This window comes from Vicia villosa, linkage group LG3 (assembly GCF_029867415.1).
Source record: "Vicia villosa cultivar HV-30 ecotype Madison, WI linkage group LG3, Vvil1.0, whole genome shotgun sequence".
In the NCBI taxonomy this organism is placed as follows: Eukaryota; Viridiplantae; Streptophyta; class Magnoliopsida; order Fabales; family Fabaceae; genus Vicia; species Vicia villosa.
This window is the reverse complement of record NC_081182.1, coordinates 13,204,422-13,276,510: the sequence shown is the minus strand read 5'-3', so window position 1 is coordinate 13,276,510 and position 72,089 is coordinate 13,204,422. Positions and strand designations below refer to the sequence as shown.

General features: G+C 35.1%; 2 protein-coding genes across 2 annotated transcripts; both read left to right on the top strand.

Moving 5' to 3' along the window:
- Window positions 1–18,376: 18,376 nt before the first annotated feature.
- Window positions 18,377–21,045, top strand: LOC131657574 (AT-hook motif nuclear-localized protein 10-like). The gene is made up of 5 exons (XM_058926957.1): window positions 18,377–18,665; window positions 19,071–19,123; window positions 20,240–20,371; window positions 20,642–20,806; window positions 20,917–21,045. The coding sequence occupies exons 1-5, from the start codon at window positions 18,377–18,379 to the stop codon at window positions 21,043–21,045; spliced, it is 768 nt and encodes a 255-aa protein (XP_058782940.1).
- A 36,903-nt stretch (window positions 21,046–57,948) lies between these two features.
- On the top strand, window positions 57,949–59,541 carry LOC131654934 (cysteine protease XCP2). Its single transcript, XM_058924858.1, has 4 exons — window positions 57,949–58,447; window positions 58,572–58,807; window positions 58,897–59,037; window positions 59,188–59,541. Exons 1-4 carry the CDS (start codon window positions 57,988–57,990, stop codon window positions 59,401–59,403), a joined length of 1,053 nt encoding a protein of 350 aa, XP_058780841.1. The 5' UTR covers window positions 57,949–57,987; the 3' UTR covers window positions 59,404–59,541.
- The last annotated feature ends 12,548 nt before the right edge of the window (window positions 59,542–72,089 follow it).

Here is a 72,089-nt window from a genome sequence, read left to right as displayed (position 1 = left end):
TAGAGAGAAATATTTAACCAATCTAACAGACGAGGCTATTATGATAATCAATTAGACCAGTTCAAACGTAAGCCTCAAACTATTTAGACAACGCCTCAAAGTTGTGCAACAGCTAACAACCTCTTCTTCCCTTTTAAATCACTAGCAACAAATATTTTTTTTATGATCTAATAAATTAGGCCAAAGTGCTAATCGATTAGACAACAGTCAAAATAATTAAATGAGAATTTTGTTTTGGACATTCCTCTTGCCTATAAATAGAGACATTATTTCTCATTTCAAACCATCCAGAAACATGTCTTGACATTTCCCTCTCACTCTCTCTTTCTCTTTGTTTAAAGTTTTATTTAAACTTTCTCTCACTAAATGTTATAGCCAAATCCTTTTGTGAGGAAAGTCCTTTGTAAGTGAGGATATAAATGTAATTCTGTAAGGTTAGAGTTATAAAATTCACCAAGGAAATGTTGTTTATACACCTTGATTTGATACAGTCCATTTATGGATAAAATATGTGGTTAGAAGCTAAACCCGATAAAATTTTTGGTTGGGAACTGTGTGATTAATTTCTACATATATTGGTTGAAGATTATCTGGCTTTTATAATGATCCCTTGATTCTTGCTTAGCCGATAAAACCAAGATTAGTTGAAGATCATCTAGCTTTAATGATCCCTTGATTACTTCCTACACAAGTTCTATTTTTAACTCTCCATCACCTTTTTGGAAAATAGCAACTTTTATTTTTGACAAATTAAAACTATTTTAAAAAAAAATTATAGTTGATGGTCCAGTTTACCCTACTCATCAAATTAATGATGAAGTAATGGATAAACTCTTTTCCTTTTGGACCGAAGAAGAAAAAGACAGATATGGATCTTTTAAACCAAACATCTTTTAAATAGGGTCTTTTTGATGACAATGATCTCTTCACCATTATGAAACCACCAAAGAAATATGAGATACTCTAGAAAGGATACATGAAATTTCTTCAAAGTATCGGATGAAAAAATAGGAACACACGAGGCGAAGAAGATATATATAACTTTATTTAAATAAAATAAATTAGTAAAAAAATATTTAAAATAGTATGTAATTTTCATACTAATTACTCTCTCCTTTCTTTCTTAAGTGTCGTTTTAGAAGTTTTTTTTTTTTCTACTTAAGTGTCGTTTTTATAATTTAATGTTATAATTGATCAAATAACTCCACTTCACATTTTTCATAAAATTAATTATTTTCTCAATTAATTATTGGAAAAAGAGAGAATTTATTTGAAAAGAGAAAATAAATGAGGATATAATAAGAAAAAATAACTTTAAGAATCACTATTTTGGTTGAAGAGCTTTATTATGTTAAAATGACACTTAAAAAAGAACGGAGAGAATAATATCATAAGAGGTGTGATATAAGAGGAACATAAATGTTGTAAATTCAACTCCATCACTAACTAATAAAATAAGAAATAATAGTTAGTATTATCATTAAAAAGATAAATTTATAATTATTTTTTATTTGTAAGTTTGTCAAAACATTCAAGAGTTCTTTTTTTACATGCTTACAAAATTCAGAAAAGAAAAAAAATTATATTTTATAAACATAATTTTGTTAATTTGATGTGATGAGAAAATCTTATTAATTAAAAATTATCATTTTATTTTACTTATTAAAAATAAACAAGAACAAAAAAGTAGTTGGAGATAAAAATTTGTTATGAAACCACAGCCCAAAAAAACTCTAAAAAGCCCATAAAACACTATGAAATATTAGTGAACAGTAAAATTCTTCTAAACAAGAATAAACTCATAAACTTGGGTATTATTCATTGTTACGATTACAATAACTATAAAATTAGGTATCTCAATTAATATTTATACTAAAGTGCACCTATTGCAAAAAAAAAGAACTTTAGCGCAGTTGAAAGATAACATCGATTTTTGCTATCACTCATATCCAAAGTGAGCAAAATCGAACAACCAAAATCATGTCGAGATCTGGATTAAGGAATGAGTGTGAGTTTCCTTCTGGATTCGACAAACCTTATCAGTCACCACCACAACCACACCTATCAGGTTCTCAAAGTACTTTTCCTCACCATTTTTCTCAACTTTCTCCTCAACACCTAAATTATCCACCTGAAATTATTAACCAATCTAATGCGTCATTTTCTGTAGACGCCCCTTTGTCTTCCGCCTCAACTAACATCCCTAAAAAACGTAGAGGTCGTCCTTTTGGTTCTCGCAATAAAAAACCTCGTATGAGTACAGTTTATGGTAATCTCTTTCTTCTCTTCTGTTAGAGGATTTTTTTTAATTATATATGATATGTAAGGATTGTTTGATATGTATTAAGTTTTTTTACTTTAAAAATTGAATTTAGTCAAACTAAAAAATAATTAAAAATGAAATTTTGGTAAAACTGCGATGCACATGACAAATTAAGAAGAGATATCGTATTTTTATAAATGTAAAAATAAAAAAAATATATTTAGTATGTTATGAATATAAAAATAATAATTAATTAGTGGATTTGGAATTCTTAAAATTGGTAATTTGAAAAGAGTTGTATAAAAAAATAAAAAGATTTGAATAAATAAATATAACTATAAATTTAATGAGAAATTAGGAAATTTATCAAGGATTAGGAGGGATGTGACTAAATTGGATGAATCCATGTTTTATTTATTTATTTATTTATTACCATGTTGATGAATAATTTTTTTCCTATCTTATTTATTCCATCTTGACTAAAAAGTGGATCTTTGGTAAAATATGAGTAAAGTGGATGAATCTATGTTTAATTAATTAATTAATTACCATATTGATAACTTTTACCTTATCCCATCTATTCCATTTTTATTTTTACTTCCTTTTAAAATACATTTTTAATTTATTTTTCATCATCATCCTGCATTTTGTTAAACTACAAATATCTTTTATTTTCATTTCATCTAGTTTAAAGATTTATGTAGATGATGTTTTCTTGTGAAATCTTTTTTCAGGAATGAATATATCTTCACTTATATGTTTCACAGGATTATGGTGAATACGGAAGAGGTATTGGATTAGTTAATTTTTACAAAGTACTATTTAATATGCATTAATAGTTTTTGGTGATATGTTTATAGATAACTAAGTTTTTCAACAATTAATTTTTTTATAATATTTTTATATGTACCTCTTATTAACATATCTACATTTTAAGTGGTAATTTGATTTAATTTTGTGAATACATTATTTGGAGTGTTTTTTTATTTATTTATAATAATACATCTTCACTTGCTTCTTTTTATGATCTTTATAGTTTAATTGTTGACTATTGATTTATTTAGAGTGATAATTCATCTAACATTTTGATGAAACATACTATATGGTTAATGCTTTTAAACGTTTCACTTAAATCTATCTTTTAAAAATGATGTGATGCTATAACCATTTTACAACAATTTAATCATAATTGAGCAATAATTTTATTTTAAAATAAAACCAATTCTATATGATTAGGGCCCTTCACCCAACTTTTCAAAATATTTGAAAGTAAAAACAAAATAAATAAAATGAAATAAAGAAATAGGAAAATAAATTTTTAGTGGGAATAAATCTAAAAAAGATAAATGCTAATAATATTATTAGCATCTAAAAAAGATAAGTGTGGTGGCTACTGATATTATTAGCATCTATTTTTTTTAGATTTATTCCCACTAAAAATTTATTTTTCTATTTCTTTATTTCAATTTATTTATTTTGTTTTTACTTTTAAATTTTAAATTGTGATGGTTTCAGATTGATTCATTAAAAAAACACATACATATAGTTGAACTTGGTCTGATACTCTTGGATCAAGCATTTCCCACTTATAAGTTTTAACAATGTGTCTTTCTTACAAGTGTATATTTCATTAAACGATTTCAGAATTCTTCCTTAAACTTTAAAATTTGTTATACCAAACTCTTTAATCACAATCCTTAATATATCATCCTCAAATATTTTTATTGCTTCTATTTTTATATCATAACTTATAACAATAAAACTTTAAGTGTCTTCTATTAGTTACACCTCATCTCTTAGATATTATAGATATTTATCAATCAATATATATATATATATATATATATATATATATATATATATATATATATATATATATATATATATATATATATATATATATATATATATATATATATATATATAAAATTACATGTTATTATTGTAATTTTATTATATATTAGTTTGTAATAACTTTTTTTAGTTAGTTGGTTAAGAAGTAAGAATCTAAATTTTTGGCGGATTATACCATTTAGGAACTAAGGAGAGAGAAAATTGATATATAGGCTTGCTAAGGGAAGAGAAAGAAAGACAAGAGATTTGGATCAAGTAAAATATGTAAAGACGACGAAGACAAAGTCTTCGTTCAGGAAAATGATATAAAAGATTTGTGGAAGACATATTTCTATAATATATTTAATGAAAAATATGATATCTCATCTGACTCTAGCAAACTCCACATTAGAGAACAGGGTCAAAATTATGATTACTACCGTCAGATAGAAGCAAGAGGTAAAAGAAGTTTTGAAAAGGATGAGTAACACTATGGTAGTTGGGCAAGACAACATACCTATTTAAGTATGGAAATTTCTTGGAGATAAAGGTATTGCGTGGCTCACTAAAATCTTTAACAAAATCATGAGGTCAAAGTAAATGTCAGATAAATGGAGAAAAAATACATTAGTTTCAGGGAAAATTTTATTTACATTGGTCAAGTTGAAGGGAAAATTTTTATCGAACTACAGGAAGATCTGCGGTGTTGTATACGATAGAATATTGAGCACTTAAGAATAACCACGAGAATAAAGTAAGTGTAGCAGAGATAAGGATGTTGTGTCGGATGTGTGGTAATACTAGACATGATAAGATTAGAAATGACAATTTTAGAGAGAGTGTTGGTGTAACACCTTTAGTAGAAAAGATGGTGAAGAATATACTTTGGTGGTTTGGGCACGTAGAGAAAAGACATGTAGATTATATGGTTTGGAAATTTTATTAGATGGAGAGGAGTCAAATAGTTAGAGGTGGAGAAAGAATTAGAAAAACTATAAGAGAAATTATTAAGAAAGATCTTGAGATTAAAAATTTATATAAAAACACGGTCTTGGATAAAATATTATGGAGAAAATTGATCCATGTAACCGACCTCTCTTAGTAGGATAAGGCTTGCTTATTGTTGTTGTTGGTTAAGAAGTTAGAGATGAAAGTTAGGTTCGTAGAAGTTCAACCTTCATAACCTTCATACATTCAATGAAAATTATAGATGTAACCGTTGAGTTATGGAATTCTCACATTCAATAAAAATTATTTTCTCTCAACTTATCTCAAGTTCAATATGGTATTGAAGATTACAAAGTTGAGTTTTCCTGCCATAACCGTTTTCCATCTTTTGCGACTCATCCTCTCCTTCATCATTCTTTCTTCGTAGTTCTCGGTGCATCTACGACAATCAAAATCAACCACAATGACTCTTACTACATACATCAAACGATCATCCTGACTTGACTTTGGTTTCTCATCCTCTCATTGTTGAGAACTTCATTTCTTGGCGTCATGCCACATATACATATATTTTGTGTGAGTTATACTCTTTAAGTCTTTGCATCTTGATTCTCATTAGTAAAGTGTGAAACACATTCTCTAGTATCTTAAATATGCAATTATGATTTTAAATCGCGGTTTACACGACCACAATGTTTCTGATATGGTAATCTCTGCAATAGCATTAAAGCGCAATTGCAGTGAAATTTTAAATTATGCATCCAACCGCATTAGAAACTGCATCAGACAACTTCGCTCATGTTTTTTAAAATATTTTTATTAAAACTTAATATTATGGAAATCTTAAACCTATATTTCTTTATGATGTAATGAAAAATCATCACATTAATAATTTTTAAATGATGTATTTTAAATACCTAGCAATAAAAATTCATATTCCAATGACCGTAATAAATATCACATTAACGCATTTACCACAACCGCAAAACTCACACCCGCAACCGCAGACAACATTTCTCTATTTACACATGAGTCCCATTAATGTTTTGCATGTCAAGCTTCATATCAACATATCTATGGTAAAATTAACCAAAAGAATTCATTTCAATAAAATCAATTAGAAATTCAGTTCTCTAAATCTCTATTTACGAACATCTCAAAACCAATATCTAAAATATATAATATTTTTTATTTTATACATAGTTATTTAATCTCAAATTTAATCTCAAATTTACTTACTCTCCTTTTCTCTCTTTCTAAATAGACCTCTCAAAGAGTCTATAATCTAATCTATATCAGACCTAAACCATACTAGATTTGCTTGAAATTCAGTTAAACCAAAACATTTATGAACATTTATTTAACATCTAAAAAAAATAGTCTTAATAATGTATCTATTGAAATAAATGAAAATATTATTTTTTTATATTATTATTAGTTTTTTAGCAATATGTTTCTTATTGTTTTCCAACTATTAGTTTTTCTTGTAAATGTATATATTTTGATATTCAGGATATATTGGAGAAGATTACAACATTTTCCCATAATCTCTTTAGAAATGTAACCATTATATCAGCAAATGGGACAATTTCTAAAGTAAGATTTTCTCAATCTTTATCATCGGCTGAAACTGTGACCTACGAGGTATGTTCAGTAATGCTCAATTACATGTATTTTGAAATATAATTTAATGATTTTGTTAGTCTAAATCTATTGTGTATATTGTTCGAATATATTGGTTTTTTGATTCATTATGCCTTGGTCAATTGGGCCTTTGGCCAGTTCAGAACAATTGCCCCTAAGGCTTTTCTGGGCACTATATGAGCCGGTGTAAGCCTTAAGTATCATTTACCGGCCTCGATGAGGTAGTGTGGAGTGAGATAGAAATGAATTGCTTGGGATTATTTGAAAGATAGTGGGGGACAAGAGCATTAAAAGCTTTATTGTCCCAATATTGCTTTAATACCTGCAGCCCTCGTGTTCGCCTAGTGATTTAAGCTAGGGAATGATTTCATCTCTTAGGGTACTTGCGTGTTTTTGTAAACAAGCGGTGTGTTGGATTCCATTGGATTAATACATTTCTTTTAATTTGGATCGTTAATATTTGGTTGTTTTTCTATAAAAAAATATTTTGCCCCTTGCCCTTCTTATTGTTCCTTGGTGATCACTTTCTTGTATCATTGAACATTGCCTTCTGAGTATCTTCTAACTATTTCCACCAGATCTATTCGTCTGTGGGGGAGGAAATACTATAAACATGGCAGCGAAAAATGTTGTAGATTATAAATGCCTTCTCATTGAAGGTGTGAGCCAATTCCAACCATAAGTGAAAATTGAGGGATTTGGGTTGTTGAAAGGTTCAGATGGTGAGTAATGCACAATTGTAAAATATTATGGGTGCTGCCGGTATCCACTAGAACCATTATCGACAGTCCTTCAATAAACCCTTGGAACTTAAAGGTTTGTGGGAAAAATGGCATGTGAGGGCCTGAGGTGATAATTGAAAATATGTGTCATTAGATTCTAGCTCAATAACCTCTTCATTAGGCGGGTCATCCATTTTTGTGGCTTCACGAATTTCATCTTCAACGAGAAGTAAAATAAATCTGCTAGAGGCACACTTGTGACCTAGTATAAAATTTTCATCACAATTAAAGCAAATCTGTTGTGCACGATGTTCTTGTAATTGGATGTTTGAAAGTTGTCGGATAGGTATCTTAGGTGGCTGGGATGTAGATGGGGTTTTAAATGTAGCAGTAAGTGGGGGAAATGATGAGTTTATTGTATTTTCATATGGATTTTGTGATGGGGATTAAATAGGGTAAATGGGGTAGAAAAGGGATTTTTAAATTTGGGTTTTGCATCTCTTAGTTTGGATTTAATGAGTTTAGCAAGCCCAATAGCTTGAAAGATTAAAACTGGTCTATGAATGGCTATTTCGCTTTGAGTATCAGGTACTAAACCAGAAATAAAACAATTGAGGGTGGCATCTTGAGGTAACCCAATAACTTAATTTCCCAAATTTTCAAACTTGGCTTGATAATCAACAATAGAACCATCTTGTTTTAACTTAGATAAATCAACTTTACGATTAGCATAAATGGAAGGACCAAAACGTAATCATAATGCTGTAGTGAAAGAGGGTCAATTGAGTAATTGTTGATTTTGGTGCATCCATTTAAACCAACATAAATATTCACCCTTCGTGTAAAATGACATCATTGATAATCTATTTTCAGGGGATAATTGGTAAGAATTGAAAAGTTTGCCATCTTGAAACAACTATTCTAATGGATTTGATCCATCAAACATAGCAAGTTCCAATTTAGGTGTTCGAAAAAGGGGTAGTTGGGGGGGGGGGGGTTGATGCATTTGTGTAAGGGGAACTTGTGGATAAAAATAAATGTTATAATTTTGTGTGCTTACAAAGGCAGTTGGGAAAGTTAGATAGGGTGAGTCTGGAAAAAATTGGGTAGGAAAAATATGGTTTGGAGTGCTGTTGTAGTCCTTATGTGGGAAGTAGTGAGAGGTGGTGGAGGGTTGTGAGAGAGGGTAGCCGAGTATAAAGGGGTGTTAGTAGCATGGGTAAAAATAGGGGAACCCTGGGGGGAATGGCATGAGTAAACATGGTATTAACATGGGTGGTATTCATAGGAATAGATGAAGGTACATGAGTGATACCTGATGAACTTGCAGTTGCGTGAGCAAGAACAGATTTTTGCGGTTCCTTTTGAGCTGCTAGCATAGTGAGCAGACCCATGATGTTTTCATATCTAGAGTCAAAACCATGGTTTCCATTGTTCAGTCTGGTTTGAATCTGCTCCAGATCTGCATTTGTCTTATCAAACCTCTCATCCATTTGTCGTTGGGTCTGGTTGATAGTATTATCTAGGTGTATGTGGGCAGTTTGTACAACTTCTTCTATAATTTCTCTAGAAAAAGGGTTGGGTTAGGGGGGAGCCATGAATTCAAGAAATGAAAGCACCAATGATAGATTTATCTAGGATAACAATCAGATCTAAGTTAATAAATGAAGATAAACCTAAAACAACTTGAGCATTTTTCTTTCATACCCTTCTCTAAGACAACAATACAATATAATTACTAGGTTTGTACTTACTACTAATGGGCATGGGCCATGCTGAAAATAAAAATAAATAGAAATAAAAGAAACTAATAATTACACCTTTTTTTTAAATATGTGTAGAAGGGATATTCTTACTTCAAGAGTAAGTTATCAACACTTACTCCTCATCATGACCATTGATTCTTCTCAATCTTATGGTTAAAATTAATGAGTATTATTTTTCTCTCTCCACATTTAACTACTTATTAATTTTAACCATAAGATTGAAAAGAATCAATGGTCATGATGAGGAGTAAGTGTTAATAACTTACTCCTGGAATAAGAATATCCCTCCTCATATATATATATATATATATATATATATATATATATATATATATATATATATATATAATAATTTGTCTATTTTTCAATCTTATAAATATTTGTCAAATAAATTTGTTACAATACCTAACAACACCAAAATTTATATTTCAGTAATTGAAATTGTAGTTTAAAATCATACAGTGTTTTGCATTTTCCAAATTTTAATGTCAATCTCATTTTTTTCAATAACTTGATCAAAATCTTGTTGTCAACATTCACTACGCCAAATTTAAGCTGTAGCAGCGCAGCTACTAAAGCGCTTTTAGCAAAAGCGCTCTCGTAGGGCTCGCTAAAAACAAAATTAATAAACAAGGAAAAATGATGCAAAAAAAGCGCTCTGGTAGGGGGAGTTATGAGAGCGCTTTTAAAAAGCGCTCTGGTAGGGGGGGTATGAGAGCGCTTTTAAAAAGCGCTCTGGTAGGGGGTTATGAAAGCGCTTTTAAAAGCGCTCTTATAGGGTGGGTGCTACGAAAGCGCTTTTGGGATAAAAGCGCTCTGGTAGGGGGTGTTATTAAAGCGCTTTTGAAAAGCGCTCTGGTAGCCCATTTAAAAAATTATATATTTTACAAACACACGCGTTTTGTTTCAGATCTTTCTTCTTCCTTCGTTGCTCCGCCGTCCTCTCTCCGAAACCCTAGCAACCTCCGCCGTTCTTCTTCCTTTCAGATCCAAAACACACGAGTTTATGGTGAGTTGAGGTTCGTGTTGTTGCTGAGTTCGGTTTCGATTCTGAATCTACAAACCAAAACCGGGTGAGACCTTTCTGAGTTTATTTCTTATTCTCTCTTCCTCTCTCAAATTTCTGAAGGGTTTGTTTGATTAGGAAAGTGATGAACAAATGTTTGGGTTTGATGAATGTTTGTCTGGTTATGTTTGATGATGATTTGTGAATGGTTTTGTTTCTGATGAATGGTTTGCGTGTATGAGAAAGATGAACAATTAGGGTTTTGGTTAGTGTTTGCGGCTGTGTATTGTGATTGTTGTTGGATGAATATGAACAATGTATTTACAGTTTCTGGAGAGGTTTTTCGAAGATGATGAACAGATTTTTTTTTAGGGTTTTTGGTTGTTGGCTCTACGGCTCTACGGCTGATTTTTTTTAGGGTTTTTGGTTGTTGGCTCAATTGACTTGTTCTTTTATCAAAAACTATTTTTATGTGCATGTGGTTGTTAATTGATTTCTTATAAATTGGTTTCTGTTCTGGTATAGCACTATTTTTATTAACTATTTTGTCTTTTGTTCGGAGATGAGGAAATTTTTGGTTGATAGAGAAAATATTGAGAATGTGAATGTTGTGTAAATAATCACGTTTTTCTATTGTAGGTTGAGCTTCAAACAGTGGATGGACTGGTAAAGGATAGAACACAATGTGCCCCTGCCGATTATGTTCCACAGAATATGAATCAAGTAATGTACCCCGAAGTCTTCTGTGGCAGGATCGTTCGGGGTACAGTTATTTGATTCATATTCTGTGACACAATACAACATAGCTCAGGTGACTACTGGTTCTCCACTAAAGCATCAATACAACATAGCTCCAGATAATACAGGAAGCGTACATTGGTTGCATAAGAACTCGGAAGTTGTTTCCCATTTAGTTGTTTTGGTTTAGAAATATGTGAATTGGTTTAGTTGTTTTGGTTTAGAAATATGTATATATGTATTTTGATTTACATTAATGGTATATAATATAATACTTTTTTTTGTATATAATCGATATCGATTATAATGGTATATATCGATTTGAAATGATAAATTATAGGTTCATGAAAAAATACTGCCAAAAAATAGTAAATTACAGGTTCTAAAATATTGCTGCCAAAAGTGCAGGTTTAGAAATAATAAAAAGCATAAAAAAAAAACGCAACATACGAAAGCGCTTTTGAAAAAAGCGCTCTTATAGGGGTGCCTACCAGAGCGCTTTTTCCTGAAAAGCGCTCTTAAAGGGGGGCCTACAAGAGCGCTTTTTCCAGAAAAGCGCTCTTATAGGGGGGGCCTACCAGAGCACTTTTAAAAGCGCTTTCGTAGCCTATGCCAGCGCTGGCTTTGGCAGCGCTTTAAAGCGCTGTTAAAGGCCAAAAAAAGCGCTTTTAAAAGCCTTGCGCGTTGTAGTGATTGATTTTAATGTTCATTGTTGTATTATTTAGGACAAGAGATTGAAACAGGAGATTGACAAGGCTGAGTTAAGCCAAGGATTTTTCATTTGTACTTTTAGTCCTAATAAAAGTCATTCTTTAAGTGATGTTAATTCATTTTCATGAGATTATGTTTCTTCAAATAAGACCATTGGTGTTCTATTTAATTTTATTTACAATAATAATGCAATTTAGGGCATTATGGACTAGGACATCTCTCTAAAAATTTATTGAAATATGAGTAATAATTACTTTTTCGAAGAGTCATGTTTTTTATACTTATTCTTGTTCAATATGCCCTTTAGTTAAGTATAAGAAGATACGTTTTGATTCTCAAAATAATTTTGTTGTTGACTCCTATGATCTATTTTTCCATGATATATGGGGACCTTTTTCACAATCTACATGTGATGGTAAAAGGTATTTCATCACTATTATTGATGACTACACAAGGTTCCTGAAATTATGTTTGATCAATAAAAAGATGTCTTACAGAATATTGAAACAATGTGTGATACAATATTGCCTGAAAATAATTTCCGAGCAATAAAATAAATAACAAGTAAAAGGTACAAAGAACTGGAAAATTTAAAACCATTTACCATGCCATCGCCGCCTATGTCTAGAGGGAGGGTTGTTCCCCACTGGAAAGTAAATTTATTATTTATAAGTAATCAATAGTACCCGGCGTCTCATCTAAACTTTCTTAGTTCAACGCCCCTTTCTTATTACTACATTTGTATTTCAACTCAAGCTCCCCCCTGAATATGAGATCCTTTCACTTTCACTCAAACACTATCCCAAGTGTTTGTAAGAATCAATTATTTAAGATGTGAATCACTTAATAACTACAAATCAAAAACTCTATCTATCTGGTAAAAAAGAACGACTAACAAGGATAGAGCTTATCAGAAGTGAATAATTCCAATGTAAGTCATCATTTGGTTACAAATTGAATTATTCAACTTAATTGACTGTAAATGAAAAGATACTACAATATATATATATATATATATATATATATATATATATATATATATATATATATATATATATATATATATATATATATATATATATATATATATATATATATATATATATATATATATATATATATATATATATATATATATAACATGAATAGTAATGGTAATATAAGAAAAGGAAAATCCTAATTAAAGTTAATTGAGACTACTATTTTATTACTCCCCCACAAGCTAGACTTTGGGTGGAAGAAAGGCCTAGCTTGCCCAAAAATGAAGAAAACGCAGGTGCAGGAAGCGGTTTTGTCAGAAAATCAGCCAGCTGTACAGATGAAGAAATAGGAAATAATTTGATGATACCGACTTCGAGTTGTACATTCTACCATGATCAAAGAAATCCATGACTGCAGCAAACACATCCTTCTTAACTATGCTTCATGCACCCTTTAAAAACTTGGAACCAAATCCATCTATACTAGGGGCCTTCAGTTCACCTATCCCTTTAAGGGCATTCACAATTTAAGCCTCATTCATAGGTGCCTAAAGAAATCTCCTCTACTCATTGGAAACTTGTGGTCCTTCCCTCGTTACAGTGATATCTATGCAGTTTAGGTTGGCATCTGTCGTTCCCATTAAGTTTCCATACAACTCCATCACTTCTCTTTCAATCTCAGCCTGTGTAGCCATAAGGGTGACATCCTCCTTATATAGTTTCCTCATTTCAGTCTGCTTCTGTTTAGCATTAACATTGACATGGAAAAACTATTATTGTCATCCCCTAGCCTAAGCCAATTAATCTTTGATCTTTGTCTAAGAATCATTTCCTCAGTGTCACTTTACATGGTAACCTCTTCAGTGCATTTCTTAATAGCCAATATATTGAGGGGGTTCATCTTATCAATTATTAACTTCAATCGGGCTTCCAACAGGTTTTCCCTGGCCTTCCTCAGTGTATTATTAATCCCTATAAGGGGCTTGCTCATGTTCTTTATAATAGGTTGAACCCTTTGCAGCTTCTTCCACAAAACAAACATAGGCTTACCAATCATAGGTTCCTTCCAATTCTCGGATTTATTTGTCATGAACCCATCCATGTTCACCACATGATTCATAAACTTGAACATATGTTACCTTCTAGGCACACCATGTTGCTGATACTCTAAGAAATGCATAGCATGATCAGACATGCCTGGAGGCATAATGTTCAGTGTAACAACCATATGTTCCTGAAACCACTCCACATTAGCCAACACCCTATCAATCCTAAAGTATATCACCCCCTCAACCTATTTATTGGACCAAGTGTAGTAATAACCAACCCCATCCATCTCAAAAAGATATGTATCCTTCATCATCTCCACCATTTCTAGATATTCCTTCTCTTGAACCATGGAACCCCCAATTCTATCAATCGTCTCAATAACATTGTTAAAATCTCCGCTCACCAACCAAAGCCCTAGTTGTTTTTTGTATAACTGAACCATATCATTCCATAATAGTTTCCTACTCTCCAAACTATTATGGGCATAGATAGAAGTAAACCAGTAAAGTAAGTTCCCATTCACATCATAGACCCCCTCCCCCCATGTATAATTTGTTGGGTATTGTTGACATGTCTAAATTACACCATGTAGTCCCAAAATAACCATAACCTGCCATTATTATGCTCATGATTGTTATCGACATAATTCTCATTAAGGTTGAGTTTATCTCCCACCTTCTTAGCCTTGTCCTATTTCAATCTTGTTTCAATAATAACAACTATAATAGGGCTTAGACTAGAGAAACAAGAGCTTACCTCTTTTGTCTTAACCATCTTTTTTAGCCCCCTTACGTTCCATGATACATTCATGGGAAACGATTTTGGCTGACTAGAGGATCACTCAAAATCCCCATCAGTTCAAAACCATTTTGACATTGTAGTGTACTCGAAGAAGAGCCTTCGGCCAGGATCCATTTGCCTCTATCCCTCCTTCGTGTAGCTATTTGAGTCCAAGTTTCATTGATATTCTCCTTAGGATCTTCCTTAGGCTCAATAATATCTTCTTCACCCTTGGTGTCTGCCTTTTCTGTAGTTTTTTATTTCCAAAATTTTACAGGCTTTCTCTGCTTCTCATAATTTTGCAATACAATTTGGCATTTTCCACAGTATGCAGGCCTCCATTCATAGTCCACCGGTTGTTTCATACATTAAACCTCCACATCTCTAACGGTGATTTCTTTGGTGAGTTCCTGTGTTATATTGACCTCAACCAGAATATGCGCATAGAAGATTCGCAGTTTATTTGCCGTGCACTCATCCGTTACCAGTGGAGTTCCAATAGCACTACCAATCTTACTCAAACAACGCCCATACAGGTGAATAGGCAATTGGGGAAGCTTAATCCATATGGGTTTTTTTTAGCATGTCTCTCTTTAGATTAAAAGCAGGCTTCCATTCCCGCACTAGCAATATCATGTTGTGAATCATGTAAGGACCTCTCATAACCACTTCATCTTTATCCCTAAATGATTTGAATCGAATAATAAAGTAACCTGCATCATTATAAAACAACTCCGATAGAGACACAAAATTATAGAACTTCACCATGTACTGCTTGACGCCATTCATGCTGAAATCTTCTCCAACGACGTACATAATTAAGGCAGACTCCCAATACTTCACCTCTGATTCAACATCTGTCGCCTCAATTTCAATCTCAATCTCTCCATTAACCATCTTAGGCGCCACAAATTCCATGGTAATTCCTCTTCCTAGGTTCCGATTATCATTAATCACATCCACCCATAGTTTCTTCACCTTGGATTCCTCTTCCAATTTTCCCTTTTTCTCATCCTTTAGGATTCCTCGACTCAGTTCTTCTTTGTGAATCGGCACATCCCTGGACTCTTCCTCATCCATTAGTAGACCAACTTCGTCCTCATCATGAACCTGGTTATCTTCCTTATTTATGGACGTGTGTGTTCCGGTAGCAATAGTTGGAGACGTTTGCGGTGAGGGTACTTTCCGGCGTGGCCGTCCTCTCCCCATTCTCTCTAGAATTTTTTTAGATGTGAGTTTTATTAATTTATATTGTTTTAAATTTTATTATTAGTTTTTTAGAAATATGTTTATTATTTTTTTTCTAACTATTAATTTTCATGTAAATGCATATATTTTGATATTCAAGAAAAGCTATTTGAACAGCAAAAAACACACCTACATCGTATATTGATACAGTGTCTGTATGTGAAACGATGTTACATACATGGTATCGATTTTAGGTGTCAATATAACATGACTCAATAATATTAATATGTTATTTTGATTTTGTTAGGGACAATTTGAGGTCTTATCACTCAAAGTTTCTATGGTTGTAGGTGCATATGAAAGTGAATAGAAAAGAGTTAGCGAAGTAAATGAGTCCTTTGCTTCATTATAAAATGGTCGTGTATTTGGTGATAAAATTGATGGTGTTATGATTTATGCTACTCCGGTTCAGGCACACACTATTTGATTTTATACAATTTGTATATACTGTTTGAATTTTGAATATTTTTTCGTATACTACACTCTTAAAATGATGTTACATGATGATGTTTATTTTGTAGATAATACTGGGGAGTTTCTTTTCAGAGCATCGAGAAGTAGTTATGTCTGGTTCAAATGACCTCATACAAAATGCCTAATCAACCTTTCATCGGCGATTCCTCCATCGATGGGAATATTGATATATTAGTTTAAATTTATCTGGTACCATTCTCTTGTTGTTATGTTCGTCTACTTGGATCAAAAGATCATTTTTTTTACAGATTTGTTGTATTTGGTTTGAAACTATGCATTTTGTCTGCTTAATATTTGATATTGCATGGATTTAATGTGTCTTATGAAGTTACTTATATAAGCTATTAGCAATTGATGTATTGCTTTGAATGAATGGTTATTGTCACATTGGTTGATGATTGTGAATGTATAAGGAACACGGTTCATATTATGAGAAAATATGTCATTTTTTTAGAATGTTAATTTATTTTTTCTTCATGCAATCATTTAAATATGTCTCTTATAAGTATTAAATTTTGGTTTGATGTAGTAGGAAAACAAGCTTGGATGATTGAATTAATTAAATTATATGTGAGCCTCATAATTTAGATGGAGATTCTTGAGTTCAAATATGAGTAATTAGTCCTACTTTAGATGTGACATATCCTTTATAATAGTCTAATATTATTGATCCAATATTGTTATTGGCGCCTAATATCTCCATTCTTTTTTTAAGTTGCAAGTTCAAACTCGTGCATGCCAGTCGGATGTCCCTTCATAATTAGTCTCTTTATTCTTTATTAAAAACAAATAAAATAATTTTAAGTTTATTGAATAAATGATGTATCTAGTCTATATTCGAATGAAATACATCATTTATTCAATATACTTTATGGTAATCCCTTGCTTTTCCTCCATTAAATGATTTCTTAATTATATATGGTAATCCCTTTCTTTTCCATCATTAAATGATTTTTTAATTATATATGGTGCGTAATTAATTTTTTATTTGTATGAAGTTTTTAACTTTAAAAATGAAATTTAGTCAAACAAAAAAAATGAACTTTGTCAAATATGATTAAAGTGGAGGGATCTATATTTTATTTATTTATTTATCATTTATTTATATTCATAGATGACGTCAATATTTTGTTCAAAAACTAGAATTAGGTGTTAACTGATAGTGAAAAATCCTAAATCAAAGGTGCTAAACTTTGAAATGGCGCCATGGGATGGACCTGCGAGATTAACACTTTAATGCCTAAGTTAGTTTAAAAATCAAGATGAGTTTAGTAAGAAATGAAGATCACACACACACACACACACACACACACACACACACACACACACACACACACACACACACACACACACACACACACACACACACACACACACACACACACACACACACACACACACACACACACACACACACACACACACACACACACACACACACACACACACACACACACACACACACACACACACACACACACACACACACACACACACACACACACACACACACACACACACACACACACACACACACACACACACACACACACACACACACACACACACACACACACACACACACACACACACACACACACACACACACACACACACACACACACACACACACACACACACACACACACACACACACACACACACACACACACACACACACACACACACACACACACACACACACACACACACACACACACACACACACACACACACACACACACACACACACACACACACACACACACACACACACACACACACACACACACACACACACACACACACACACACACACACACATATATATATATATAGGATTCAAAATATAATAGGACTAATCAAATTATACAGTACATAAATAAACAAGAATCAACAAAAAAAGGAGAAAACAAAAATTTGCTATAAAACACGGCCCATAAAAAAACTCTAGAAAGCCCATAAAAACAAATAAGGCCCATAAGTAAACATAAGATAACACCAAAATCCTCCTAAACATGAATACACTCACAAACATGGGTATTATTCATTGTAACGGTTATAATAGTTATAAAGTTAGGGTATATCTGTTATTATTTATACTCAAACTGTACCTATATTACATCAAAAGAACATAAGCGCAGCCGAAAAGATAACATCAATTGTTGCTACCATATTTGTATCCAAAGTGTAAAATCGAAACCACCAAAATCATGTCGAGATCTGGATTGGGCTATGAGTGTGAGTTACCTCCTGGATTCGACAAAGCTTATGAATCACCACCACAACCAAACCTATTGGGTTCACAAAGTACCTTTACTCACCATCATTTCGCTCTTCCTCCTGAACATCTAAATTATCCACATGGAATTATTAGCCACTGTGATGCGCCAATTTCTCCAACGACTACTTTGCCTTCCACCTCAACGAACACCCAGAAGAAGCGTAGAGGTCGGCCTTACAGTTCTCGCAACCAAAAGCCCCGTATGAATATCGTTTATGGTAATCTCTTTCGTCTTTCTCATTAGATAATTTTTTATTAATATATATGGTTTAAAAGTAATGTTTGATTTGGATTAAGTGTTTTAATTTAAAAATTGAATTTAGTCAAACAAAAAAATAATTAAAAATAAACTCTTCGTAAAATATGACTAAAGTTGATGAATCTATCTGTTATTTATTTATTTATTCATTTATTACCAAATTGATAAATAATTATTTTTCCCTATCTCATTTGTTATATTTTTTTTTTATGTATTTTGTTTTTTTCCTCTAAATTGCAATTTTCTATTTATTTGTTTATCATTCTCTTTCATTTCTGTGAATTATAAATATTTTCTTTATGTTAATTTTATCTTATTTGAAAAAAATAGATATGCTTAATGTTTTCTTGTGAATTTTTTTTAGGAATGAATATGTCTTCACTTAAGTCTCACATGATCATTGTGAATACAGAAGAGGTACTGTATTGTTAATTTTTACAGTATTATTTAAAATCCATTAATAATCTTTAGTGATTTGTTCATGGATAACTATGTGTTTTTCAATCTTTAATTTTTTGTTTATATTTTTATATGTACCTCTATTTTCAATATCATAACTTATAACAAAAACAAACTTTAGTTTTAGTCTCAAGAGTTTGTCTTTATTAGTTAGACCTCATCTTCTAAAGTTTCAGTGTTCGACACTGACCCACATTTTTCAGAGGTGTCAATGCTACATAGGCAACTCTGTTTTTAAAATTTCAGTCCGCAACCACAATTACGACTGTAATATTTTTGATGCGATAGTCTCTCCAATCACATCGAATCACAATTGCACTGTGATTTTTAAATCATGCATCCAGGCACATTAGAAACTGCATCAGAAAACTTCGTTCATGTTTCTTCAAAGTATTTTCATTAAAAATTAACATTTCAGAATCCTCAAACCTCAATTTTTTTATAATGTAATGAAAAATTGTTACATTAAGATTTTTGAAGGATGTATTTCAAATACCTCACAATAAAGATTCATACTACAACAACCGCGATAATTATTGCAACAACCACATTTAGCGAAACTGCAACACTTGCATGTGTAACATCTCTAAATTTAGACATGAGTCCCATTAATATTTTGCATGTCACACTTCAGATCAACGTCTATGGTAAAATTAATCGGAAAAAATTATTTAAGTAAAATACGTTAGAAAGTTAGTTCTGTAAATCTCTATATAAGAGACATCTCAAAAATAAGATCTAGGAATTCTAATATTTTTTATTCTATACATAATTATTCAATCACAAAACTACTCTCTCTCTCTCTCTCTCTCTCTCTCTCTCTCTCTCTCTCTCTCTCCAAATGAACTCAATCTATATCAGAGCTAGATCATACTAGATTCGTTTAAGATTCGGGCTAAACCAAAACATTTATGAACATTTATTTAACATCTAAAAATCTTACTCTTAACATTGTATTGTTGCACCCCAATAGTTTTTTTTATATTATTATTATTATTTTTCTTCTAACTATAGGTTTATTATTGTTTTTCAACTAATAATTTTTCTTGTAAATGCATATATTTTGATATTCAGAATGTGTTGGAGAAGATTACAGCATTTATCTATAGTCTCTCAAAAAATGTAACCATTATCTCATCAAATGGGACAATTTCTAAAGTAAGATTTTCTCAATCACCATCATCTGCTGAAACCGTGACTTATGAGGTTTGTTATATAATTATAAATGACTTGAATCTTTGAAATTAATAATTTAGCTAATGTAAATATATTTCATGTATTGTTATGTTGTTTATGAAGCTTTTTATGTTTACCCTGGAATAAATATTCATAAAAGTTATTTGAACACCAAACCACACACATACGTTGTATAATGATACAATGTTCGTATGCTATATGGTGTTGATTTTAGGTGTCTATATAACATGACTCAATAATATTAACATGTTTGTGTGTGGTTGATTTTGATTTTGTTAGGGACGATTTGAGATCCTATCATTGAAAGGTTCTGTGTTTGTTGGCACAAATAAAAGTGAACAGGAAATAGTTGCTGCAATAAAGGGGTCATTTGTTTCATTATCAAATGGTCGTGTATTTGGTGGTAAAATTGATGGTGTTCTGATTGCTGCTACTCCTGTTCAGGTACACACTTTTTATTTTATATAATTTGTATATACTATTTGAAATTTGAATATTTTTCCTATACTACATTCTAAAGATAATGTTACAGAAATTTGATGTTAATTTTGTAGATAATACTAGGGAGTTTTTTTCCGGAGGGTCGAGAAGTAGTATTGTCCGGCCCAAATGATCCTCCAACAGAAGGCCCAAGCAACCCTCCATCTGTGGTTCATCCATCGACAGGAATATTGATATCCTAGCTTAAAACTATTTTGCATCATTATTTTGTTGTCATGTTCGATTATTTGGATAAAAAGAACATTATTTGGTTTGAAACTGTGCATATTGTCTGCTTAATATTTGATATTGCTTGGATTTAATGTGTTTTATAAAGTTACTTATATAAGCTATTAGCAATTGATGTTTTGCTTTGAATAATTAGTAGTGTCTCACTGATTGTTGATTGTGAATGAGTAAAATGTGAATGTATAAGGAACATAATTCATATTTTGTGAGAAAATATGGCATTTTTCTCATTTTAGAATGTTAATTTTTTGTTATTCTAGGCACTTATACAGACTTATCAATTATAAGTATTAAAGTTTGGTTTGACTTAGTAGGAAAACAAGCATATTGTAGCGGGGAAAATCTGATATCGAAGCCATGAGATTGACTCGAATCAATATTCCGTTTGAAATCGCCACCCCGCTTTATTTTTTCAAAGGAAAAGGGAAAAGAACGTAAAACCCAAAGTTTTGTTTTTAAAACAAGAAAGAGATCTCAGGTACGGGTGTTGATTATATGAGGGGAAGGTTTAAAGCACCCCTCATATCCGTGGTACTCCACGGGAACCTTTTTGAAAATCTGTGTGTGTGCGTGTGCTAAAAAAGAGTTTGTTTTATTTTTAAAATAAGCTCGGCAAAGCGTTAAGCCTTGGGCCTACATACCTCCTCGGTGCAATGGAGAAGTCAGAGCTAATGTAGTTCCGCTTTTTTGGGAAAAAACGTTTTAAAAACGAATAAACACTTTATCGTCGTTGGAGAGAAATACTCAGCCATTGATCTTGAGCATGAGAACAAACGAGTTCTTTGCATCGCTAATGAAAGAAGGGCTCCAACTCGGATAAAATCGACGAGTATGCCACTAGCTCTCTCACGCGGAAAAGATCTCATTATATCAATCAATTTCAAAATCGTGGGGTATAACCACTCGTTTCGACGATTAACGGTGTCTAAACTTTCGAAGAAAAGCCACTAAGGGCGAAAGATATTTTTTTGAGAAAAAGGTTTTGAAAAGGTTGCAAACATAAGAAGGTTTTTGAAAAAGGGAGAAGATTTTGAAAATTTAAGAATGGGAGGAGATGAAGAGGCTATCCTATTGCGTAAAATAAAAGCTAAGGAAAGAAACGGTCTAACCGAAATAAGAAGCCAACACTTGACATTAAGGGTCAAGGTAGATTTCCCATCCTTTGGACTTATCAATACCAACACATTAACACTTGGGGATCCAGATGAACTTATTGTCTTAGCACAACTTTTCATTAAGCACATTAAGATTCTGACGAAAATCGGGCAGAGTAACGGCTGTTTTCGGGTAAAATCCTTATCTCAATGCCTTGGAATTAACCATCAAGGGCTTTCAAGGAAATACCTGCACATACAAACAGACAACAATCCAATGCCAGCCAGACAGAATAACAGCAGAGTAATAACAGAATAAGAGTCCAGAGGCACTAGGTCTATAAGTCCGAGTCTCCAAAATGCTAGGGATAGTAACCAATAGTCCAAAGAGAGCCTTATGTGTTTTTTAGATTTTGGTTGTTTATTAGTGTTTTAGCATAAAAGTAAAGTATGGTCCAAGTGGACAAAAGGAAAATTGCGGAAGCATAAACATACGTCCAAATGGACAAAGAGAAAATGGCGGAATGTAAATATGATGAAATGATAAAATAAAGCGATAAAGCGAGAAATATAAAGAGCGGTATAATAAATGGCGGAAATTAAAGTTAGTTGTTAGATGTTAAAGATAACCATCTTGAAACTTGTCAAGTATGTTATCAAAGTTAGTAATGAAGATCGATGGTGAGTGAATGATGTACTCGGATTTAAGGTCAATGGAAACTTATGAGAAGCTTGATAAAATCATAGCGACTACACGATAAATTTCCATAAGTCATAAATCAACCGCATACAATTCTCTTCCATATTTGATCTTTTATCGAGTCGGGACAAATGTAGGAGAACTCTCCATGTATCAAGATCGTCAATCAAAAGAAATAAGAAGGAGAAGAAGAAATGATCTAGCCTTTATCAAGAATCCATAGAATTCTCAAGATATTAAGACTTTCATCGATCAAAGAAAACAAGAAGAAAGAGATAAGAATGGAAACATAAATTGATCTAGTCTTTATCAAGAATCCATAGAATTCTCAAGATATTAAGACTTTCATCGATCAAAAGAAAGTAAGATGAAAATAAGAATGAAAACAAATTGATCTAGTCTTCATCAAGAATCCATAGAATCCTCAAGATGTCAAGACTTTCATCGATCGAAAGAAAGATAAGATGAAAATAAGAATGAAAACACAAAAGATAATCAACTCACACTATCATTAATATCATTCATCCATTTTGGTGGATTAGGTCATTTCAAACCTATCAACACCCTAGATCCAATGATATTAATGAAGTGTAGGAAGAAAGAAGCCAAAACAAGCACAAAAAAGGCAAAAAAACACATTCTGCCAGCAGGAAATCGATTTACCTCTGTAGGAAATCGATTTCCTGAGTGCGGAGTTCAAATTTTGAAAAAAAATAAGGTGGAAATCGATTTCCTACAGAGGGAAATCGATTTCCTGCACACAGCATTCAAAAAATCAGCATTAGGAGGCATAAAACTTGACTTAAGCAAACATACAAACACCTTATGATCACACATCAATTAGAGCACGAATTTTCCATCAAATCACCAACAAATAGCACCAATATAGCATCAAAGATGCATTGAACACAAACAACAAAGAATCACATTGTGATATACAAAAAGGATGAAGAAAATTACCAAATCTTGAACAAAACTTAGATCTACTTCAAGAATCACCAACACAAATCTTGATCTCTCAACAATTGAAGAAAAAAGAGTGAAATAGATGGTGGTTTAGCTCAAAGTTTGTGAGGTTCAAGGTGTGACTCACAAACTTTATGAAAGAACAAAGAGCTTTGGTGAATTTGGTAGGGACGAGGAGAGAAATTGCAAGGGGTTTTTTGGCTCTCCAAGCTTGAGAAATGAGAGAGTAGTGGGCTCTATTTATAGGATGAGAGCAAGAGTAGTGGTAGTTTGGTCTTTTTGCATTTGGTAATTAGCTTGTGTTTAATTGGTGATTAAAGTGGCAATTAAATGGTAAAAAGTGGTAAAATGGGGTTTAAGTGGGTTTAATGAAGAAAATTATTTTGATGAGGTGGAAAATTGGTGAAATGACAAAGATGGTCAAAGAAAATAGGTGCCAAAATCAAATCAAGCTTCCCTCTCTATTTTTTTTGAATTTCGCCTTAAGGAAATCGATTTCCCCAGGAGTGAAATCGATTTCACTCTGTTCCAGAAGAGAATTTGGCGCAAAATACACTAGGGAAATTGATTTACCCAGGAGGGAAATCGATTTCATGCTGTCCAGAATGTGATTTTGTTGAAGATTGCTGCAGGGAAATCGATTTACCCAGTAGGGAAATCGATTTCATCAGTCAAAAATGTGAAAAATGCCTTGTTTATTGCATGTCTTGGCTTGGTACCTACAAAACAAAAGCCTACAAAGAAACAAAGAAATATTTTTGGTATTTGGGTTAGTATAATATGCATACAAGGTAAACAATCATTGGTGCTTGATGGTCCCTCTTATTGATGAGGTGAGTGCAACACCACAAACAAAACTTCCAAGTGAAGCTCTTGATTAATGATTGGGATATGAATGATACAGGATCTTAGGGTCAAAAATTGGGGTATGACAGATGCCCCTATTTAAGTTTCTTCGATTTTGGAGATACGATGATTGGAAATCTTCGTTTTGACAAGATCGAGGAGACTTAAATATATAAAACACAATTTTTGATCCTAAGATGCAATGCAATGTTAATGAATGCCTATGATGATGATGAAACACGACAACCCTGGGGAGGAAAAGGAATTCCACTGGGGAAACAAATGTCTTGCTGGCAAATCTCCGCTGGGGAAAATAAATGTCTTGCTGGCAAATCTCCGCTGGGGAAGGCAAGACTTTGTTGGAGAGATGAAACTTTGGAAAGAAATTTCTCTGGGGAAAACATTTCGCACCAGAGAGGTTAAAGCATCACCTTTCGCTGGAGGTGAGAAAATGGGGTATCCTCTTTCACTAGGGATGAGAAAGTATGCATCCTGAATCAGAATGCCAATCTTCCGTTGACAGAAAACACACCATCGTACCACTGATGATATGAAAAGATGTACCGCCGTACCACTGACGATAAGATTTTGATTCGTGGACCATCCTCTTACTCAATAGTTGAAGGTAGAAGAAAATCGAATCACCGTCTCAATAGTTGACGATAAGCTACCAACTCAATGATTGAAGGTAGAAGAAAATTGAATTACCGCCTCAATGGTTGACGATAAGCTGCTGAGAACAATGAGTTGCCGCTGAGAATAGGGATCAACTTCTTCTTTAATCAAGGACATGGCTTGAGAAAAGGAACTGGATGCAAACTGTCACTTACACTGAAGCGACTTACCATTTGCTGACTTTGCTGAGGAATCTTTAAGCAAAACGAACTGTCTTCGTGAAGAAGGCTGCCATTCGTTATCTCAAAGGGAACAAACTGTCTTCTTCTGAAAGAGACTGCCATTTGCCGACCCTGTCGAGAAATCCTTAAGCGGAACGAACTGTCTTCTGCTGAAAGAGACTGCCATTCGTTGACCCGTCTTAGGAAAAAGTGAGCAAACTGTCTTCTAATGGAGGAGACTGCCATTTGCTGACTTTAAAATTAGAATTCTTAAACGAACTGTCTTCGTGAAGAAGGCTGCCATCCGTTATCTCAAAGGGAACAAACTGTCTTCTTCTGAAAGAGACTGCCATTTGCCGACCCTGTCGAGAAATCCTTAAGCGGAACGAACTGTCTTCTGCTGAAAGAGACTGCCATTCGTTGACCCGTCTTAGGAAAAAGTGAGCAAACTGTCTTCTAATGGAGGAGACTTCCATTTGCTGACTTTAAAATAAGAATTCTTAAACGAACTGTCTTCATGAAGAAGACTGCCATCCGTTATCTCAAAGGGAACAAACTGTCTTCTGCTGAAAGAGACTGCCATTTGCCGACCCTGTCGAGAAATCCTTAAGCGGAACGAATTGTCTTCTGCTGAAAGAGACTGCCATTCGTTGACCCATCTTAGGAAAAAGTGAGCAAACTGTCTTCTAATGGAGGAGACTGCCATTTGCTGACTTTAAAATTAGAATTCTTAAACGAACTGTCTTCATGAAGAAGACTGCCATCCGTTATCTCAAAGGGAACAAACTGTCTTTTGCTGAAAGAGACTGCCATTTGCCGACCCTGTCGAGAAATCCTTAAGCGGAACGAACTGTCTTCTGCTGAAAGAGACTGCCATTCGTTGACCCATCTTGGGAAAAAGTGAGCAAACTGTCTTCTAATGGAGGAGACTGCCATTTGCTGACTTTAAAATAAGAATTCTTAAACGAACTGTCTTCATGAAGAAGACTGCCATCCGTTATCTCAAAGGGAACAAACTGTATTCTGCTGAAAGAGACTGCCATTTGCCGACCCTGTCGAGAAATCCTTAAGCGGAACGAACTGTCTTCTGTTGAAAGAGACTGCCATTCGTTGAGCTTCTTCCATTTGGAATCAAGAAGTTCATAAAGTATGAGAGATTATCACTTGATTTGAAGATAAGATTGATATGTGGAGACGCACAAACTTGCTCAAATAAAGAGGCTTCAATTTGTTGTCAACCAAAACATGATGGGGATAACACAAGTTGCTCAAAGTCAAAACCTGCCCCTTGCTTTCAAGCACAAATTCCAAGGGAGTGCAATAACATCACTGCTGGAAAATAAATCTTTCGATATCTGATAGGAACATCAATCACAAACAAGTTCTCCATTATAGAGGAAAGCATAATCCTCAAGAGGTGCAAAATAAATGCCTTCTCAATCTAGGTTTCCCAGCCTAGAGAGGTTCAAAATAGTATTGCAAGAGACCAAAGTTCAACTCCGAGAACAAACTGGATAGAAACAATCAAACAAAGCTTTGCCCCTTGAGGAATAAACTCAACTAGGGATTAATTCCATCCTGACAAATGAGCTGAGGAGGAACACTGAAGAAAAGTTCTTCCACGAAGAACAAACTCAGTGGGGATTATCAATTTCTGCGAGGAATTTACAGATAATCTTCTTCTTATCAAAAAAGGTTGGACAACACATCAAGCTCTATTAGGGGGAATCAGAGAAAATTTCTTTGGATAAAATCTCCATTCTGAACTTGCAGAGGAAATAAGAAGTTAACATCAAAGCAAACAAGTTAACATGCGGGGGATTTTAGTTCAAAACTCAACACAAGGTGAGAAAGAAAACCCAACAGTCAACCGTTGTCTCAAAACTTCTTGGTAGAGAGTGACATACTCTGGATTGATCATGGCAACAACCTTTGTTCTTCAAGCTAATGAGGTGATCAAGGTAACTTCGGATTCATAACTTGCCCCAGATTACATGGTCTATGAAAGGAAACTACCTCAAAAAGGTTCATAGAGATCCTTGGCGTCATGCAGACTTGGAATAATCTGCCCCAAATCAACAGATTTTTGGAGAGATTTGTCAAATCTCGACGTAGCTGCCCCAGATTGACTAAACTTGGCACATTCTTTTACTCGAAAAAGTCTTCGAGCTTTGCCCCATGATGGTAGTCAAACTTGCAAAAGCATTATACTGGGAAAACAACATGCCCCTGGCAATGTTTTAGTTTTCTACTGATGATCAGATGTTAACTTCCTGGATGTCAAACAAATGTTTACAAGCAGAAAAATGTTTATTCTGAGAATGATAATTAAAATGCAATAATTATGTAAGTCTTGAAGTTTCAAAAAGATGTCACAAAACCTTGTGAATGAATCACTAGTTAAGAGATGACATTGATTTTTGTATGCATATGATACCAACACAAGTTTTCAGCATAACTGATAGGAGTCAGGAATGCTTTCTTGTTTAAGTATGCTTTCGAAATAAACCCTGCTTCAATTAGGACTTTTGAGGGTTGTAACGTGGCCTGGTTCACGGTTTTCAGAAAAAAAGATTTTTAGGCTCAAAGTCTATTTAGCCCACCCCAACTTCGTGATGTTCTCCAGTCCTATGTTCAGTTAACTCAACATGAGTATTCATCTCTCAAAAGGATTTTGTGCCATTAAGGACCTAATGAAGCTTTCTTGGAGTAGCAGTCACCCTCTTGTCTTCATTTTTGTATTCACACAGATTTGTTCACTGTTGAGGACTTTTGCTTTGTAGTCCTTTCTTTTCACTTTTCACTTTTTCCCCTTTTTTTATTTATTTCCCTAACTTTTGCCTGGACTGATTCTTTTGAATTGGTCGTCCAGCGGGATGCTCTAACTTTTGCCTAAGTCACTTGTTTTCAAGTTTTTGACTTAGCGAGCTTTTTTCTTCTTTCTTTTTTCTTTCCTTTTTATTCTTTTGATTTGAACAAATCGTGTGACATTGACTTTGTCTTGACTTGTTGAGAGGGTTGTGACTGCCTCCTTTCTTGGCGGATGGAGAATAACCATTGTGGTTTCACATTTTCCAGCCTTTTGATGCGCGGGGAATAACCATTGTGGTTTCCCATGATCCAACCTTTGATGTGGATATGACATGATTGACACTTGGATGGACAATCCTTTTTGAAATCTGAACACTTGGTCAAATCAACTGAACACTACCCTGCCCCAGGTTAAAAATTAGGGTTTTTTCGTTTAGAAAAGAAACTCCTACTTCAAGGCTCAAAGGGGTTAACAAGGGATTATCTTCCTTATATCTCCGGTGTTTGGGAATTTGAAACAATGCCTGTACATCATAAACAGGGTTTTATTCAAAAGCATACAACCAGAAATTTTGCGTTTTCAGATCATCATCCTCCTTCCAATATTTGCATAAGCAAGAGTTTGGCAAAAGTAATTGGTATCATAATGCATAAAAATAAGTAAACATGAGTGAAACAAATGAATTACTTCAAGACAAACATTATCATTGTATTAGCATTAACATTCAAAAATAAACAAGTTTCTACATGCAAACAATGCATTGAAAAACAAGAAATATTACAAATGGAAATCAATAAGAATACTAAAAACTGAGAAAAACTCTCTCCATATGGGCATATGCTGAACGAAACATCTTTTGAACTTCAGGCTACCATCAATAGTGACTCAATCATGCTTTGGCAAAGCATTGGCTTGAACATCATAACCAACATCTTGGAAAGTCAAAATACCAGCATGGATTAATCTTTGAACTTCATTTTTTAGAGGCCAACAATTCTCTAAGTCATGTCCAGGAGCATTCTGATGAAAAGCACAAGTGACGTTAGCATTGTACCACCAAGGGATCTTCTCGGGAATTGGAGGTGGTGACCTTGTCTGAACCAAATTCTTATGAACTAGAGCAGGGAACAATTCTGCGTAAGTCATGGGGATAGGATCAAAATTCCCCTTTTGAGGTTGATTTTGCTCGTTCAGTGGAGAATCTTGTTGACGAGTGCTCTGCTGATAATCTGGGATTGCATGAACTGAATTGGATACAGGAGTGACATAGGAAACATTCTGATGTTGATGATGATTGTTTCCTCCCCTGATTATCTTCTTTGAAAAGTCATTACCAAACTTCTTCACACTACCAGCTGAGTTACCTTCTTCAAACAAACATTCCTTTCGGACATCCTTTTCTTGAAGCGCTTTCATATCCACCTCCCTGTGGAAGTCAGCAGGTGTACTGACTACCGTCCCCTTGGGAAAGAACGAGTTCAGAGTTTCAAGAAAGACCTTTGCCATCCTTTCTTCCATCATAGGAGGATTGACTTGGGCAGCAACTAGAGCCTCGACCAGAGCAGTCAGATGCTCCATACCAGCCTTCAGAGTAACCACCTCTTCACGGAGCTCAAGAATCTCTTGTTTGATGCTTTCCATTTCTTCTTAGTAAAAGTGTTGTACTGATGATACCAGGAGAAAGGAAATAAGGCTCTGGAGAATTTCTTTAGAAAGCAGGACCAAATGCAGAATGATGCATGCAATGCAAATAATTTGTTTTTTTTATTATTATTTGAGTTTCAAGGAACTTAAGATATTAACTTGTAAACACTCAAACATCAGACTAAATCTTTGATTAAGTTATCATCAAAATCAATCATCCATTTTGGTGGATTAGAGTTTTCACCCCATCAACACCCAAGATCCATTGAGTTTGATGAAACTTATGATGTTTACAAGGAAAGACCTCTAAGTTCCTTGAAAACCAATTGTGAAAGACATTTTTATGAATGCATGAATGCATGGTTTGTGCATCAATCACAATCAAGAGCATGCAAGGTCACATAAGATCATAGTTCAAAGGTTCGACGTCACGAGCATGGAGCCATGGGTCTAACCATCCCAAAAGATATGATCTAGGGAATTTTGTACCTGCCAATCGGGTTCTACAAAGGTTCCCAGAGTTTTCAATCTTCTATCGGATATTACTGGCACGCACAATTGCTCATGGGCGCCAATAATATGCCTAAAAAGACCTCGTCTGAGCGTAGTATCGCATGACAACAAGCTCAAATTGGTACTTGATCTTGTTTCTGCACTACATCCTAAAAAAGGCTTAGATTGGTTAAAAAGGTTCTAGGCCATTCAGCTTCTACGGACACTCACTATTGAAAGTAATAGCGTTATCACGATGATTCGTAACAACCTCTACTACCTTCCATGAGGCCTCCACTGATTGGGGTTCCACCATATGACGCTCATGTTAAGGATTGCTCCTGACATGCGACTATTGGTCTTACCACCTCCTATCTCAAGTTACTCACCAAAGTTCGGGTTAGAACTTTGTCTCATCACAGAGGAACCATTGAGCACCAAAAAGAAAAAAGGAAAATAAACAAACAAAGCACACAACAATATATACAGATAAAAACACACAGATAAACAAAAATAGACTTAACACACTTAAAACTAGATCCCCAGTGAAGTCGCCATTTTTCTGTAGCGGGGAAAATCTGATATCGAAGCCATGAGATTGACTCGAATCAATATTCCGTTTGAAATCGCCACCGCGCTTTATTTTTTCAAAGGAAAAGGGAAATGAACGTAAAACCCAAAGTTTTGTTTTTAAAACAAGAAAGAGATCTCAGGTTCGGGTGTTGATTATATGAGGGGAAGGTTTAAAGCACCCCTCATATCTGTGGTACTCCACAGGAACCTTTTTGAAAATCTGTGTGTGTGTGTGTGTGCTAAAAAAGAGTTTGTTTTATTTTTAAAATAAGCTCGGCAAAGCGTTAAGCCTTGGGCCTACATACCTCCTCGGTGCAATGGAGAAGTCAGAGCTAATGTAGTTCCGCTTTTTTGGGAAAAAACGTTTTAAAAACGAATAAACACTTTATCGTCGTTGGAGAGAAATACTCAGCCATTGATCTTGAGCATGAGAACAAACGAGTTCTTTGCATCGCTAATGAAAGAAGGGCTCCAACTCGGATAAAATCGACGAGTATGCCACTAGCTCTCTCACGCGAAAAAGATCTCATTATATCAATCAATTTCAAAATCGTGGGGTATAACCACTCGTTTCGACGATTAACGGTGTCTAAACTTTCGAAGAAAAGCCACTAAGGGCGAAAGATATTTTTTTGAGAAAAAGGTTTTGAAAAGGTTGCAAACATAAGAAGGTTTTTGAAAAAGGGAGAAGATTTTGAAAATTTAAGAATGGGAGGAGATGAAGAGGCTATCCTATTGCGTAAAATAAAAGCTAAGGAAAGAAACGGTCTAACCGAAATAAGAAGCCAACACTTGACATTAAGGGTCAAGGTAGATTTCCCATCCTTTGGACTTATCAATACCAACACATTAACACTTGGGGATCCAGATGAACTTATTGTCTTAGCACCACTTTTCATTAAGCACATTAAGATTCTGACGAAAATCAGGCAGAGTAACGGCTGTTTTCGGGTAAAATCCTTATCTCAATGCCTTGGAATTAACCATCAAGGGCTTTCAAGGAAATACCTGCACATACAAACAGACAACAATCCAATGCCAGACAGACAGAATAACAGCAGAGTAATAACAGAATAAGAGTCCAGAGGCACTAGGTCTATAAGTCCGAGTCTCCAAAATGCTAGGGATAGTAACCAATAGTCCAAAGAGAGCCTTATGTGTTTTTTAGATTTTGGTTGTTTATTAGTGTTTTAGCATAAAAGTAAAGTATGGTCCAAGTGGACAAAAGGAAAATTGCGGAAGCATAAACATATGTCCAAGTGGACAAAGAGAAAATAGCGGAATTATAAACGTCCAAATGGACAAAGAGAAAATGGCGGAATGTAAATATGATGAAATGATAAAATAAAGCGATAAAGCGAGAAATATAAAGAGCGGTATAATAAATGGCGGAAATTAAAGTTAGTTGTTAGATGTTAAAGATAACCATCTTGAAACTTGTCAAGTATGTTATCAAAGTTAGTAATGAAGATCGATGGTGAGTGAATGATGTACTCGGATTTAAGGTCAATGGAAACTTATCAGAAGCTTGATAAAATCATAGCGACTACACGATAAATTTCCATAAGTCATAAATCAACCGCATACAATTCTCTTCCATATTTGATCTTTTATCGAGTCGGGACAAATGTAGGAGAACTCTCCATGTATCAAGATCGTCAATCAAAAGAAATAAGAAGGAGAAGAAGAAATGATCTAGCCTTTATCAAGAATCCATAGAATTCTCAAGATATTAAGACTTTCATCGATCAAAGAAAACAAGAAGAAAGAGATAAGAATGGAAACATAAATTGATCTAGTCTTTATCAAGAATCCATAGAATTCTAAAGATATTAAGACTTTCATCGATCAAAAGAAAGTAAGATGAAAATAAGAATGAAAACAAATTGATCTAGTCTTCATCAAGAATCCATAGAATCCTCAAGATGTCAAGACTTTCATCGATCAAAAGAAAGATAAGATGAAAATAAGAATGAAAACACAAAAGATAATCAACTCACACTATCATTAATATCATTCATCCATTTTGGTGGATTAGGTCATTTCAAACCTATCAACACCCTAGATCCAATGATATTAATGAAGTGTAGGAAGAAAGAAGCCAAAACAAGCACAAAAAAGGCAAAAAAACACATTCTGCCAGCAGGAAATCGATTTACCTCTGTAGGAAATCGATTTCCTGAGTGCGGAGTTCAAATTTTGAAAAAAAATAAGGTGGAAATCGATTTCCTACAGAGGGAAATCGATTTCCTGCACACAGCATTCAAAAAATCAGCATTAGGAGGCATAAAACTTGACTTAAGCAAACATACAAACACCTTATGATCACACATCAATTAGAGCACGAATTTTCCATCAAATCACCAACAAATAGCACCAATATAGCATCAAAGATGCATTGAACACAAACAACAAAGAATCACATTGTGATATACAAAAAGGATGAAGAAAATTACCAAATCTTGAACAAAACTTAGATCTACTTCAAGAATCACCAACACAAATCTTGATCTCTCAACAATTGAAGAAAAAAGAGTGAAATAGATGGTGGTTTAGCTCAAAGTTTGTGAGGTTCAAGGTGTGACTCACAAACTTTATGAAAGAACAAAGAGCTTTGGTGAATTTGGTAGGGATGAGGAGAGAAATTGCAAGGGGTTTTTTGGCTCTCCAAGCTTGAGAAATGAGAGAGTAGTGGGCTCTATTTATAGGATGAGAGCAAGAGTAGTGGTAGTTTGGTCTTTTTGCATTTGGTAATTAGCTTGTGTTTAATTGGTGATTAAAGTGGCAATTAAATGGTAAAAAGTGGTAAAATGGGGTTTAAGTGGGTTTAATGAAGAAAATTATTTTGATGAGGTGGAAAATTGGTGAAATGACAAAGATGGTCAAAGAAAATAGGTGCCAAAATCAAATCAAGCTTCCCTCTCTATTTTTTTTGAATTTCGCCTTAAGGAAATCGATTTCCCCAGGAGTGAAATCGATTTCACTCTGTTCCAGAAGAGAATTTGGCGCAAAATACACTAGGGAAATTGATTTACCCAGGAGGGAAATCGATTTCATGCTGTCCAGAATGTGATTTTGTTGAAGATTGCTGCAGGGAAATCGATTTACCCAGTAGGGAAATCGATTTCATCAGTCAAAAATGTGAAAAATGCCTTGTTTATTGCATGTCTTGGCTTGGTACCTACAAAACAAAAGCCTACAAAGAAACAAAGAAATATTTTTGGTATTTGGGTTAGTATAATATGCATACAAGGTAAACAATCATTGGTGCTTGATGGTCCCTCTTATTGATGAGGTGAGTGCAACACCACAAACAAAACTTCCAAGTGAAGCTCTTGATTAATGATTGGGATATGAATGATACAGGATCTTAGGGTCAAAAATTGGGGTATGACAGATGCCCCTATTTAAGTTTCTTCGATTTTGGAGATACGATGATTGGAAATCTTCGTTTTGACAAGATCGAGGAGACTTAAATATATAAAACACAATTTTTGATCCTAAGATGCAATGCAATGTTAATGAATGCCTATGATGATGATGAAACACGACAACCCTGGGGAGGAAAAGGAATTCCACTGGGGAAACAAATGTCTTGCTGGCAAATCTCCGCTGGGGAAAATAAATGTCTTGCTGGCAAATCTCCGCTGGGGAAGGCAAGACTTTGTTGGAGAGATGAAACTTTGGAAAGAAATTTCTCTGGGGAAAACATTTCGCACCAGAGAGGTTAAAGCATCACCTTTCGCTGGAGGTGAGAAAATGGGGTATCCTCTTTCACTAGGGATGAGAAAGTATGCATCCTGAATCAGAATGCCAATCTTCCGTTGACAGAAAACACACCATCGTACCACTGATGATATGAAAAGATGTACCGCCGTACCACTGACGATAAGATTTTGATTCGTGGACCATCCTCTTACTCAATAGTTGAAGGTAGAAGAAAATCGAATCACCGTCTCAATAGTTGACGATAAGCTACCAACTCAATGATTGAAGGTAGAAGAAAATTGAATTACCGCCTCAATGGTTGACGATAAGCTGCTGAGAACAATGAGTTGCCGCTGAGAATAGGGATCAACTTCTTCTTTAATCAAGGACATGGCTTGAGAAAAGGAACTGGATGCAAACTGTCACTTACACTGAAGCGACTTACCATTTGCTGACTTTGCTGAGGAATCTTTAAGCAAAACGAACTGTCTTCGTGAAGAAGGCTGCCATTCGTTATCTCAAAGGGAACAAACTGTCTTCTTCTGAAAGAGACTGCCATTTGCCGACCCTGTCGAGAAATCCTTAAGCGGAACGAACTGTCTTCTGCTGAAAGAGACTGCCATTCGTTGACCCGTCTTAGGAAAAAGTGAGCAAACTGTCTTCTAATGGAGGAGACTGCCATTTGCTGACTTTAAAATTAGAATTCTTAAACGAACTGTCTTCGTGAAGAAGGCTGCCATTCGTTATCTCAAAGGGAACAAACTGTCTTCTTCTGAAAGAGACTGCCATTTGCCGACCCTGTCGAGAAATCCTTAAGCGGAACGAACTGTCTTCTGCTGAAAGAGACTGCCATTCGTTGACCCGTCTTAGGAAAAAGTGAGCAAACTGTCTTCTAATGGAGGAGACTTCCATTTGCTGACTTTAAAATAAGAATTCTTAAACGAACTGTCTTCATGAAGAAGACTGCCATCCGTTATCTCAAAGGGAACAAACTGTCTTCTGCTGAAAGAGACTGCCATTTGCCGACCCTGTCGAGAAATCCTTAAGCGGAACGAATTGTCTTCTGCTGAAAGAGACTGCCATTCGTTGACCCATCTTAGGAAAAAGTGAGCAAACTGTCTTCTAATGGAGGAGACTGCCATTTGCTGACTTTAAAATTAGAATTCTTAAACGAACTGTCTTCATGAAGAAGACTGCCATCCGTTATCTCAAAGGGAACAAACTGTCTTTTGCTGAAAGAGACTGCCATTTGCCGACCCTGTCGAGAAATCCTTAAGCGGAACGAACTGTCTTCTGCTGAAAGAGACTGCCATTCGTTGACCCGTCTTAGGAAAAAGTGAGCAAACTGTCTTCTAATGGAGGAGACCGCCATTTGCTGACTTTAAAATAAGAGTTCTTAAACGAACTGTCTTCATGAAGAAGACTGCCATCCGTTATCTCAAAGGGAACAAACTGTCTTCTGCTGAAAGAGACTGCCATTTGCCGACCCTGTCGAGAAATCCTCAAGCGGAACGAACTGTCTTCTGCTGAAAGAGACTGCCATTCGTTGACCCATCTTGGGAAAAAGTGAGCAAACTGTCTTCTAATGGAGGAGACTGCCATTTGCTGACTTTAAAATAAGAATTCTTAAACGAACTGTCTTCATGAAGAAGACTGCCATCCGTTATCTCAAAGGGAACAAACTGTCTTCTGCTGAAAGAGACTGCCATTTGCCGACCCTGTCGAGAAATCCTTAAGCGGAACGAACTGTCTTCTGCTGAAAGAGACTGCCATTCGTTGAGCTTCTTCCATTTGGAATCAAGAAGTTCATAAAGTATGAGAGATTATCACTTGATTTGAAGATAAGATTGATATGTGGAGACGCACAAACTTGCTCAAATAAAGAGGCTTCAATTTGTTGTCAACCAAAACATGATGGGGATAACACAAGTTGCTCAAAGTCAAAACCTGCCCCTTGCTTTCAAGCACAAATTCCAAGGGAGTGCAATAACATCACTGCTGGAAAATAAATCTTTCGATATCTGATAGGAACATCAATCACAAACAAGTTCTCCATTATAGAGGAAAGCATAATCCTCAAGAGGTGCAAAATAAATGCCTTCTCAATCTAGGTTTCCCAGCCTAGAGAGGTTCAAAATAGTATTGCAAGAGACCAAAGTTCAACTCCGAGAACAAACTGGATAGAAACAATCAAACAAAGCTTTGCCCCTTGAGGAATAAACTCAACTAGGGATTAATTCCATCCTGACAAATGAGCTGAGGAGGAACACTGAAGAAAAGTTCTTCCACGAAGAACAAACTCAGTGGGGATTATCAATTTCTGCGAGGAATTTACAGATAATCTTCTTCTTATCAAAAAAGGTTGGACAACACATCAAGCTCTATTAGGGGGAATCAGAGAAAATTTCTTTGGATAAAATCTCCATTCTGAACTTGCAGAGGAAATAAGAAGTTAACATCAAAGCAAACAAGTTAACATGCGGGGGATTTTAGTTCAAAACTCAACACAAGGTGAGAAAGAAAACCCAACAGTCAACCGTTGTCTCAAAACTTCTTGGTAGAGAGTGACATACTCTGGATTGATCATGGCAACAACCTTTGTTCTTCAAGCTAATGAGGTGATCAAGGTAACTTCGGATTCACAACTTGCCCCAGATTACATGGTCTATGAAAGGAAACTACCTCAAAAAGGTTCATAGAGATCCTTGGCGTCATGCAGACTTGGAATAATCTGCCCCAAATCAACAGATTTTTGGAGAGATTTGTCAAATCTCGACGTAGCTGCCCCAGATTGACTAAACTTGGCACATTCTTTTACTCGAAAAAGTCTTCGAGCTTTGCCCCATGATGGTAGTCAAACTTGCAAAAGCATTATACTGGGAAAACAACATGCCCCTGGCAATGTTTTAGTTTTCTACTAATGATCAGATGTTAACTTCCTGGATGTCAAACAAATGTTTACAAGCAGAAAAATGTTTATTCTGAGAATGATAATTAAAATGCAATAATTATGTAAGTCTTGAAGTTTCAAAAAGATGTCACAAAACCTTGTGAATGAATCACTAGTTAAGAGATGACATTGATTTTTGTATGCATATGATACCAACACAAGTTTTCAGCATAACTGATAGGAGTCAGGAATGCTTTCTTGTTTAAGTATGCTTTCGAAATAAACCCTGCTTCAATTAGGACTTTTGAGGGTTGTAACGTGGCCTGGTTCACGGTTTTCAGAAAAAAAGATTTTTAGGCTCAAAGTCTATTTAGCCCACCCCAACTTCGTGATGTTCTCCAGTCCTATGTTCAGTTAACTCAACATGAGTATTCATCTCTCAAAAGGATTTTGTGCCATTAAGGACCTAATGAAGCTTTCTTGGAGTAGCAGTCACCCTCTTGTCTTCATTTTTGTATTCACACAGATTTGTTCACTATTGAGGACTTTTGCTTTGTAGTCCTTTCTTTTCACTTTTCACTTTTCCCCTTTTTTTATTTATTTCCCTAACTTTTGCCTGGACTGATTCTTTTGAATTGGTCGTCCAGCGGGATGCTCTAACTTTTGCCTAAGTCACTTGTTTTCAAGTTTTTGACTTAGCGAGCTTTTTTCTTCTTTCTTTTTTCTTTCCTTTTTATTCTTTTGATTTGAACAAATCGTGTGACATTGACTTTGTCTTGACTTGTTGAGAGGGTTGTGACTGCCTCCTTTCTTGGCGGATGGAGAATAACCATTGTGGTTTCACATTTTCCAGCCTTTTGATGTGCGGGGAATAACCATTGTGGTTTCCCATGATCCAACCTTTGATGTGGATATGACATGATTGACACTTGGATGGACAATCCTTTTTGAAATCTGAACACTTGGTCAAATCAACTGAACACTACCCTGCCCCAGGTTAAAAATTAGGGTTTTTTCGTTTAGAAAAGAAACTCCTACTTCAAGGCTCAAAGGGGTTAACAAGGGATTATCTTCCTTATATCTCCGGTGTTTGGGAATTTGAAACAATGTCTGTACATCATAAACAGGGTTTTATTCAAAAGCATACAACCAGAAATTTTGCGTTTTCAGATCATCATCCTCCTTCCAATATTTGCATAAGCAAGAGTTTGGCAAAAGTAATTGGTATCATAATGCATAAAAATAAGTAAACATGAGTGAAACAAATGAATTACTTCAAGACAAACATTATCATTGTATTAGCATTAACATTCAAAAATAAACAAGTTTCTACATGCAAACAATGCATTGAAAAACAAGAAATATTACAAATGGAAATCAATAAGAATACTAAAAACTGAGAAAAACTCTCTCCATATGGGCATATGCTGAACGAAACATCTTTTGAACTTCAGGCTACCATCAATAGTGACTCAATCATGCTTTGGCAAAGCATTGGCTTGAACATCATAACCAACATCTTGGAAAGTCAAAATACCAGCATGGATTAATCTTTGAACTTCATTTTTTAGAGGCCAACAATTCTCTAAGTCATGTCCAGGAGCATTCTGATGAAAAGCACAAGTGACGTTAGCATTGTACCACCAAGGGATCTTCTCGGGAATTGGAGGTGGTGACCTTGTCTGAACCAAATTCTTATGAACTAGAGCAGGGAACAATTCTGCGTAAGTCATGGGGATAGGATCAAAATTCCCCTTTTGAGGTTGATTTTGCTCGTTCAGTGGAGAATCTTGTTGACGAGTGCTCTGCTGATAATCTGGGATTGCATGAACTGAATTGGATACAGGAGTGACATAGGAAACATTCTGATGTTGATGATGATTGTTTCCTCCCCTGATTATCTTCTTTGAAAAGTCATTACCAAACTTCTTCACACTACCAGCTGAGTTACCTTCTTCAAACAAACATTCCTTTCGGACATCCTTTTCTTGAAGCGCTTTCATATCCACCTCCCTGTGGAAGTCAGCAGGTGTACTGACTACCGTCCCCTTGGGAAAGAACGAGTTCAGAGTTTCAAGAAAGACCTTTGCCATCCTTTCTTCCATCATAGGAGGATTGACTTGGGCAGCAACTAGAGCCTCGACCAGAGCAGTCAGATGCTCCATACCAGCCTTCAGAGTAACCACCTCTTCACGGAGCTCAAGAATCTCTTGTTTGATGCTTTCCATTTCTTCTTAGTAAAAGTGTTGTACTGATGATACCAGGAGAAAGGAAATAAGGCTCTGGAGAATTTCTTTAGAAAGCAGGACCAAATGCAGAATGATGCATGCAATGCAAATAATTTGTTTTTTTTATTATTATTTGAGTTTCAAGGAACTTAAGATATTAACTTGTAAACACTCAAACATCAGACTAAATCTTTGATTAAGTTATCATCAAAATCAATCATCCATTTTGGTGGATTAGAGTTTTCACCCCATCAACACCCAAGATCCATTGAGTTTGATGAAACTTATGATGTTTACAAGGAAAGACCTCTAAGTTCCTTGAAAACCAATTGTGAAAGACATTTTTATGAATGCATGAATGCATGGTTTGTGCATCAATCACAATCAAGAGCATGCAAGGTCACATAAGATCATAGTTCAAAGGTTCGACGTCACGAGCATGGAGCCATGGGTCTAACCATCCCAAAAGATATGATCTAGGGAATTTTGTACCTGCCAATCGGGTTCTACAAAGGTTCCCAGAGTTTTCAATCTTCTATCGGATATTACTGGCACGCACAATTGCTCATGGGCGCCAATAATATGCCTAAAAAGACCTCGTCTGAGCGTAGTATCGCATGACAACAAGCTCAAATTGGTACTTGATCTTGTTTCTGCACTACATCCTAAAAAAGGCTTAGATTGGTTAAAAAGGTTCTAGGCCATTCAGCTTCTACGGACACTCACTATTGAAAGTAATAGCGTTATCACGATGATTCGTAACAACCTCTACTACCTTCCATGAGGCCTCCACTGATTGGGGTTCCACCATATGACGCTCATGTTAAGGATTGCTCCTGACATGCGACTATTGGTCTTACCACCTCCTATCTCAAGTTACTCACCAAAGTTCGGGTTAGAACTTTGTCTCATCACAGAGGAACCATTGAGCACCAAAAAGAAAAAAGGAAAATAAACAAACAAAGCACACAACAATATATACAGATAAAAACACACAGATAAACAAAAATAGACTTAACACACTTAAAACTAGATCCCCAGTGAAGTCGCCATTTTTCTGTAGCGGGGAAAATCTGATATCGAAGCCATGAGATTGACTCGAATCAATATTCCGTTTGAAATCGCCACCGCGCTTTATTTTTTCAAAGGAAAAGGGAAATGAACGTAAAACCCAAAGTTTTGTTTTTAAAACAAGAAAGAGATCTCAGGTTCGGGTGTTGATTATATGAGGGGAAGGTTTAAAGCACCCCTCATATCCGTGGTACTCCACGGGAACCTTTTTGAAAATCTGTGTGTGTGTGTGTGTGCTAAAAAAGAGTTTGTTTTATTTTTAAAATAAGCTCGGCAAAGCGTTAAGCCTTGGGCCTACATACCTCCTCGGTGCAATGGAGAAGTCAGAGCTAATGTAGTTCCGCTTTTTTGGGAAAAAACGTTTTAAAAACGAATAAACACTTTATCGTCGTTGGAGAGAAATACTCAGCCATTGATCTTGAGCATGAGAACAAACGAGTTCTTTGCATCGCTAATGAAAGAAGGGCTCCAACTCGGATAAAATCGACGAGTATGCCACTAGCTCTCTCACGCGAAAAAGATCTCATTATATCAATCAATTTCAAAATCGTGGGGTATAACCACTCGTTTCGACGATTAACGGTGTCTAAACTTTCGAAGAAAAGCCACTAAGGGCGAAAGATATTTTTTTGAGAAAAAGGTTTTGAAAAGGTTGCAAACATAAGAAGGTTTTTGAAAAAGGGAGAAGATTTTGAAAATTTAAGAATGGGAGGAGATGAAGAGGCTATCCTATTGCGTAAAATAAAAGCTAAGGAAAGAAACGGTCTAACCGAAATAAGAAGCCAACACTTGACATTAAGGGTCAAGGTAGATTTCCCATCCTTTGGACTTATCAATACCAACACATTAACACTTGGGGATCCAGATGAACTTATTGTCTTAGCACCACTTTTCATTAAGCACATTAAGATTCTGACGAAAATCAGGCAGAGTAACGGCTGTTTTCGGGTAAAATCCTTATCTCAATGCCTTGGAATTAACCATCAAGGGCTTTCAAGGAAATACCTGCACATACAAACAGACAACAATCCAATGCCAGACAGACAGAATAACAGCAGAGTAATAACAGAATAAGAGTCCAGAGGCACTAGGTCTATAAGTCCGAGTCTCCAAAATGCTAGGGATAGTAACCAATAGTCCAAAGAGAGCCTTATGTGTTTTTTAGATTTTGGTTGTTTATTAGTGTTTTAGCATAAAAGTAAAGTATGGTCCAAGTGGACAAAAGGAAAATTGCGGAAGCATAAACATATGTCCAAGTGGACAAAGAGAAAATAGCGGAATTATAAACGTCCAAATGGACAAAGAGAAAATGGCGGAATGTAAATATGATGAAATGATAAAATAAAGCGATAAAGCGAGAAATATAAAGAGCGGTATAATAAATGGCGGAAATTAAAGTTAGTTGTTAGATGTTAAAGATAACCATCTTGAAACTTGTCAAGTATGTTATCAAAGTTAGTAATGAAGATCGATGGTGAGTGAATGATGTACTCGGATTTAAGGTCAATGGAAACTTATCAGAAGCTTGATAAAATCATAGCGACTACACGATAAATTTCCATAAGTCATAAATCAACCGCATACAATTCTCTTCCATATTTGATCTTTTATCGAGTCGGGACAAATGTAGGAGAACTCTCCATGTATCAAGATCGTCAATCAAAAGAAATAAGAAGGAGAAGAAGAAATGATCTAGCCTTTATCAAGAATCCATAGAATTCTCAAGATATTAAGACTTTCATCGATCAAAGAAAACAAGAAGAAAGAGATAAGAATGGAAACATAAATTGATCTAGTCTTTATCAAGAATCCATAGAATTCTCAAGATATTAAGACTTTCATCGATCAAAAGAAAGTAAGATGAAAATAAGAATGAAAACAAATTGATCTAGTCTTCATCAAGAATCCATAGAATCCTCAAGATGTCAAGACTTTCATCGATCAAAAGAAAGATAAGATGAAAATAAGAATGAAAACACAAAAGATAATCAACTCACACTATCATTAATATCATTCATCCATTTTGGTGGATTAGGTCATTTCAAACCTATCAACACCCTAGATCCAATGATATTAATGAAGTGTAGGAAGAAAGAAGCCAAAACAAGCACAAAAAAGGCAAAAAAACACATTCTGCCAGCAGGAAATCGATTTACCTCTGTAGGAAATCGATTTCCTGAGTGCGGAGTTCAAATTTTGAAAAAAAATAAGGTGGAAATCGATTTCCTACAGAGGGAAATCGATTTCCTGCACACAGCATTCAAAAAATCAGCATTAGGAGGCATAAAACTTGACTTAAGCAAACATACAAACACCTTATGATCACACATCAATTAGAGCACGAATTTTCCATCAAATCACCAACAAATAGCACCAATATAGCATCAAAGATGCATTGAACACAAACAACAAAGAATCACATTGTGATATACAAAAAGGATGAAGAAAATTACCAAATCTTGAACAAAACTTAGATCTACTTCAAGAATCACCAACACAAATCTTGATCTCTCAACAATTGAAGAAAAAAGAGTGAAATAGATGGTGGTTTAGCTCAAAGTTTGTGAGGTTCAAGGTGTGACTCACAAACTTTATGAAAGAACAAAAAGCTTTGGTGAATTTGGTAGGGATGAGGAGAGAAATTGCAAGGGGTTTTTTGGCTCTCCAAGCTTGAGAAATGAGAGAGTAGTGGGCTCTATTTATAGGATGAGAGCAAGAGTAGTGGTAGTTTGGTCTTTTTGCATTTGGTAATTAGCTTGTGTTTAATTGGTGATTAAAGTGGCAATTAAATGGTAAAAAGTGGTAAAATGGGGTTTAAGTGGGTTTAATGAAGAAAATTATTTTGATGAGGTGGAAAATTGGTGAAATGACAAATATGGTCAAAGAAAATAGGTGCCAAAATCAAATCAAGCTTCCCTCTCTATTTTTTTTGAATTTCGCCTTAAGGAAATCGATTTCCCCAGGAGTGAAATCGATTTCACTCTGTTCCAGAAGAGAATTTGGCGCAAAATACACTAGGGAAATCGATTTACCCAGGAGGGAAATCGATTTCATGCTGTCCAGAATGTGATTTTGTTGAAGATTGCTGCAGGGAAATCGATTTACCCAGTAGGGAAATCGATTTCATCAGTCAAAAATGTGAAAAATGCCTTGTTTATTGCATGTCTTGGCTTGGTACCTACAAAACAAAAGCCTACAAAGAAACAAAGAAATATTTTTGGTATTTGGGTTAGTATAATATGCATACAAGGTAAACAATCATTGGTGCTTGATGGTCCCTCTTATTGATGAGGTGAGTGCAACACCACAAACAAAACTTCCAAGTGAAGCTCTTGATTAATGATTGGGATATGAATGATACAGGATCTTAGGGTCAAAAATTGGGGTATGACACATATGTTATTGAATTAATTAACTAAGGTGGGAGGCTCATAATTCAGATGGATATTATTGAGTTCAAATATGAGTATTTAGTAGCCAAGAGTATTTTGATATGCACACCTTGCATTTAGACTGTAGCGAGGAGAGGAAGTATTGGGATTCTGAGGAGGATCTTTCAATGTAATTAGCTCCGCTTTCAACATGTGTTGCAACGCCTGAGCCAACAACATGCTGATCTTTGTAAATTGCCTGCTGGGTGCGTCCTGGTTATGCTAATTATTTTGTTGTTGATTTTGTTGCATAGGTGTAGGATTAGAGATCAAAAAATCTCCCACAGATTGGTTGCGATCATTCTTATTTGGAGCTTTCCGTCCGTTCACAACATTGGACTCCTTTTTCCCATTAAACAACTTCTTTATAGTACCAGAAGATGTAGTTGCTTAGATTTTACCACTTCAAATTCCACCTTCAACGCGCTCCCTGTCATTATCAGATTGGTGAAACCGGTTGCAAGCTTCCAAGTAAATTCCTATAGAAAGGACCGGTTAGTGTGCTCATGAACATATCAACCAACTCCCTGTCAGTTAAAGGAGGTTGAACACTGCCTGCCATATCTCTCCATTTCTGGCTGTACTCTTTGAAACATTCATTAGAACCCATGGACATATTCTGAAACTGCATACGGGTTGGTGCGAAGTCAACATTGTACTGGTATTGCTTGTAGAAAGTGGCAACCAAATCTTCCCACGTATGAATATTGGTCCCTTATAGCTGATAGAACCATTCCAACTACATTCCAGACAGACTCTCTTGAAAGAAATGAACCCACAGTTTCTTATCAGTAGTATGAGGCTGAATCTTCCGCACATAAGACCTCAAGTGCAGCTTAGGACAAGAAACACCACCGTACTTAGCAAAAGTTGGAGTTTTGAAATTAGGAGGGATGACAACCCCTAAAACTAAACCTATTTTCTCAAAATTCAGACCAGGCACTTTCTGAATTTCCATAGCCTCCAGACGCTCTTCTAAAAGCTTGTACTTCTTATCGGCATGTTGGTAATATTCGTCTTCATAGTAATACTCCCCTTCTTCCTCAGAGGGTTTGCCAGAACCATGGTTGCTTTTCACCTCAGTCTTGATGCTAGCATTATCTTCCTGGTCATTGTCACTGTCTACAGGGATCTCAAGGTCCTTAACCTGCTTAATCTGACCTTTGAATCTTCTTCCCATATTGAGGAGACCAACTTGTTTCTTAGTCTTCTTCTTCTTCCCCTTATTGGAGATGAGCGCCTTAAGTTCTTCATGCCCTTTGGCTAAGCTTAGGAGCATCTCTTGGAACTGAGCATTTTGGGCCTGGAGATCTTTGACAGTCTGTTCGAGAGCCATTTCGGCTGAAATAAATAGCAAGAAGATGAGAAACCCGTTGTGGAAACCTGTTATGCAGTGTTATGAATGGTATGCAAATGCATATGCAATGTTTTCAAGGACCTCGATAATTTAACTTTGTTTAAACAAAATGAAAGAGAAACTTTTATTAGTAATTATCAAGTTATAGTTATCACTGCCACTTTGGACTTACAAGGAAAGAGAAACAAGAACAAGTTATAATAACAAATAATAAAAGCTTATTAGGTCTCCCATGGATGCCTTCTCTTTGTGCCAACATATGCATTAATGTTGTGTTCTTTGTGAAGTTGCTTTGTGAGCTCCAACACCTTCTTTTAACTGGCATAGAACTGAGTCTCAAAGGTATCTCTTTCCTCTTTCAGTTGAATCCAAGATTTTTGTAGCTCTTCAAGATTAGTATGCATGTCTGGATGAATAATAACTTAAGGAAAATCTCCTTCAAACTCAGGTTCAATAATCACTGGCAAGACAACGAGATATGGCATAGTAAGATCTCGAGCACGAGTGCACACCCGCCTGGGGTAAGGCCCCAAAGGAATGAAGTTCTTTTGTCCCAATGTCTTTCTAGCAACCTTATACACATTATTCCATGCGCGTATAAACCTTTGACGGTAACCTTGAGGATCATCTTTGTAATCGAACACAATACCCTGCATATTCATGTCATGAGGACCATCCCCTCAAGCGTAACCAAATTGGCGCAGAGCTAAAGAAGGATTATAAGTGATACCTCCCATAATGCCAAGGAGTGGCACATTAGGGAGTTCCCTACAATGATCAATAATAGTGATGTCCTCTTGAGATCGGGCACACCAATGGATATTTGAATGGGAGAGTGACATTATCCTTCGAGACCACTGCATCCTTTATTCATTCTTTAACACTGATCGGGGAAGGTGCGAAATAAACCACCTGAATAGTAGAGGTATGCAACACATGAGAGTCCCTCGCTCCTTAATGGTATGAGTGTGAAGCAAGTGCAGAATGTCTCCAAGGAAAGTAGGTATCGGGTTGTGAGTCAAGAATATTTTGATAGCATGCACATCTATGAGCTAATCTGGATTAAGGAACAACACCAAACCATATATCAACAAATCCAATACCTCCTCAAAAGCATGATAACTCATATCACTTAGGAACAATCGAGCTTTCTCGATCAGGAACATAGCAAGAAAACCTTTGACTCCAATCCTTGTTTCCCAATTAGACACAATGTCTGACTTTTTCATATGTAAGGCTGCTGCAATAACTTCAGGTTTTGGAACATTCTCTAAACCTGTGAAGGATACCTGATCAATAATGGGTATACGAAGTAGCTTAGAGAACTCTTCCATTGTAGGTACCAACTGGTAATCTTGGAAGGTGAAACAGTGGTGCCTGAGATCAACGAACTGGAACAGGACTCTCATCATGTCTTCTTAAAAACCTGAGGTAACCAAACTGAGTAGATAACCATGCCTTTTGGTGAATTGAGAGTTTTCAGGAACCATTAAGGCCAATTATTTAAGATGGGAAGGAACCCTTATAAAGTTGATTCAGATGAAATTTCTAGGAACGGAAGCCATGACCTGCAACAAAGAACAACGATAAATTCCTCGGTCCTTGAAATGGTTAGTGAAAATGATATGTTATGATGTTATGATGTCATGTACATGTTAATAGCAAACACAAGAAATTCACACAATAGCCTTAAGTTTAAAGGCTTGCATGAAGTCCAAAGGTAAGTACCCTTCCCCACTGAGGTTTAGTTGGCTCAACCTGTCCTATAATAGTAACCGGGTTCTAAGAGACTCATATCACAAATATTTCTCGCAGGCTTTATTTTAGTGACACCCGAATGGCCGACCAAAATATCCCTAAAGTCGAATCTCAATGAGCGTAACCTCGAGTATCAACCAACTTCAGACTGCACCAAAGCCGACTATCTCACTACCTTCTAATGGCTAAAGATGAGTTAACTAGGGTTCTAAAAGATTGTGACCATCATATCAACCATATCGGTACATGCCGTATAGTCTCCATGATCTATTGTCACTTACCTAAGGTATCACTAGATCCGGGTGTAGGATCTTTCACACAAGTAAATACCAAACAACTCTTTAAAAATGAAGCAATCAAGTTAAGCAATTTAAAGCAATTAGAAGTGATCTAAACTCTAAGGTAACCCATCCTTTTTAAGCAGATCCCCAGCAGAGTCGCCAGTTCGGTAATACGGTGGGAGAACTGACTTTTTTGGTTTTTATCCAAATATGCGGATAGCTAAATTCACCATTGTTGAAGCGGTAAAGCGGCAAGCAAAAAGTAATAGGTATTATTTATTACCGGGTGATATAGGTTATATCGTATCGTAGTCCACAGAGATTGGTGAGAAAAACTTCCGTTCGACTATCTCGCGTTCTAAGTTTCATGATTTGGGTGCGGAAAGTAAATGCTGGAAAAGTAAATAAAAGCAAATAAACAATCTCAATAGTCTAAGAGAAATAGTTATGAAATTGCATTTCGTTCTACACGTCGAATAATTAAATCGGAAGATCTTGTCGCAACACACTCACAATACGCATCAAAATCACCAGGCATCAATCGAGATGCCACATCAGTGTCCATGTCTAAAACACCGACGAAAGCTCAACTGCACTATTCACATCAGTGATTTCTCAACTGACGCAAACAACACGGAGGCATTAAACTCGATACCCATTACGGTTATTAGCTCTAAATCCATGTCTGAAACCTAGAAACTAACATATATCATTCCTAATCAAGATCTATGGTGTCCATTTCTACAACAACACAAATCCGAAGCATTTAAGCAAAAAGATCAAGAACAACAACAATGATGATTTGTAAAGCGAATATATAAACGATCCCATGGTCGACAAATGTACATACAATAAGAGTAGAAATATACATACAAAATCCACCATTGGAATGAAACATAGGGAAGAAAGAAGATGAACCGGAAACTCTCACCGTGTCAAGGCAATCGAGACAAATCCATAGCCAATCCACATAATTTTGTACCCAATGGTGTTTCCTAAGCCTCTAAACTATAAAAAATGGATCAGAGCCACTCAAAGGGGGAAATAGATGATAAAAAACCCTAAAAAATCTGAGTTTTCTACTTATACAAAAATTGAAATCGTAGAGCGCGCGCCACGCCCTCTCACTTATGTACCAAACCGCCCTAGCGCGCGATGCGCCCTCAAAGCACGCGACGCGCCCAAACTTCTGCCTGAATTATTTCTTTTTCTCCTTCAGCGTGCGACGCAAGCTACACCGGAATAGCAGATTTTATTTCTTCAAAACGAGTCCGCAGCGTGTCTTCGACACTTTATTCCTCGAGGCTCCGACAACGCAGAAAAATCTACAAAAATACAACAAAACTATCAAACGGTACATATTTACACAAAAACATAATAAAACTCAAAGTATGCGAATTTACACAAAAACGGGGAATTATTCAAACGGTATTAACAAAAAGTATCGATAAGTGCCACTATTTACATACACAAAATAACTACATTTTGGCACTTATTGTAGCGGGGAAAATCTGATATCGAAGCCATGGGATTGACTCGAATCAATATTTCAGTGAAAGTCGCCACCGCGCTTTTATTATTTCCAAGGGAAAAGGGAAAAGAACGAAAAAAACCAAAGTTTGTTTTTAAAACAAAAAGAAGAGATCTTAGGTACGGGTGTTGTTTATATGAGGGGAAGGTTTTAAGCACCCCTCATATCTGTGGTACTCCACAGGAACCTTTTTGAAAATCTGTGTCGTGTGTGCTAAAAAAAAGTTTGTTTTATTTTTAAAATAAGCTCGGCAAAGCGTTAAGCTTTGGGCCTACATACCTCCTCGGTGCAATGGAGAAGTCAGAGCTAATGTAGTTCCGCTTTTGGGAAAAACGTTTTTAAAACGAATAAACACTTTGTTGTCGTTAGAGAGAAATACTCAGCCATTGATCTTGAGCATGAGAACAAACAAGTTCTTTGCATCGCAAATGAAAGAAGGGCGCCAACTCGGATAAAATCAACGAGTATGCCACTAGCTCTCTCACGCGGAAAAGATCTCGTTATTATCAATCAATTTCAAAATCGTGGGGTATAACCACTCGTTTCGACAATTAACGGTGTCTAAACTTTTGAAGAAAAGCCACTAAGGGCGAAAGATATTTTTAAGAAAAAGGTTTTGAAAAGATTGCAAACATAAGAATATTTTGGAAAAAGGGAGAAGATTTTGAAAATTTAAGAATGGGAGGAGATGAAGAGGCTAACCTAGTACATAAAATAAAAGCTAAGGAAAGAAACGGTCTAACCGAATAAGAAGCCAACACTCGACATTAAGAGCCAAGGTAGTTTTCCCATCCTTTGGATTTATCAATACCAACACATTAACACTTGGGGATCCACATGAACTTATTGTCTTAGAACCCTTTTCCATTAAGCACATTAAGATTCTGACGAAAATTGGGCAGAGTAACGGCTGTTTTCGGGTAAAATCCTTATATCAATGCCTTGGAATTAACCATCAAGGGCTTTCAAGGAAATACCTGCACACATAAACATACAACAGAACAATGCCAGACAGACAGAACAATCACAGGATAGTAATAGAATGAGTCCAAAGGTACTAGGTCCATAAGTCCGAATCTCCAAAGTGCTAGGGATAGTAACCGATAGTCCAAAGAGAACCTTATGTATTTTTTAGATTTTGATTATTTATTAGTGTTTTAGCGAAAAAAATAAAGTATGGTCCAAGTGGACAAAAGAAAAATAACAGAAGCATAAACATATGTCCAAGTGGACAAAGAGAAAATGACGGAAAGTAAATATGATGAAATGATAAAGTAAAGCGATAAAGCGAGAAATATAAAGAGCGGTAATATAAAGAGAGGTATAGTAAAGGTGCGGAAATTAAAGTTAGTTGTTAAGTGTTAAAGATAACCATCTTGAAACTTGTCAAGTATGTTATCAAAGTTAGTAGGAAGATCTATGGTGAGTGAATGATGTACTCGGATTTAAATTTAATGGGGTTTATCAGAAGCTTGATAGAATCATAGCGACTACACGATAAAAACCTTCACAAGTCTTAAATCAACCGCATACAATTCTCTTCCATGTTTGATCTTGTTTTATTCGGGACACAAAATATTGCGCTATGTTAAGCAGATCGCCAAGTGATTTATGTAGAAATCACCCTACAACGAGGCCGGTCAAAACTTTATGTGCTAATGCATGCGAGAAGAGCGATATGTAGATCGCCTTCCGAAAGCAATACCGCACGAAAAGAAAATAGGTAACGATCTAGTCTTTACTAAGAATCCATAAGAATTCTCAAAGTATTAAGACTTTCATCGATCAAAAGAAAAAAAGGAGAAGGAGAAGATAAAATGCATAAAGATAATCAACTCACACTATCATTAATATCATTCATCTAATATTATGGATTTGGTTCTTTCAAACCTATCAACATCCTAGATCCAATAATATTAATGAAATGGAGGAAGAAGAAATAAAATTCACAAAAGATAATCAACTCACACTATCATTAATATCATTCATCTAATATTATGGATTAGGTCATTTCAAACCTATCAACATCCTAGATCCAATGATATTAATGAAGTGGAGGAAGTAGGAAGCCAAAACAAGCATAAAAAAGGCAAAAAAACACATTCTGCCTTACTGGAAATCGATTTACCTCTGTAGGAAATCGATTTCCTGAGTGCAGAATTCAATTCTGGCGCAAAAAACAGAGTGGAAATCGATTTCCCTCTGTAGGAAATCGATTTCCTGCGCACAGTTTTCAAAAAAACAGCATTATGAACTTTGAAACTTGATTTAGGCAAACATACAAACACCTTATGATCACATATCCATAGGAGCACGAATTTTCCATCAAATCACCATCAAATAGCACCAATATAGCATCAAAGATGCATTGAACACAAGCAACAAAGATCTACATCTTAGAATTGAGGAATTTACCAATTCTTGAATTAAAGTGTTGAAGTAGCTTCAAGAACAAGCACAAAGTGTAGATCCTTCAAGTATGGAGATGAACAATCAAAGAAAAGAGTGAAATGTAGGAGGCTTAGTTCAAAATTAGCAAGATTCAATGTGAACCTTACTAATCTTATGAAAATGAACTTTGGGTGAGGGTTTTGGAAAGGGTGAGAAATGAATTTGCAAGCAATTTTTTGGCTCTCCAAGCTTGAGAAATGAGAGAGTAGAGGGCTCTATTTATAGAGTTGGAGCAAGAGTAGTGGCAAATTGGTCTTTTTGTGTTTGGTGATTAACTTGTGTTTAATTGGTGATTAAAGTGGCAATTAAATGGTAAAAAGTGGTAAAATGGGGTTAAAGAGGGTTTAATGAATGAGTTAATTTTGATGAGGTGGAAAATTGATAAAATGATCAAATAAAAAGGTGCCAAAATGATGTCAAGCTTCCCTCTTATATTTTTTTGAATTTTGCGCATAGGAAATTGATTTCCCACAGGGGTAAATCGATTTCCACCTTCAAATTTTCAAAAAATTGTTTTCTTGCACTATTTTGATTTTTGCCCGATCTTTCACCTGTAAAATATAAATAAAAGAGACAAAACATATATTTTTGATTTTTGGTTAGTATAAACAAATAAAAGCTATAAATGCTCGATAATTCCCCTCAGAGATAATCACAGTATCAAAGATCAAGCTTCACAATGGTGCTCTTGATTGATGATTGAATGCAATTGATGTATGATCTTAGGGTCAAAAATTGGGGTATGACACTTATCAACCACCGACTTTTCTTTTATCCAATAAGGAGAGGCTGAAAAGAACAGGAAATACCTTGATAGATTTTGAGTTCGAGGGGTAAGTTATACAAAGGGAAGGTATTAGCACCCTTTGTATCCATGGTTATCCATGGGCTCTTAAATGCTTAGCTCAATTTAGTTGCTTTTTTGAAAAGTAGTGTGTGTTTAGAAAATATTTCGTAAACGTTTAATTTTGTAATAATTCTCGTATGAATGTATACGAAGTGTTTATATTTTGAAACTATTTTGGAGGTGTGAGGTGTGAAAAATAATTGATTTGTGAGCAAGAATTTAAGAGTGTCTCACCCACTCAAGGTCGTTCTTGTTACTTTCCTTCTCCCTTTAGGATAAGACTGTCCTTACCATTAGTTGGTAACTAGTCTTTTCTTTTGGATGTGAAGGGACATGCGTAGGATCATCGAATGGTCATCGAAGGCAACATTTGTAAGGATACCTTAGCAATTTCGAAAGGACTATCATCATTTTTCGTAGGGTCATCGATGGACAAGATCGTCTTTTTCGAAGGCAACTCGAAGGGTAATCGGGGGGACTATGATCTTTTGTATCGAAGGGACTATGATGATTTATTCGTAAGCGTCTCTTTCTAAGATACCCCTACGTTCGAGGGACATGACCATTTGTAAAGAAACGAAGAGAGGGTTACCCTAGAGGTGCAAATGTGAAGAGTGTTTGCTTTCAGTTATTTAATCTTGGATTAGGGTTTTCTAGCATTCGTTTTAGTCTTGCCATACAAGCCCTAGTTACTAACAGTTAATATTTACAAGAATTTAAAGTGCGAAAAAGTAAAATTCCTACGCAGTTACATAATTATAAAAAATGCAGAATTTGAATCTACGCTATTACAATTGGTGAACAGTTACAATTAAAAATAGCAAGAAAATAAATTATTAGGAAAAAATAAAGTTAATGTTTGAATTTTTTTTTAGGGGTAATAGAAACCTAATTCTAATTAATTTAAATTAAACCTAATTAATTAAAATCTAAGTCGAAATTGATTTTAATAAGTCCTAATTAATTAAATTAATCTAAATCCTAAGGTTATTAACCCTAATTAACTAAGTTAATTAATTAAATTATTCGATCAAGAAAACCTAATTATCTAATTAACTAAATTAAATTAATTAATTATTTGGCTAAAAACCTAATTTAAATTAATCATCCTAAACCTAAAATTAAGACTAACCATAATTATTTGGCCAAACCTTTATTATTAAGGTTTCTTAACAAATGACTCATGATTAGTGAAGGTTTGTGATTATGTTAATTATTGGTTGATAAATTAGAAAAGAATGTGAAATAAGCAAAGAAAAATAAGAAGGCAAAAAATTGTGTGGGGTGGGAATTGTATCCGCCCCTTGAAGTCAAGGCATAAATCTCCATCCACTTGGCCAATCACGTTGGTGCGCTAAGGAATGAATTATAACTCCTAGGAAACATGTTCATAAACCTAAAAAATAAAAAATAACATAATAAAACAAAACCACAAAAATTCAAACTAATTAAAACCGCGCTAAACACTGTTCGTCTTCTTTTTGATGAAAGACTTTTACTCATCCATCAAACTTCTAGCCAGGGTTCCCCAAAATCACAAAGAACAAACCCAATCCATGGCAATTCACGATACCTGCACTAATTCTCAAAACAAATGATCCAGAAACATTATATGCATTCATACAAACAATAATATATGATCAAAACATGTTTATGATGCGTGAATCAACGTAATTGAATTAAAAAAGTAAACAAACCGTGGCACTTGGTTGAAGTGATTCACGAGGTTTTGAATGTTGGTGATGATTGAAATAGCTTCCGATCAACTTCTAGATGCTTGTTTGATCCTTAGGAAAGCTTGGAGATGGCTGCAAGATTGAAACTGGTCTGCACTGTTTTTTGAAGCTTTTTTGCAATTTGGAATAGTGTTGATGGAGCAAGAATTCGTCCTTGTTGGAGCAAGAATTTTTCATCCTCCTCTCCTCTCTCTCTTGGTCTGGAATTGTTGTCTACTTATAGTAGAATGAATAAGGTCAACTTGATTGGAGATTTGATTCGAAAATTGATTGAAATTTGATTGAAAATTGGGTTGGAGATTTAATTGGAAATTTGATTCGAAAATTGATTGGAAATTTGCATGAAAAGCTTCCATATTTTCTCAATCTTGTACCAAAAATTGTCACATGATTTCTCCATCACAAAGATATGACTTTGGATTCATGATTTGATTTGAAAATCATATCTACATGCCTAGACTATATTAATTGGTATTTTATTTAATTTATTTTGATTTTAATTGAATAAAATCATAATAAAAAGAAATAAAAAAATCATCAAAAATATATGAATAGATCTAGTGGTCCTAATTTTCATCATATGGGAGTGGATCTTTGATTTTTTGGAAACCTCAAGATGTATCCTACAACTTCCTTGTTGGTCATCCTTTCATTTGAAGCCTTTATCCATTTGCAAACATTTTTGACAAAATGTGTGTTTTTGTTGACTTTCAACATGACATGTAATGTACGGGCTCATATCTCTTAAATGAAGCATTTTTTTGGAAAAACCTATAAGATAAAAAGTTGTAGAGAATTGAATTTCCTTTAAAATGAGCTTTGGTTGAGGAATTTATAATGAAGTATGTGAAAGTTATGATTGGTCAAAGTTCAGTTGACTTCTCCTTAAGAAAATCCAAATTTGGTAACTTTTGCCTTTTGATGAATTTGAGATTTCTTTGCATCATGATCAACCCTTGATCAAATGGTGAATGTGACTTCAAAACCTTGATGTTGGCCAGAAATCTTGAAGTTTGACTGTATGTTGACCATAGTTGACTTTTTACCCAATACAATCGACTATTGATCATCTGAGTAATTGACTGAACAATTTTGAGCTGTAAGTCTTGAAACTTAACATGGAGATACTTTAAGACATATGAGACACCATGAAGTGGAAGTTCAATTTCCTTTGAAGAAATCAAAGCCCTAGTTAGAGGTCCATTGCTTTGAGTACCCTTGAGCATTTGAGAACCCTATGAGCATGAGGAGACCTCTTGAAACAAATTGGCTTAAAATATGGAGGACAAATTTTAGGGTAGAACAATAAGTCTGGTGTTCTAAGACGCAAGAGTGAACTTCAAGTTGCACTCAAAGCATGTAGACCTTCGCTCTAATCAAAAGCAAACAATTCTACATTTCAGTGCATCATTCAACATTCGTTTAAATGTAACAGTTGCCCGTGTAACACACTACACCATACATGAGTGATTTCAACCAATCTTTATATATAAGGATAAAACATATCATTTCAGGTATTCAAATATATTCTCACTCACACATTACTTTTGTTTCAATGAATTGTACTTTAGAGTGCTAACTTTGCTTGTCTATCCCACTCGGTCGCATCAAAAATCATACTCTCCCGCAACAAAACACGTTACTTTACCATTTCTTCTTTCGTTTCTAATTTATAATTGAACAATATAATAAAATTATTTTCAATTCAATTTTTAGTAAAAGTGTATATTGTTTTTTAAAGGCAAAATAAATATATAAGTAATAGAGAAACAAAAATTCATCAATCAAACAAGAGTCAACTATTAAATAGTATAAGAACTACCAAATTGAAAGAGTAAACACATAACCAATAATAAAGGAAAACAATGAGACAGTAAACCCCACACAACGAAAAAAAAATCTTGAAAACCTACTTTAGAGGAATTACCAACAACAAAAGAAAAGGTACACAACTAGATCAAAGATTTGAAAGAGAAAAAAGAAAAAAAACAAAGCCACAACATAATCTTTAAACCAAATCTAAAATCTAAAATCTAAAATCTTAATGCAATATTGATTAAGACACATGATATGATTTTGAAATTAGTAAAAAAAAAAATGAGGTTCTAAAATAGTAAGAAATACAACAAAATACTTTGACCATACAATATTATATATTTAATATTTTAAACTTTAACGTCAATTCATTAGTGAAAAAATATTACGAAAATATTAGTTAATTATTCTAACGTTAAGTCAAGATTCAACTTAACAAAAAAAAAAGTTTTTAAAATTATAATTTTGACCAAAAAATATTTCTTCTAATATTATATTACTGCTTAAAGGTATTTTATTATACTGCTTCTATCTATTATTTCTCTCAAAAAGTTATTTTCATTTTCTGTAGACAAAAAAAAAAAAATCTTTTCAGATTAAATTTTTAGTAAGAGCCTAAAACGGTCTAAAATACAACAAAATATTTTGACCAAAAAATACTATGTATTTAAGAAATATTACCTTAAACATTAGTTAATTATTGAAAAAATATTACTTAATTATTCTAAACACTGAATCATGATTCAACTCTCATGAAACAAGGGAAGTTTTAAAACTTAAAATTTTGACTAAATTTTTTTTTAACCTTTCTTCTAATATTTTTTCAAAGAAAATTATTGAAAAAATATTAATTAATTATTCTAAACATTAAATCAAGATTCAACTCTCACGAAAAAGAGAAGTTTTAAAAAATTAAAATTTTGACTACAAAATATTTTAATCTTTCTTTCTATTATTTTTTTAAAGAAACTTATACCTATAGTTTTCAAATTTTCTTTTTAAATAGATTGATTTTTTTTTTTTTGATAATTAGGAGGGCCGAGGCCCAAAATAGATTGATTTATATATGAAATTTTTTACATTCAATATTAACTAAATTCTTAATTCAATGTTGAAATGTATCAGAAAAGTGTGGTAACTGGATTGATATGAGTAATAGAGTTAAATAAATGAAAATCGTTGATTAAGATTCAATTTTTTACGAAAAATTTATTTATATATATGTATTAATATAAATAAGTTGTTGAAATATATATGTCAACTTTTTTAAACAAAAATAATAAAATGTAATTATTATTGCAATATTTGTTTTAAAATTGCTTCTGATTTTTAACTTTTTTTTAATGGTAAAATGAAATAATTACTAACATTATTTGTGTTTTACTATAATGAATTTTCATCTGAAAAAATCATAAGCATAATAACATAATTGTTATTCAAAAAGTGGAAAATGATTATTGGGAAAATATGGTGAGTACTGTCTTTAGTATTTGTGGGAGTATTTATTGAGAATTCCAATATAGAAAAATCATGAACAATAGTGTTTAGGATGTGTAATGTAGCTTAGAATGGATCTTGCAGACAAACACTCAATAACCGTTGCTGTAATTTTGGTTCTCCAATTGGTTGAAAAGAACATACTTAAAGTTAAAGACTACTCTACATCACTATTCCATATCATACCATAGTATATAAAATAAAATCACATTTTCAACAAACTTTACTTCAAAGCAATATCCAAAACACAACCTATATATACAACTATGTTTCCACATTCTTTCTCATCCCTTCTCTTATATTCTTCTCTAACACATTGTTGCAAATTAATCATGGCTTTTTTCTCCTCAAAAACACTTGTCCTGACCTGCACCTTATGCTTATTTCTATCTTTAGCATTCGGCCGCGAGTTCTCGATCGTCGGCTATTCGTCGGAGGACTTACGGTCCATGGATAAGCTCATTGAGCTTTTTGAATCATGGATGTCAAGACACGGTAAGATTTATGAGACGATCGAGGAAAAACTACTTCGGTTCGAGGTGTTTAAGGATAATCTAAAGCACATTGATGATAGAAACAAGGCTGTTAGTAACTATTGGCTTGGTTTGAATGAGTTTGCTGATTTGAGTCACCAAGAATTCAAGGATAGGTACCTTGGACTAAAGGTTGACTTGTCTCAAAGAAAATCCTCAAGTGAAGAGGATTTCATCTATAGGGATGTTGATTTGCCTAAATCAGTTGATTGGAGAAAGAAAGGCGCTGTCACCGCCGTCAAAAATCAAGGACAATGCGGTAAGTATACTATCACTAAAAAAATCGATTTTTTCTATTTATATCAACGTTCAACATTATCAAACCTGAACACCGATATAAACGTTAAGTGACCTGAATCGACACTAAATATATGTACTTGCAGGTAGTTGTTGGGCATTTTCAACAGTTGCGGCCGTGGAAGGAATAAACCAAATTGTGACAGGAAATTTGACATCTTTGTCGGAGCAAGAATTAATTGATTGTGACACAACATACAACAATGGTTGCAATGGGGGTCTAATGGACTATGCATTCTCCTTCATAGTTCAAAATGGTGGACTCCATAAAGAGGATGATTATCCTTACATTATGGAAGAAGGAACTTGTGAGATGAAAAAGGTACATAAAATAATTAGTCAAACAAAAAAGTTTCATATACTAATATAGTAATAATAAGTAACATAACTTTCATATGTTTGTTTCACCAGGAAGCAACTGAAACTGTTACTATCAGTGGTTACCATGATGTGCCACAAAATAATGAACAAAGCTTATTGAAGGCACTTGCCAATCAACCCCTCAGTGTGGCCATAGAAGCTTCAGGAAGAGATTTCCAATTCTATAGCGGAGTATGTTTAATGTTTCATTAATTTACGATAATAAACTATAGCATTTTTTTTATAAATCAGATATCCTCTGCACATATCCAACTGTATAGACTAAAGTCTAAGTGAGGAGAATTAGAGCCGCGAAACTAATTTTTTTTGTTTGGTTTATAGGGTGTGTTTGATGGACATTGTGGAAGTGAGCTAGATCACGGCGTTTCAGCTGTTGGATATGGAACAGCAAAAGGTTTGGATTACATCACAGTGAAGAATTCATGGGGGGCAAAATGGGGAGAGAAAGGATTTATAAGGATGAAGAGAAACACTGGAAAAGCTGAAGGGATTTGTGGACTCTACAAGATGGCTTCTTATCCTACTAAGAAGAAATAAGCTTTAGAATTTCCTATATTGTTGATCATGAAATTTCATAATTTCTCTCTTATTTCTGCTATGAATTTCTAATTTCTATATTTTCCTTTGAAGCAATGTAATATCTTGAATTCAATAATACTCACAATTTAATCCAAATATCTCATGTATGTAAAACAATGCAAATGATTTTGATCCAAATAAATGAACTGAACAAGAGCATGGAGAGTATCTAGTCTAGGATGATGGCTGGTTTGTTGAAGCTTCTGTAGGAAGTTCTTTTGGACCAGACTCCAGTTTCTCTATTTTCAGTGAAAGGAAACTCCATAATACTATCTGCAAAATCAACACCAAATGTTTATATAAGCTTTACAAAATTGTATTAATTAAAACTTATAGGATTGATCTTAACATGGTTGCAGCCTCTAACCTAAATTTACAGAATAACAATGAAGAATTGTACCATAATGATAAATTCTAATGAGAATGATAATTTGTCTCATGATGGACCATAACTTTTGGATGCTACTAAACTTCAATATTAAGAATTCTCTAATAATAATGGACAGACTTTTGACACAGATGGTTGATTTTTTAAGGTGGTGTGTAACATGACTTATATGCGTGGAAGGAAACCTCGGATAATAAGGTTGTAAGTAGGATTCACTCTTAAAGTCGAACCTACGATTATTTTTTTAAAAAAAATAGAAAAAATGTTTTTATTTTGGTGGGCCTAGCCCATGTGCATTTATATGTGGGCATCTCTTATTCCACCCAATACCCCGTGTTTTTCTTATGGACCATGCGAAATTTTTTAAATAATCCTTAAAATCGAAAGTATATTTCTGGTGTGCATTAAAATTTGATAAATTATACAATAAAATCGGAATTTAATTTCTAATTTTGACCCGAAGAAGTAATTCCGGTTTTGTGCTACACAGAAACTAGAAAAACGTCATTGAATAACACCAATATCACAAATTTAAAATACAATTCATAACATAAACATAGGAAATACATTAAGGATTTTAACCTAAATCAAACATTATAAATCAACGTCCACGTGGACATTGCAACATCATGATAATATCATCGACCAATCTTGAAATAGACGCATCTAGCTCGATCGAAACTTTCTTCTCAAAACTGATAAAAGTATTCCACATAGCTCGTATATCAACGTCGTTCTCCAGCTCACGGTTGATGAACACAAGCTTCCCATCTTTGTCAATAGATGCCGAGTTGTACTCGATCTTCACAACTTTGCGATTATCGCCATAAGTTACAAGTTCCTGTAATATTTCACGCACATCTTCAATTGGGATGTATTTGGTGAACTTAAATTCGAGTGATGGTGTAGCGCCGGTAAAGTGAACAACTCCAACATGCCATTTTGATGTTCATTTTGATTGTAATTTCTGGTTTTTGGTGTTTGAGTATGAAACAATATGACAAGTTGGGTTATTTATAGTAGTTAGAGACAAACATGAACCATACAAATCCTATTCCCGGGTCTTTTGCGCTTCAAGATTGCAAGTATGTTTTTGGGCGGTACCAAGTTCAAAGTCATGTTTGAAACACATGTCTTCTCATCTGGAAGGAGCCGACATGCAATTGGATGACCGACTAATTTTTGACTTAAATCATCGTTGTGTAAATGGACATTCACATTTTCTTGAACTGGTATCGTCGCGTTTCTATTTTTGGATACGACGATTATTTTTCCCACTTCTTACACATGTCAAAGTCACAAATGCATTTCTTTTATCTGTACCATTATCGAACCTTCCAATCACAATACCAAATCCTTGTTTCGTAGCCTCTATATGAATCCACTACAACATGTCTTCACGTAATTCAAACTATTCTCCATTTTTCAAAATGCTCACGAATATCTACCACCTTAGTTATGATAGGAGATACGAGAGGTGAAATAACTTGAGACACATTAGGTCTGGAAATGTTATTGGGATGCATCATACCTAATGTTATAAAAAACATAAAACTTATTAACACTTACATAGAACATGGCAGAAGCTGTTGTCAAATAAACACAGACAAAAATCAGAATTGCATTTTCGATTATGTTCAACTACCAATCGGAAGTATACATCCGGTTTTCGCGTATGATAAACATTTTAATGTAATGAATGAGGATTGAAATGAATAAACTTTACCTTAAATTCCACTTCCTTGAGCTCCTTTTGATATGATGAACCACAAAAATGAAGATTTAGAGTGTAAAAATGGATTGAGAATGGAAGGGTTTTTTAGAGGTTTTATGGAAAGAAGAAGAAATGATTTGATCAAAGTTGACCATGTTGGTTACTGTTTTAAGCATTATGAATTTTCCATAATATCAGAAGTATACTTCCAGTTATATATGAAATGACAAGGTGGCAGAAAAATAATCAATCTTCCCGCTCTAAAAACCGAAAATATAATACCGGTACAAAACCGAAAGTATATCTCCGATTTTGTTTTTACCTTTTGAAGGGTGAAACCATATTTAGCCTATTTTTGTGAAATATATGGTGCGAACCGAAAATGTATTTCCGGTTTTTGAGGGACAATTTCAGAATTGTAAAGTCTTTTTTTTGGGCATGAGGTGTAATAAGAAATTCCTGTATATGCTCGGTATGAGGGTTTTATAATCTCTAATGTAAAACCAGACACAATAACAATAAGGCAACATAAGAAAGAAAAACGACAAAAGGAAAAGTGACGGTTGCTGTGAGAGAAGAAAAGGAAAATTGATTTCTAATGATGATGAGTGTGTTGCAAACTTCATCAATTTGAGATACAAATTGTTATTTTTATCGCTTAACTAATTATATGTATATATAATTTTGGAGTAATTTTACATTTTTTTTAGAGATGTTTTGCATAACCACATTTTGTGAAAGAGTTGGAGTGTGTTTCTCATTTTTATTCTTTATTAGTGAAGGTTGTTATTTTCTAGTCTTACTAAAAAAAATCGTATACCTGCTATTATATATAGTGAACGAAGTCAAAAGAAAGAAACGTTATTTGACTTTTACACCTAATCAATTTTGTATCTAGAGTTACGAGGGAGAAGTAAAATTGAAATTTTCATAACCATGACAAATTTGAGAGTTTCGGCTAGTGAAGAACTAAAAAATAAATTATATGCTACAATTGTGACAAGGTGAAATATATAAAAAAATTAAGGCACGACAGTAATTGAAAGTGATAGTGATGTCTATATTGTTTATAATGATAATTATGTAAACTTTGCATGTCAAGATTGAACTTGAATTATTAATTTAGGTGGCTTGTAATGCAGGGTCGGTCCCGACTTTTTTGAGGCCCTAAGCAAATACTGAATTTTTTAAATTTTAATTTATTATTATAAAATAAAATTTAATACTGCTACATTTATGGATCGAACTTGGAGAACTTGGAATTACTACATTTCAAGTGGGAGAATCTAACCGCTGGACCACTACTACATGTTATTGAAATTTTAGAAAATGTAATATGTATAATATGTTATTAATTATTTTTTTACGTATTTTCCCAATTTTGAGGTCTCCGATTTTTTGAGGCTCTGGGCCATGGGCATGGTTGCCCTGGCCCAAGGCCGGCCATGGTAACATGTTACTCCTAGGCGTGATTTTTTTTATCTTATATTGTTGGTAATTTTTTAATGGTAAAAATGTGAAATGAGTGAGTTTAGGAAATTGTAGGTAAGAAAGATGTTTGAGTTGAAACTGGTGTTTGATGCAAGCTTCAATTGAAGAAAGTGAAACATATTCCTTATATTTATCTCAACTTGATTTTTGTTAAAGCCTTAGATATTGAAGGTTATCACACTTAATTTGTGGTGACCTTTGTAAGATAACCACAGGGTCACTAGTGATAGAAAAAGAGCAAAGTCCCACAACTCTTTGTAGGATTTCTATAAAGCTATGCAAGGAGGAAATCAATGCAGTTGAATATGCATACAGTGATTTATGGCGTACACGCCTTAGTCATTTTAGTCAGAAAGGATTCAACAATTTTGCAAATAAATTTTTTCTCCTTCTAAAAGGTACTTCTCTAAAAATTTGCACTCATTGATTTTCTAGTAAGAAACATAAAGTTTTGTTAATAGTAAAGGCCCTCACAGGAAGTCAAATATTATAGATTTAGTCAATGCTAATGTTTTCATGATGGATGGTAAATCTTTATGTGTGCATCATATTTTGTCATGTTTATTGACCACCACTCTAGAAAAGTGTGAGCTTTTGTTTTGAAATTTAAAAACTAGGTACTCTGTGTTTTCAAGCACTTTCATGCAAGTGTTCAATGAGAAAAAGAAGGAAGTTGAAATGTGTCAGAGTTGATGATGGTGGTGAATATAGAGGTCCATTTGAAGAGTATTGCAAAAAGCATGGAATCAATCTCGAGACGACTGTTTTAAAGACGCCTCAACATAATGGACTTGCAAATGAATGAATCATATAATTAATGACAAAATCAGGCGTATACTTTTTCATGCAAAGTTATTGAAAGCCATTAGGGATGAAGCATTGGAAACTATAGTGGATTTAATTAATCTTTTTCCATCTGTTCAACTTGATGGTCATGTTCTAAACAGAGTATAGACATGGAAATATGTCTCTTATGGTTACATGATAGTGTTTGGTTGCAAAGATTTTGTTCACATTGTAAGAGATGAGAAATCCAAGCTTGATAAAAGATCTAAATATTGTGTGTTTGTAGGTTATGGTCATGAAGATTTTAGTTTTAATTGTGGGATCTAGTTGACAAGAAAACTATTAGAAGTTGCATTGATGTTATGCCTAAACCTCCTAGCAATTTTTTTTGAAGAGGAGAGATGCACATGTAGATGGTGATCATGTAACTAATTACCAAAAACCTTTCAATAATGATCTTGTTGAAGATGATCCACCCGGGACACTGGTTAAGTCTGAGGTAAGAACATTTAGTAGAGGGTGTCAAGTTTCTCACAGATATCTTCCACATAAATATGTGATGATCAAAAATATTGGATATCCATTGTACTACCAAGAGACCATTTCAAAATTTATATATATAATTCATAAAGATATTAATTCTTTGCATGAAAACCACACATTTGAGTTTGTAGAATTGCTTTAAGGAAGAAGAGCACTCGAGACTAAATGGGTATACAAGATAAAGTTTGAAAATAATAAATCCTAACCAAGATACGAAGAAATGTTGGTTATGAAATATTTTAATCAAAGAAAGGGTATTTACTTTGAAGGAATTTTCTCTCATGTGATGAAGATGACTTCTATTTGAGTTATGCTTGGATAAAAAGCTAATTTGAATCTAGAAGTTGAACAACTTGACTTGAAGCTGACAATTTATGGGTTCGTTGGGTACATATAGTACTATTTTAAAAATAAGAATGTGAAGAACATGAACATAAAAATTGATAGCTTTTGAATAATGAAGGAAATATTGAATAATAGAGAACTTGTACACCAAATTCAAGGGATGTGGGAGGAAATGGTGGAGAAAAGAAAATTCCATATAACGAGTATGTACAAAGAATTGAAAAAAAGATGAAGATGGGGTCGTGCCTTTGAGGGCACTCGTGTATCGCAATGCAGTTAGACCAAGAGCCATTATGGCCCTTTGGTTAGCTTGCCACAAGAGGCTTCTGACGAAAGAGCGATCGATGAGGTATGGAATGACAACATGTTGTATTTATGCTGAAGAGGAGACACTATAGCACACGTTCTTTGTCTGGATTACTATGCAGAATATGTGGAAGGATGTACTAAGCTGGATCGGTATCTCTCGTGTATCGGTATCTCTCGTGTATCGAAAGGCTGGAACCAAGAGCTGAATTGGATTGTGAAACATGGGACTGGAAAAGGTTGGAAGGCAGCATTACTTCCAAGCAAGAAGAAGTGAACCATCCAAAAGGCGTAACAGGACAACAATCATCAATTCGGGGGAAAGCCACAGGCCGACTTTGACATTTAGCCAACCAAAACGTCATGACAGGCCGACGAGTATGGAGCGGGACCGACATCACTTAACCCGGAGAATCCGTAACCGCCGCTTCCTCAACAATGGTCCTCACCGTTATGGCAGTTATAATTCTTAAAAGACTTAGTTTGCTCATTATGGAGGAAATCCAAGGTTCCTCCATCAATGAGAGCAATTATGATTCCAGCAGCTATAAATAGGGCTCCCAACTGAGGGATAAGCAAGACGCGTTCATTCTTGAGCTCGCATCAGCTGCGCTGCTCGAATTCACATAGCTACAAATCACAAACTCCTGTGTGACCTCGCCAGAATCTTTTTCCAGGAGGTAATCAAAAGTGTTTTACAGGAACAATTACAATTGGGGTTGGTATAGTAATAAGCTAAGCACACGTTGCAAAGTTGATGTTATAGGTTGTGTTTTATTTCCTTATTTATTCAGTCGGTTTGATACTTAGAGAACTGGATCGATTGATCGTCAAGATTGTAATTATACTTTTTTTTTGAATTAATATATCTTGATTTATTTAAAAATGAAAAAAAAAAACTCACAAAATTAGAATTATATATATAATCTAATTTTGAAACCATTAACATTAATTATAATATTAATAAATTAAAAATATTATATATAATGAACTTGCATTATTATTACATATCTTCCATCTAGCTTAGTATTATGCATCTTATATTTATGAATAAAAAGTCATGGACCCACGTCCACTAGCATGTGAAATTTTTTATTTTGAAAACCATTAGCGGAGTAATAAATTGAAGGGACCGAAAAAGAGAAATTGTATTAGCACATGCATGCATGGTATAGGTTGGGATCTCTGCATATTGAAAATGAAAAAAATAAGAGAGGAAAGAGGGAAATTAAAGTAGGCTTATGTAAGGGCTAGGCTATGCTATGGCGTATTGGATTCTAGTACTCACATCTTTCTAGTCTGCTATGATTGATTGATCTTTTACTTGAGCAAGTAACTAAGATCTATGGTTTCTGCACACTGTATAGACTGTACCACAATATAGAATTAGATTGCTATACAGATTCTCATTCATTCATTCATTCAAAAACCTGATGAATGCTGCAGATATGGATGGCATCTTAATTAGGACTTGTGTGGTTGATACATAAATAAATAAACAATGCACGTGTACTGTCATTACCAACTATGCTCTCAGCTAGTCTGCAATGCTACTACCACCCTCCCTGCCTTGTCTCAGAACTAGATAGGTTGTACTACTATTTCCCATTTCATCCAACTACAATCATTTACTATACTTGGTATTAGTTGTGTGCTTAACAGCACTGTGCGTCTGCAATTATTACTAATTTTATGTTCTTAATGCTGACTATGGTTTTAATATCTGCTCTTAGTTACTGATTTGGATTCTGTAGAGTTTTCTATGTTAGGACAACTTTAAACTGAAGAAAGAGAGAATGTAATGATAGACAAAATCTAATGTTAAAAACACATTATCTAACACGTTTCCTATTTAGGGTAGTAAAAAAATTAGGAATGGTACGTTATAAGTTTTTCTTTTTAATATAAAGATTTGCACATAGATTTTACTTAATCATGTAATTTGGCCAAAGAGAAATTATTCGATAGAATTGTATTTTATTATTATACTCCATCCGTAATAATTAATAAATAACTTTTACTTTTTTTATTTTTTGAAAAATTAATATATCTGATCTAATAATTAATTATTAGAGTTAAATAGGTTGGGGGATACTCAGAAATATCTCATTATTTAATTTTAATTTATATAAATTTTTTTGAAATAATGGCACGCTTAAAATTTTCGTTCCTACCTTTGGTTCTATTGTCTACTTTCTCTATGAAAGTCTACATGACACGCTATGTTGCACTCCACGTCACTTAAAATCAACGTTTTGCTTGACTACAAAAATACGTTCGATTAAGGCGGCAACAAACTTTCCGAAATTCATACGAAAATGGTGAAACTGTCACTACTCATAAGGTTTGAGCTCAAAAAATTTAATTCGAACTTTGTAAATCTCCCACTAACTACCACTAAGATTTTCAACCACGAACCACGTCATTTGAAGCTTAAGATTGTTGAGTTTTGCGGTTATGGAAAAAGTTAATCAAACAACTCTATTAACAATGGCTTCTTAAATGTCGTCTAACACTTATTTATTAAAATGCATGTATCTGTTTTGCAAAGTCATGAGCGTCATTTGCGGTTACAATCTCCTTCTTTGACAAAAATCAAGAATCAACAACTATATTCACAAGTTGGAAAATAATCAAATTATTTTTTTATTCTAAAAACTATTTTTGTGATTATTGATAAAACAATTTTGTGAAAATAATATTTATTATGATATTATATTAGTTTTGAAAAATTTTTTAGCCACCTCCCTATGGGGGTCACGCCCAGCGAAAATCCCAAAATACCCCTGCTTCGGAAATGAACTTCCGAAGCGCTTTTTTTAAAAAAATTTCCACAATTCGGAAGTACATCTCCGAAAACACCTCATGGGGGGTGTCTTCTGAGATGAACTTCCGAAAACACCTCATGGGGGGTGTCTTCGAAAATGAACTTCCGAATTATGCAAAAACTGTGTTTTTTTTTATGTTTTATCTTAACAGTCTCGCATTTTAATTAAACGCAAACGTCAAATAAAATAAGCAACAGATAAACTGAAAATACTAATATGATAAATCAAATCCAAATAATATATACAAGCCGAAAATAATAATAATACTGTGCGAAAGATACAATCCGAAATCAAAAAATAAATAAACCCGACCACTACTGGGTGTGCCTAACCCTCTCACCCTGGGCCCTCCTCTGCCGCCTGTACCCCGCCGCACGGCCCAAATCAGTGACGATCATCTCCATCACAGCCACAGCCTCTGGACCGCCCTGCTGAACGACACCTCGATCCAACGCATCCCGCCCAAGCATCTCTATACGCTGGCAGATCGGCATGAGATCAATGGCGTGGTCATCCTCGGCCTGCTGGTTCTCCAGGATTTCCTCGTGTGCTGGCCTAGGAGCGCCGGGAACGTCGGGTCTCAGCAGAGGATGTGACACTCGATAGAACCATGTGACGTATCCCTCCTCACTGTGCCAGCCCTGTGTGACCCGAGTGAGACGGTACTCCTGCAGTACCACAATGCTGCCAGTCCTCCCATATGGCAGTGAGCTGCACTCGGGTCACTGTGTCGGGAGCAGCCTCAAAGGGTGACCTGGGTATCCGCTGCACGAATCCGAACTGACGTATGCACCGCTCAGGGAGATACCGGACCATGATGGTAGTCCCGCATGCCAGTCAGCCTGAATATAGAGCAATGTCGTCAAAGGGGACAATCTGAGCGTAGTCGCTGAGCGGCCTCCAGGTAACGTCGTCGTGCATCGTGCGGTCCAGGTATCCACGGTATGGTCCCATTGCATCGTTCCCCCTCTGGAGAACGTATCTGGCGGCCCTGGGCATGGCGTCCACGTACGCAGGATCGATGTAAAAGCCGTGGATGCGGGAGAAGTAGGAGATGATCCAGCTCTGAAACAGAAACAAGATAATGTATTAAAAATAAATACGAAACATAAATAAATAAATAAATACGATAATGTATTAAAATAAAACGTACCGTAAGTAGTATGCAAGATCCGACCAACTGCCTCGTCCTCCAGTTGGAGGCCTCATTCAGCTTCTGGTAGAGGTATGCCAGAGTAGCTGCCCCCCAGTTCCACTGGTGAACGGTATCCAGGTCCATGAAGTAGCGGAGGTAGGTCACGTCGACGTACCTTGCACTCTTGTCCACAAAGCATGCAAAGCCTACCACATGCATGTACCAGCACCAGAGAGCGCAGCCGCGGTGATACTGTGTGAATAGCTCGTCACCCTCCTGCTCGGCAACGGCCGCCGCGTCCACGTAGTGCTCAAAATAAGTGCTCAGTGTGGTGAACCGGATGTGAGGCCCAGATGTCGTGACGCACTCATAGTGAGCAACCTCGTGCTCCATGCCCAAATAGAGCGTCATCCACTCAATGGCCTCGACCCTCTGGATCCGGGAGTGGTGCAACAGCGGCCCCCTAATCGGCAGGTGGAGAAGACACTGCACGTCATGCAAGGTGATCGTCATCTCCCCAACCGGCAAGTGGAAAGATGACGTCTCCTTGTGCTAGCGCTCCACAAATGCCCCCTGCATGCCGGTGCTGATGGTGGTGTACCCCGTTATGCAGAGCCCTGAACCTCGCACATGGTCGTTAAACCACTCAGGTGCTGGTTTAAACAGACTGAAAATCTTCCGGGCGTGGTTCACCATTTTCAACGGCTCTCTCTCCTGTTACAAAAAAAAACAAATAAGCGACATATATTAAATAAGCAACAAATAAACGGTTAAATTATAAAAAATGGTGACAAATAAACGGTTAATTTATAAAAAATACCTCTCCCTCCCAGATACGCCGAGCGACGTGATCGTGGTAGTGAATCAGCACGAAAGTGTCAATGGACCCTCCCGGATAGCTATCCTCCTGCTCATCCTCCTCCCCGGCTGGAGGGTCAACATCCGGTACCCCCTCCGGCTCGTGGTAGGGCATTACCGCCACCTCCTCCTCACCCTCCTCCTCCTCTTCCTCTCGCTGGCGGGAAGAAGATACCCGAGCCAGCCGACTCCTAGATCCTGAAGCAGATGTACCCTCTCCCTCGCCCATGGGAACTCGCACACGTCGTCCCCGGCCCTGCCCCCGTCCCTGTGTCGACGCCAGCTGCGCCGCCGCCCGCTCGCGTCTAGCCGACGCAGTCTGGGTCTCCCTACCCTGTCTGATGCGTGCTGGTTGGTTGCCTGACATGTTCCTGTAAACAATCGAAATCGATTAATATGCGAGACAAATGAAAAAACAAAAAAAATGCACTTCTGATACAGTTCGGAAGTTCATTTCCGAAAACTGGGATGGAGGTGTTTTCGGAAATGAACTTCCGAAACACCCCTGCGCAAAACTTCTCTGCAACCTCCAATGGTAGACCCCAAAAACCTAAACCAAAACTATTTTTATGCCTACTAAACATCCTAATATCAGTACTAACCTATCTTAATGTGATTTTTTCAGTTTCTAAACACCCTAATAGAGTTTATTCAAATGGATCTAAAACTTGAAAAAACAATGATAAACTTACCAATTAGTGTTTGATGATGAGTTTGGTTGAGTTTGGAAGAAGAGTTTGGCTACTTCACACTTGCTTTTGCAGAATTTTTGCAGAGAGTTTGAGTTTGGAAGAAGATTAGGGTAAATGATTAGGGGGAGGGGGGTTGTTTTGCTTAATCTGCAAAACGCGCAGTATTTCGGAAATGAACTTCCGAAATGCTGTTTTCGGAAATGAACTTCCGAAATAAGACAGTTTTTTCAAAAAAAAAAGGCGCTTTCGGAGATGCATCTCCGAAAACACCTTTTTCTTGCATTTCGGAAATGCATTTCCGAAGTTAGGGGTAGTTTGGGTTTTTCACCAGAGGTGACCAAGAAGACATGGGGGTTGATAAAGAAATTTTCTTAGTTTTACCACTGAGAAAATAGAAAGAGATTAGAAAATTCATAACCTTAAACTTCTTCGACCACCATATTTTGAAATATTTTATTCATAACTAATTAGGATCAACCACACAAACATCACCATACAAAATTTATGCATCAAGGATATAAATTTAAAAAAAGTCGTCAAGGAGAAGATTGCGGCTTCGATGTAGATAAAACTTGAATTATTATATATGATCAAATTTTTGGCTCACATGTTGAATTTGAAATAACAACTCTATTGTAACTGGTAGGGATCAAATCTATAGTGGAACAATTGACATAATGTCACAAGATTATTGATGACCTTGAGAGTATTGAAGCGCAGATTAAAGATGAGAACAAAGATCTAATCATACTAATATTATTACCTAGATTCTTTGAGTATTTTAAGGATGAACTCATTTATGATAAAGAAAATAATATTACTTTGAGTGAAGTGCATGTGGCTATGAGATCTTTGGATAATTTTTATATATTATTCCAATTGGTAAGTTATATAGAATCTCATGTTCTTTCAGCTAATTCGTTATCCATTCATTAGATATAGCAAGAAACTAATATGATCTTAATGAGGATTGTTGGAATTAAACTAAAAACTTAAGTAATTCCTTATCGCTACACAATAACAATGAAAGAAAGAAGAAAGAAAATTTGGGAAGAAAGGTGAATTAAGGTTTGAACAAAATTAAAAGGAAGAAGAATATTTTCTGCAGAGTTTCTCTCTGCCCGCAAATTATGGAAAATCTTATTCACTTTGCAACTACAAAATTCTACAAGTTCTTACTTACATAATATAGGGGTTACTCTCTATTTGTAGTTTTAGGTTACTTTTCCCCTAAGTCAAAGCCCAAAACTATAAAAGTCCAAAATACCTATTTTAGTCTAAGTCGAAATCATGTGTGAAGTAACCTGCTTCAACACTTCGACATCTAATATAACTCGACACAAATTAAATTGTTTTGACACACCCTTGTTATGTCAAGCAACATGCTGCTTCGACACAAGGGATTACAATCTCAACACACCATCTAATTCATTGTGTCTAACCTATCTACATTCATCATAGCTCTTAGTCTTGTGAATGCTTCGACATGCACACCTTTCATTATGATATCTGCAATCTGATTCTCAGTTCTGAAGTGTTCTAGATTCATCTTCCCTTG

Coding starts and splice junctions, on each gene's coding strand:
- LOC131657574 (XM_058926957.1), top strand. CDS start 18,377: ATGTCGAGATCTGGATTGGGCTATGAGTGTGAGTTACCTCCTGGATTC. Junction 19,124..20,239: donor TCATTGTGAATACAGAAGAG/GTACTGTATTGT, acceptor TTTGATATTCAG/AATGTGTTGGAGAAGATTAC. Junction 20,807..20,916: donor TTGCTGCTACTCCTGTTCAG/GTACACACTTTT, acceptor TTAATTTTGTAG/ATAATACTAGGGAGTTTTTT.
- LOC131654934 (XM_058924858.1), top strand. CDS start 57,988: ATGGCTTTTTTCTCCTCAAAAACACTTGTCCTGACCTGCACCTTATGC. Junction 58,448..58,571: donor CAAAAATCAAGGACAATGCG/GTAAGTATACTA, acceptor ATGTACTTGCAG/GTAGTTGTTGGGCATTTTCA. Junction 58,808..58,896: donor GAACTTGTGAGATGAAAAAG/GTACATAAAATA, acceptor TTGTTTCACCAG/GAAGCAACTGAAACTGTTAC.